Genomic DNA, 60,948 nt, shown 5'->3' with positions numbered 1-60,948 from the left:
TCTTGATAAACTCGGTTTTCTAAAATGGCACTTACACATGATCAGTAAAACAAATCCAGGCTATATTTCTGCACTGCATGCCATTACCTCTGGTACTTCTGGTGCATTTGGCTAACAATACTTACACAAGCAACATTTTAATGCAGGAATTTCATTTGTAATTGAGTATCTTTACAGGGTGGTAATGCTACTTTAAATTAAATAAATGGACGGAATACTTCCTTCACCACTGACCATGAGCTAAAACACAGATATAAATTCCTTTTAGAGCAATAACTGCGTTTAACATCCCTTCAGTGTGTCCTCTTTGCATAACTGTGCCTTTCACATTACGAAGAAGAGGCGGGTCTCAGGCGTCGGGGCGGACCGTTTTGACACAGTGGAAAAAAAACAACCCCTCTCTAGTCAGCAAACATCCATGAGTGGTTGTAATGCAAAGAGGGATACGAGTCACATCAACTCAGTCCGTAGGAAACAAGGTACCAGCAAGTTGTCAAGATACCACCGATCACAACGGAAAACGCGTTTGCTGGCGGTGAGTTTAACGGCCGTTAATTTGAATTTGAAGGGAGAGCTCTTGCCACTGCACGGTCGCGTGCGTCCTTGTTCGTGAGTTTGTCAACAAAAGCGCGGACAGCACGGGCATGCCCGGGCAGAAGCAGGGTGAGCGGACTTACCGGAGCGTTGGCATATGGCAGAGAGCATTTAAAAAAGATGTATGTCTGTCCGGTTCTTCGTATCAGCGAGGCTTCCTTCTCTCGTTTCCACGGACGAAGTGAATAAATGAAGAAGTGACTGGTTCTGTCCATCACCTCTCGCGCGTGGATTCTCCAACGTCCCGGCTGATGCTGCCCAGTCTGAGAGACACATCCGTTGGTCTGTAGTTTTTTTTGTCATTCCACAGTATTACAGCTAATAATCTCAGTTTAACACCACGCATTTTTTGCACGCAGTAAAATGAGTTGTCCCGGTTGTATTTCACGCATGAGCGACTAATGTGTGCTTCGAGTGATTGACGCTATCGGCTCTGTTATCTCAGATGTGTTTGTTTTGGGGAAGAGTTATCAGGCGAAGTGAAGACGAAGTGACAAAGGATAATAATGGGAGGCAAACTGTTAACACCGTGCTAAATGTTTTTTTTTTTTTTTTTTTTGAAATCCTGCTGGTGTGGTGCCGCTGTCAGGCGTAACAAAAAACAGCTAAAACCTTGGATAAAGTTGTACATGATTTTTTTTTTGAGAGAGAGAAATGATGAAAATCTTTAAGTTTAAATCCACAACTTCGGCTGTGGTTGTTATTTCTGGTTAGCGCCTTGTTTTAGCATCCTGTTTCGACAGGTTTGCCGGTTTGTGGATGTCTACAGTGATAGGGGTCGGACTCAGCGTGTTTACGCCAACAGCTGCCCGGGGTAGTGTGCTCCTGACGCGGATAAAAGCGCAGCACGTCCCCGCTGGTCCTCCGGAGCCCACGTAATGAACGATTTTAAACAGGTTGATGAACCTCCCAGTTGGTAACTTTTTCTACTTATATCAATACAACAGTTTTACATCCAAGTGGTAACTTGTGTCATCAGCAAACATATCATTCACCTTACACATGCAAAACATTTAGCTGTCCGTTTCCAGTGCTTGGTAAAACAGGGTTCATGACTTTTTTGGAGCCTGTCACATGCTCACTGATATCCATAGGGTACTCCTAGTTACATGAAGGCAGTAGGAGAAAGAGCAGCACAGCTCACCTTGTTTGCACCCCCACCCCGAGCAGTGCATGGAGGAGAGCCCAGTGCACAGATGGTGCAGCAGAGGGAGCCACTTTCTGCTGCAGCTTTGAGCCTCTGACCAGCACTGTGGTGGCTGCCAGGCCTCCCTGCTGCCCCAGGCAGTGTGTGTCTCTGTGTCTGTGCGTGTGTGTGTGTTATGTCTTTCTGTGTGTCTCCCTGTCTATGTTTGTTTTTTATGTGTCTGACACTATGGTTATCTTGCCAGTCCTCTGTTGACTGCCAGTGGAAATTCAAGACTGGGCTCGCATTGCCATTGACGCACAACACAAGTGTACATTTGATCTCAGTGAAACTTGTGGCACAGTTGCCCTCACTGCTTGCATAGCATTAATTAATGTTCTACTTAACCCGCCTGGAGGAGAAGTCAACGCAGATTATGGCTGTTTTGAATTTCTATAATGCACTACTAATTAGTGTGCATGGGCAAAAAAGAGTGATTATGTCTTAAATCCCTTTGGAGGATGTGTGGGTCAATAATATATTTTTTGTTTGCCAAAGAACAGACAATTCTGTTCAGAGACATACATCTTACACTAATAATGTGGCTTGGCTAATCAAACAGTGTTTTTCCACAGCTGTTCAAAATGTAGTTTCATTTTTTGACTCCACATGATATGACATCATGCAAAGGGACACTTTCACAAAGAGATATACGACTGGGGCTGCCTCGCTCAGTAAACACAATACCAGTATATCCAGTTTCAACTTTTGCACTTGCCAGTCAGCCCAGCTTGTTTGTCTCCACTTACATAAGAAAAGGATAAGACAGGCACCTTTGACAAAAAAGATGAAACAGTAGTTCCGATTGTGGCACGTGGCCAAGGAGGAAGAGGGTGTGAGTGTTTGCGTTCAGCAGGCACAGTTGAGGATGGAGTGAAACTCGTTATCTCCCTCATGAAACGGCTGCTGCACGCAGCACATGACGGTCTAGCCAGAACTTTGGTTTCACTGAGGTTTCACTCACACACCACCCGCTGGTGTGTGTGTGTGTGTGTGTGTGTGTGTGTGTGTGTGTGTGTGTGTGTGTGTGTGTGTGTGTGTGAGTGAGTGTGTGTGTGTGTGTGAGTGAGTGAGATAGTGTAGACAGGCAGCTATCCAGTGATTGTGTGGCTGAGAGAGATGGGGAAAGAAAAAAAAGAGGAGGTGGGGACAATGAGCATAGGTCTTAATGTTGAGCTCCAAAATTGTACAGGAGGAAGCTAATCCCCTGACTGTGCTGTGCTCTGTGGCACACTGTTCCAGATTAAGGTAGTTCTTAGGGGAAAAAAGGCTCTCCATTGGATCTTTTGGCACTAAATTACAATTTGGCTCATTATCAGGAACAGCTTGGCAAAATCTGCTGCGGGAGGGTGGCAAATCTGGCGTAGCATTTTTTTAGCCGCCCACTGGGTCCCCCTACACAGGGTGTTTCCATACGTTTGGCTCCTGTTGCTACTCATCACTGCATTAAGAGACATAACCGCTTTAGCTACAGCAAGCCTGTTGTATGTTGATTACCTTTCATTACATAGAAATTTATATTGGCAGATCCATCTGTGCTTTTGAGAGTATCCATCTCTGCTTGTTTGTTTTCAGTGTTACCTCACACAACATTAACCTCTAACTAGGCATTATAATGACTAATGATTTATTTCCATTTAATGTAGACAGGGTGAGATAATCTCCCATCTGCCGGAGGGCAAAGTTTCTACTGATAACAGGGTGCTATTTGGCACTTTTTGTTTGGTCTTGAAACAAATCACGCCCAAATTACCTGCAAGCTTAAGATCATAAACACATAAGTCATGAGTCAAACGCAGTGCTGCAAATACATTTCATGTTAACACTAACAAAAACAATAGTGTAGCATACAAAATTTTCAACTAATTCTAAATCCTGCATCTCATGTGCCCGTCTTCTCTCCAGGGAGTTTACCGCTGAGGCGTCGGATGGATGATGAGGAGGAGGACATGTCACGGCCCATCTCGCAGCTCTGGGGAACACCCTTTAGGGACGTCAAATACGAAGACCGAGCCACACAGATCGCGGCTGGACAGGCCATTGCTGTTGTGCCCACGTCGCAGAGCCATAACAACAACAGCATTGGCATCAACACCCTGCCTTGCGGCTTGTACCGGCAGCCTCGCATACCCTTTCACGGTAAGTACTGTGATAATGTAAGCCTACTGAAAGGGCTTATGGTTGTATAAACCAAGTGCACAGCGTTGAATGTTGTACATCTAGCGCAGCCTCACATGATTAGTCATTCCTTTTATCTGGTAGATTACTAATTGCGAGCCGTCCTCAAAGAGCCAGGTGATTAAAACTGTCAATCTGCTTTCATAAGTGTCAGCTCGAATGAGAGCGGGAGGCTGGTGTTTTCTTTTTTCCTGGGCTATTACACAAGCTCAATTCCATTTTGAATGAGTACTGCAAAACAGACAAGAAAGCCAAGAAATGAATTTTCCTTGCAGCTGGGAGATCCCCCTGTCCTATAAAAATGCTGAGAACTTGCAAAACTAATAATTCTAAGAAACTGTTTGTTTGTTTACTGTGTAGATTGGCATGTATTTTTTATTACATATACTATAACCACTAATATGCTATTATCATGATCACATTCCACACAGTTTCTTCTCCTCGTTTTGCCATTTTAAGTGAGCATTTCTTGAAACAATAAAAAGACAACACTAATTTCACAGACACATAAAGGCACATACCCACGCTAATATGTCCATCAGTTTTAATCCAATATTGTTTTCCCATTTCTAATCAAATCAGTGTGACATCACCCTAATTTAATTGAACGAATGTTGAAGAAGAATGTTGTTTGTTTGTTGACTCAGTGTCAGTGTGTGAGAGGTGTATTGTTCTGGGTTTAAAGTCATCAATACACAAACACCACTGACTGCTATTACCTTGTCGCTCATTGTAATCTAACCAGTAATTGATGTCATGCACTTGGCCCGGTGCCATTTCTTCTCCCGAACACAATCTAGGGCACTTCATTTCTTAGAGATATTATGGTCCTCTGTGCGGCAGAATAGCGGGGCATTCTGCACACATGATAACATAAAAAAATTGTTTTCCCTCCAAGTGGCGTGACTGCAGAAGCGCATGCTCGAGGCGATGAGTAAACTCAGTGACACAGCTCACAGAAAGATTGCAGTTCACCGAGGCCATTGTTGATTTAATAAGGTGTTTGAGTTTTTCACCGACCAACTCTCTCTCTCTCTTTCTTCTTTGTGGATTCTTCAGTTGTACTTGGAGTGTCTGCCTTGTCACTTGTACATCTCAAAAGATGTGATAAAACCTGCTTGTGTTTAAATTGTGTTTGACTTAACTGGTCAGACACAGCTGTGCTTGAGGCAAATAATAGTAATCAAGAAAGCTGGGCTTATCTTAAGGCTGTCTGCAGAGTGTTTTCTGAGGTTTTCACTGTCTAGTGGTTTAACTGAACTGATATCAGCAATGTCTCTCAGCCATACATTGATCTTGGCACTGATACCGCCGGCAGCCTCTTGGCACTGTGGAGATCCAACAACAACACACAAGTTTTAAGAAGCTTGATATTTTCCTTTTAGGCAACGCTGGATTACGCTCACATTTCCCCGCTCAGTTTGAGCCCATGGAGGACCGGGGAGAGATTCAGATTGAAGAGGAGGAGGAAGAGGGCAGAGGAGAGGAAGATGACAGGATGGCAGAGGGGCCGGAGGAGCAGGCAGGGGTGAGCGTTGAGGTGCAAATTGGTCGGAAACTTCGGGAGATCGGCGACAAGTTCCAACAGGATCATGTTGAACTGGTAAGCCTCACTCCCAAGCAGTGACGTGGACCCTTATACGACCACCCATTTTAAACAACCGGCTGCAGAGCCTTCATGCACTTTTAGAACTTTTCAAAGTGTAAACAATGTGAGCACAAGCGGACTTACATTGCCTCAAAGAAGAAATGGGTAATGCCTAAATAAATGGTCTACTTGCCTGTTGAACATCTGTTTGTTGTGAAAAGCCTGGAGCAATGGGCGCAGGGTGAGTGTGTCTCAGGGACTGCTCGGACTTATATATGTTGTTGACGTGAGACAAAAAGTTTGAGCTTGTATGTTACATGTGCACTGTTTATGCGTGTCAGCTTTTACTTGATTGGAGACACAAAGCTACCTTGTGCCAATTTGTGGCTCACTCTTGGGAAGAAAGGGGCCGAATATTTTGCCAGCTGGATTGGCCACAACCCACAATGGATAAAAATAGCCTGTGCAGTGATTCAACCGCTTTCTTGGCCATGCTGAAGGAAAAATCCTAAATCACTAATAAGGCACGATTTAGTAACTTTATACAGGATACTAAACCTACAAAACTAATATGTATTGAGTCAGTCAGTGTCTCTGGCTGCTACGAGTATACTGTGACAACTAATACTGTGAAAGGAGCCCACTTAATCCCTGCTGATATCTAAATATTGATTCATGGTTCATCTTTGCCTTCTATATTACTGAAACAGTACCTATGCTGCCAATACTGTGTCAGTGGCACTCATAATATGTCATTACAGTCAGTAGGAATATTAAAGATATGTTTCCTGGCCTACAAAGACAGAAGAGAAGAAAACAAAGGAATGAAATTCATGCCCTCATCTCATGCTTTTTGTAGAGAGCAGATTAAACAACAACCTACTATTTCAACCATTTTCCTTAATCCCTTCATCTCTGCTCTGTCGGTTAAAAGACAAAGTCAACCCTCTGCTTGTTTCTTGTGTCCTTTACCTGAAAGTAGACAGACCTCTTTTTCCTCAAATGGCTTCTTTATACTGAACATGTCGCATGAAGCATGAAACAGTTTGGGACTTGTGAAGCCCCTGAAGATAATGAAGGGAGCTGAGTGTGAAGCCTCGCTGTTTGCAGAGCTCCCGGGGGAATAGTTCAGCACACATACCATGTGTAGTTCATGATAGGTAGTTAATTGTGCATGTCAAGAAATAAAATCCTCACGGAAACATGTGTCACAGCCTTACAGATGTTTTAAGACTTGTGAATGACAACATGTTCCACCTCCAATCCGCACTGACACTTTTCTGCTCTCCTTTGGCAAGATTTGGTATCACAGTGTGGTGTTTCATAACAGGTCAGGGGGTTACCTGTATCTGTGTTTGTAAAGCAGTTACAGGTCTGACTGAGAGTTCACATTAGTTAATAAGTACAAATATACTGGGAGGCATTTCTTATCTGCTGCTGTGACTGTTTTGCCAAGGGGGAGAAGTAAGACAAGACAAATAGACAGAAAATAGGAGTAAAGAAGTAGAGAGTGAGAGACAGAATGAGAGGAAGGTGATGTCTAGTGAGACATTCTGACAAAGCAGGTGAGATCGATGTGACTGTCACAAACAGGAGTGAGCCGCACGTCTGTGTCTGGGTAGACTTGGCCGGCTGTTTATACACTCGTCTAAAAATAGAGTCTGACTCACGGCTACCCACAATACCTCAGTTGTCCCGTTTGCTGTCTCAGTGTGTGTGTGTGTGTGTGTGTCTATGTGCGTGTTTTGATTTGCGTGTGTAACTGTGACAGAGAGATAAGAACAAAAAAATTTCTTTTTTGTCTGCTGTCTGCACTCGAGTCGGTTTTATCCCGCAGGATCTGATACTGCTGTTGTAGGAATATTCCAAAGGGAGAATTATCACAAGTGATCCTTTATGATATCCACTCGCCTCTCTGTATTGTCTGAATTGCTATTGTTAGACTTTTTCACTTGCCTCTCCAAGCAGAAGTTGCCGGTGTGGGCTAATGTGTGGGTTTTTGTTTATGTGGAGTAGATTGTATTTTTGGTTTGAGTCTTAGCCGTCAATTGTGACTACTTTTGTGGCCAATGAAATGCTTTCAGGCTTATTACAGTGTAGACAGTGTACGTGAATCTGAAGTGATTTTTTTTCAATCGATTGGGGTGCATTAACCTAAAAAACAAAACACACACCATCCTCCACTGCCCATGCAAATGACAGCACCAAGATGAGCCTCGTGTGGAACAAACCGGGTTACTGTTTAAGTAAGCTTGGCAGTATAGAATTAAGGCAATTAAGGACAATTAGGGTTACATTTAGCGGTGCTGGTTCAATTCAGTTCTGTCTGCTACTTCTGCATCAAATAGCCTGTGGCGGACTCTGATTGCTAGGCTGGCAGAGACCTTGATGGAGGGAGCAGGGAGAGAGATCGTAACAAGAATGCTTATGCAACAGGCAGCAATATCTGTCTGCGGCTGTTCAGAAAGCCAGCGGGGAGCTGTGCAGGATCAGAGATGAGGAGGGGGAGAGAGGAGATTGCAGGCTGCAGCAGGAACCCCTTCATCTGTCTGCATTGTACGTGGGCCGCACACCCCAATAGAACATGACAGAGCTGGGAGCAGGCAGCTCCATAGGAGGAAGCAGTCTCTGTTTCCTCTGCTTTGTTTTTGATAATTATTCAGCTGACTTTGCTGGTACAAGAGAGCTGTGATGAAATAGGCAGCGCGTTCTCTGAAAGCATTTCACTTTGAGGTTCTTGTTTGGAACAGTACAACATTTAATAAGAGGGACTGTCTCAAACCTGAGGGTCTTGCTTTACGGTTGTTACCCTGGCCGTTTTTCATCCTTTTCATCAACTTTTTCACCGAAGAAAAAACTAAATGGCGTATTGAAATGATAACTTCTATCCGCTGCACCTGATACTGTACACTCTGCAGAAGTGTCAGGCAGGATGTGCGTGTGACGGACATGTTTGCTAGACACAAGATAATGTTGTGGAAACATCCAGTCTATTTGGTCATATGGCTTGAGCTCACAGAGTTTAACACAGTTCACAAGGCTTTGCCTCAAAAACTTGTTATGGCAAAAGCAGAGGCTCTGAAGTCATCTTCATTACAGAAATGATGAAAGTCATTGGTCTGACAACCATAGTTGTGATTTACCATGCTCTCCCTGATGACAATAACCTAATGTGTATTTTTCTTTTGTCTTTTCGCAGTTAATGAGGCATCAGAGACAAAACCTGCCTGCTTGGATGCGCCTTACGATGGCCCTGTTTGGCTTTCTGTTTCCAAGAGAGGCTCTCTTCCCCCGCCTGAGAGGAGAGCAGAGATGAAGGGACTTACTGCTGGTCCTTGCCTCAGCCCTTGTCCCCCCCCCCCCTCCCGCGGGGGACAAGGGACCAGACTTTAAGAGATGGCACTGTAAGATGGAACACGGGTTCGGATTTTGTTTTCTAATTGAATATGAAGATGAGATGAAGAAAACACTGGTCACCGCTGGACGGAGACTGATTACAATTTTTTTGTTTGTTTGTTTGTTTGTTTTTGTTTTTTCGTCTTTCCAAGAAGGAGCCATTGCGTTTGAAGAGATATTTTCGAAATATTTGTAAGATTACCTATTTTGTACAGTAAACTACTCTTTTTATTTGGTATTCAAGTCTTGAAGGACCTCCATCAGTCCAGGGAATGCCTTATTCTCTCCTGCCACAGTACAACTCTTTTGCATAAAGGAAATCGTAAGAAAGAGATCAGTTTTAAGATTAGGCCACTGTTCTGGCGACAAACTGTGGACGTGGACATTTCTGTGCTGAAGTTACTGACTTAAAACCTTGAGGACTTGAGGCACATTTCTAATTTATTCTCTGACAAACAATAAGCCCTGTACTACTCCTTTACTGTTCCACACTGGCGAAGTTGAAAATGGTTGTCATGACGTTGTGGCGGTGTTGCACACCGGTGTTGCACTGTTGGTCAGTTTAACGCGTGTTTTACCAGCTTCCACTGTAGACGTAGGGACATTATATCAACCTGTGTCATCCATCAGCATCCCCATCTCCAGTACCACTCATGATGTTAAAGTGGCCTAACGACCCACTGTGTAGATTCAGATCCTGTTGATTTAAATTATAAACACATGCATACTTGAATTAAGGTGCACTAAGATATTTTAGTGACATCATGATTGCGCTTTCAATTTGTGATCATCTGTATGTAGGAGTGTGTGCTTACTGTTTCCAAAATCTGCAGAAATTTTGAAGCCAAATGAGCACAAACAAAGTCAAACAAATCTCCTTCGTGGGATTACAATCAGGGAACTGGAAAACAATCAGACACCTGAAAAACTTTGGGTAGATTTCATCATTTCCTAAAGCTTTCCAGGATTTCTTTCTCTGGCTGGATTGACAATCGCTACTTTGCAGTTTGCTGCACTGTGGGTCGCCTGCGAGAGAGATGACATTTATCAGCATTTCTGGGGAAGAGCAATATTCAAGCCAGTGGAAGGAAGTAAAAACTTAGGGATCTGTTGCATTTGCAATCAAACTAACACCCACAGGAGGACATTTCCCAAAATACAGCTGTGTTAATGAACTACAAATATCTTTGTTCCAGAAACATTTTGGGTTAAAGTTACAGAGATGCATTTTTATTTTATTTCACTCCAGGTCTAAATCAAAATGTCTGGCGCACTGACTCAATCCTGATGTGTTGATGTGTGCGCGTATCAACCTTTCATTCAAGTGCTTTCTTTCACCAAACTGCCGGTGGTACGTTGAGCTTCACTGGGAAGAACTTGTAAGAACAGCTTCTGTACAGTTCAAAAATCACTTTTTACTCATCACACATTTGGGTAACGGAGAAAGTTTCTGCATCCTCATGCGACAACTGATGCGTTAGCATTTTGCAACGACACAGCCACTGTTTCTCAATGTAAGGTTTATCAAGGAAAACGTCTTTTAGGACTTTTAATAAGATGTTGAAGATTCCTCATTTGATGTATTATTTCAGTTCTGTTGTAGATTCATGATATGAGCTTTTGAAGACACTGATGGGTTTTTTTCTCCTCTACGTTTTCTTCAGGGAGTAGTTAATGACCGCGCTAATTACCCGACGCTTGTCATGAGTTGTGTTTGCTAAAAATCTGCCTTTGAGTGAGGACTCCATGCATCACTGCTGTTAGTCTTTGATTGATGTGGGAGACGATGCTGAACAAGCAAAAAAACATTTCTTTTTTTTTCTTTAAATAAGTTTTCCGAATCATTTTCACTCGACATGATGATGGAAGCGTGTTACAGATCGTCAGCAGGTTTTTCTTTTTTTTCTGTAAATACACGCGGAGCTGAACCAAAAGTTTGTTTCCTGCAAACACTGAACGCTGAGCCAATTCAGATAGTTGTGACGCACCCTCCAGTCCAAAGTTTCACACGCTCACTCACCTTCATCCTACGTCATGCTTAACTACTCCCTGTCTTTACTGAGAACAAGTTTCATTTTGTTTGGTTTCTTTCAGATAATTTATTCTAATTTATTTTATGTATATTTTTGCTCAGTGCTACTGTATAAATGCTATCTCAGTGTGTACAGTCCTTTTCTTCTCATTGTTGACGTGCATTCAGTTGTGTGTTTGATGCCTGTGTGTGTGGGGAGGTTGGACTAAAGCCATGTGCCTCGTGCGTTCTCACACGAATGGTGTGAGTCTTTTACAAATCATGTGAACAATAGACAATCAAATGTACAAAATGTGCCTTGTGAGTAACAGACCTGCCACATCATCATCGACACTTGGCATAATTACCCAAAGTCACTGGTCAGGGCTCTTGTTCCACTTGGGCTCTGTGAGATCAACACACTCTGATACAATAGAGTTGGCACAGGCAGTACAGCGTGTTCGTTGTGCCTTGATAGACAAAAAAACAAACAAACAAACATCAGTTCGACTCTTCGCATCAGCTCACGAGGCACAGGCTCAACCTTTGACATCTCTCAGCACGAACGGCGAGTTTCACCACGCAAAACCTTCTCAATATCAGAAACGACTGTTTGCAATCAATGTGCACTGTAAAAAAAACAACAACAATTTTTTTACCTGTATACTGTATTTTGCACCTCTCTCTTTCTACTCCTGCGCTGAACTTCCCCTCTAGATTCCTGAAACTTTTTAAGATCTGTGATATGCTGGATCGGCCCAGCTCGCCTGGGTTTTTGTGCTTTATTATCTATAATCTAGTAGGGCTGTGGGTTTACATTTGAAGGAGGAATGAGCCACCATGGTGCCCAGTATTATTTGTATGTGAGATGGGTTGAACAGCCACTCAGTCGGCGTGGTGTTGATCTGAGCCTGACGTTACCAACCACTGTTGCAACCCCGACTCAAGTGACACATTTTTTATTCGTTCAGCCTTCAGTGTCTTTAATATCAAATTTATTCGATCTGTTTTTGAATATCCAAGAAGGAGTGCATCTTTACTGTCAAGTGCTGTGATTTGGTGTTTTTTATACATTAGACATGAATTTGACACAGCTATTGTTGCTATCTTTATAAAAATTTTTAGCAGAAATTTTCCATAACTTTTTGTAAGAAGACTGAGAGCGAACTACAACAACAGGACTTTTTTTTTTGCTTTTCTATGATTGATTTTTTTTCAATGTTGTGGCATTTTTAATTTTGGATATTGCCAAGTCTGCTGTGTCACACTCAGTCAGTTCAAGGGCTTTTTCGATATATGTAAATGGAGTAAAAATGCATGTCCAACATTCCTGAAAAAATCTGTATCTTAAGGGTTTGAATGTAATTTAATGGAGTGAAAACCACAATATCTCTTTTTAATACATGAACTGAACAGTGGAACTTATTTCAGACTCCCGTGCTGTGTGAGCGGGGAGTGTTGTCTTCACATTGCTTTCTTTACGTTCAGAGTGGTCTCAAGGATTTCACATTCATGTGTCCTTTGAAGTGAGACCCAGGCCAGATGTAGCAGTTTTTGTCGAAGCATTGGCTGTGTTATCGTTGGGACTGCTCTGTGTCTGCTGCACAGTTTTCAAAGAGCACAGGACATGGATGGAGGGGACGGAGGAGGACGGGGGATGTTTGTTCTTTTTCTAGTGCAATATGCTGTACATAAGAGCTTGGCTCTCGAAATCTTACAATTTCTCTTAATTTCTTTTGTTGTTAAATGGGTACATTGCTGTTTTTTTTTCATTAAAACTTTATTGACAATTGAAATGGCTTGCGCTTCATTTCTTTTACGCAATACAGACAGTAAAAACATTTAAAAACATTTTAAGCACGCACACACACAGTTTTACTCTGAATAACAGCAAGAAAGCCACACTGGTAATCATTTAAATTTCTTTACAGTCCACACAAACTGTCTTGACTATAAAACATGTTTTTATTTGTCAGACGTGTCGTTATTTGAAAGAAAATGCTGCAACTGGCACAAGACATTTTTGGTGCTGGTTTCCACTGACCAGTCTGCCTTTCCACTTAAAATCCACATTAATAATAGGAAAGTGATCCTGGACAGGTTGCGTGTTTGCACACGTAAACATCAAATGCAAGTTTCAGACATCTGGAGTGCTGCAGAGGAACCAGGATACTGATCCCATCCATACTGTCACTGATCCTTCTAGCAAATCAGTCCATCGCACATACTTTTTACACAGTTAAATTAATAGATAACAGAAAAAAACTACATTCTCTCATTGTAAAGGTCGTAATTGTCATTTCTCCATGTTGATAGCAATGAATTTAGTCTTGGTGGATTTGGCTGTTTCCATTGCTGTTAGCCATTTGTTCAAGAAATACCTACCGGTTGATTTGATCTATTTGAGTAAATTAATACACAAAATATTTACCGGTGTCACACACATAAGGAATGTGTGTGTGTAGTTTGCTACTTGTTCCCAACATCCACTACAAGCAGCTAAGTGGTAACATTTACCATACTTACATGGCGTAAGAACTTTCCAGGTAAATTCCATCAGCTCTCCCCCATACGTTTTTCTGTGCTGCTTTTCCTATGAATGGTAACGTCCCAGTGATATTGCCATTACTAATTCTATATTGATCCCTTTAGTTTCTGTTTTCCCTTTCATGCATTTCTTGCATGAAAATAATTCAAATCTGGAACACCTGACCCTCCTTCTTATTATTATTGTAGTGAGGCTGTAAGTTTAATAAGTCTGTTATTCCAGATAAAATCTGAAATCAGTTTATTGCATCTATTGAAACGTGATCCAGTTCTTAGTGTTAATTTTTAGGGCTTTCGTCTATTTCCTGTTTTATTCTGAAGGCTACTCTCCTCATGCGTCATGTTTTGTTTTACTTCCAGTCTTTGTGTGTTTTCTGTATCACCTGTGTTTCATTAGCTAATCAGCCTCTCGTGTATTTAATCCATGTGTTTTCTCTCTTCCAGTTGTCAGGCCATCTGCTTTAGCCGTCCGCAGTTCCCTCGTAGTTTGGTTTGTTCCCAGTTTAGTTGGAAACTCAAGATATCACGTCTTATTAAAATTGTGCCAGATTTTTTGGCAATCCACCCAACCATTGTTGAGACATTTCAGTGAAAACCACAAATGTCAACCCCACGGTGGCACTAGAGGAGAAGTCAGAGGACCACCAAAGTCATTGTGGTTCACTCTCTGGGGACCATGAAAGTCTGGACAAAGTTTCATCTCAATCTATGCAGAAATTGTTCAGATATTTTAGTTATGACCGAAGTGGTGAAGAGACTTGCAGAGCAAGACGTCCATCTACACAGCCACATGCCGCTGGCGTACCTAAAAATCACATGGGATCTTTTATCAGTCATGTGTGCGCCACCTCGCCAGCTTCTGCAGCCACAATCAGCAACGATCCCAAGAAGGCACAGTCACTGAATAAAAACCTTTTCTATGACTAGACACCAGTGATTTAACCCACTGAGAGTCTCTAAAAAGTTAATTTAGCACGAACAATAGAAGCATTTCATAAGCCCGGGAGGCAATGCTGGAGCTTGGCACGTCTTTTTCTTTTCTTTTTTTTTTATTTCATGCTCTTCCCTCTGCAGGGTGAAGGTGCAACCTTTCATAAACTGTGATTCACTTTTCTGTCACCGGGTTTCTAAAGCGATCTCCCTCAGGCAGCTGCGTCGTGTCGACGGGGGCAGCGAGGAAGGTTAAAGGGGTGCATGCATACGTGTGTGCGACTGGGTCGTGCAGGAACACATGGCCTCGGGAAAATGGATAATTCAGTCCTGACCTGAACCTCGTGGAGAATAACACATCGCTGTATGTCGTGCTGCAGGGCAAACTGATGTAGGTTTATATATATTAATGTTTTGAAAGCAGTTACAGCTTTCACCTCTGGGGCATGTTATCTGTTCTTACTACTCAAACACAGACTGCATGCTTGTTTCTGCTCCTGCAAACAGTGTTGCAGTAAGCAAGAGCTGCTGTGTGTTTTAACACGCTCAACACAAATCACCTGCAGCCAGGCTGGGTGCCCTTTAGCTGCACAGAGCAGGTCGTCCAAGAAGATTCTGAGACAAATTACTCGTTTTGGATCTTCAAGTTACTTCAAAGAATGATGCCGTGTTGCTTGTATTCCCAGAAGTCCTCAGAGCGGGCCACACGTTACCTGGACCCAATGAGACACTGACATGTTTTCATTCTCCTTCCTAATTCATGTCCTGATTTATGTGAAACATTTCCATTTTGCCCAAGCAGTAAATAAACAAGAGCTCATTCAAAAGGACATGTCAGTTTTTGTTGCTTTTTTTTTTCTATGCACTCTTGGCAAAATGTCCCAGTGAAAATTGCAAGCAGACCAGCGAACACAGTTTGCTGCACACAAAACACGAGTTATGTTAATCGTCGTAACGGTTTATGGATGAGGAGCAGACATTTTGCCTGGCAGGATGACACCTCCCTCAAAGACTCATCAGAAACTCTTTGCAGGTTATATTAAAGCTTAAAGATACATTCCAGAACGCAACGCTCACATATCCCGCTCTAACCACAGAACAGGCTCTGCACTCCCCTCCTTCACCTCCCACCAGCTGAAGCGAAAGCCTCGCCCCCCCCCCCCCCCCACCCCCGGGACTGCTGGTAAATACAGACGAGTGTGTGTATAAGCATTTGTGTGCGTCCTCAGGGAGAAAGAAAAAAAAAAAAGAACTGTGGGGGTGGGTGGGGAGGAAGAGGGGTGCGGGGGGGTGAGGGCTTGCTTGGCTCAGCACTTTTTCGCACACAGCTCTGACAAAGGCCTCTCTGTTCTCCCGGCCAGTCACTCAGGGAGACGCCCTCATGATAGCCCGGTGCCTATCTCAAGGGTCACGCCTCGACTCCAGCAGCAGAGAGGAGCTCCAGTCCCCGGCTCTTTTTGTTTACTTCTGCCTCTCCGCCTCTCCGCACCGCAGATTAACCCTTTTGTCTCTGACTGCGGCGGGAGTGGTGCAATGCCGCCAACAAGGAAAACGCAGTCTCACAGCAGTAAGAGTCAGGAAATTTTGTCTCTAGGATTCGTGTGCGTGGACACAAATTTTCCATTTTTTTGAGACTTTCAAACTAATGTGTTTCAACTGGAGGCACCAATTCCGCAATCAAGTTGGCAATAATGAATAAGCAATGTCCGGGTAAACTTTAAAAATAAAGCTTCCTGAGCAACATGTCAGACGACTATCACAGTTTGGTTAGCCTAGGAAGCGATTATGGTCTGGGTTAAATGACTGCTTCCTTCAAACAATCCAACCAACTATTGGTTTCACACCAATATGTCAGTCTTTGTATTATATTCGTCATTATTACTTTTAAAGTTGTTCTGATTGATGCGAAGAAAATCGTGACATCGTGTCCACAAACACGAATCTATACATTCAATTTTGTAACTATTTCACAAACTGACCTGATACTGGACTGCGAGGGACGACTTTTTTTGTGCAATAATGTGATATTTCTCTAAATGTGTATGGTCTGGTTTTACCATAATATAACATTTCCGCGCCCTTTTCTTTGCTCAGTCGTTCCCATTGTTTCCCTTCTGTTTTGTGGAGAAAAATCGTCTTACAGTATCTGCCTGGTTTATGAACCCACAAACCAGCCCCGTGAGATGTATCACAGAGTGATGACATTTCAATTATCACCTTCTAAAAGCTATCTGTGACTTACAGTCGCTGTCAGGGAAACAGGTCAGGGGAGGTGCGTCCTCCTGCAACATCCATTTTTACTGTGAGAAATAATCGATCTCCAATCTTTGTCAACACCTACAAAGCCGCACTCAGGGTTTATTGATGCATACATGCCCTGAGATGAACTTTCAAGTACAATATGCCGAAATAGACGAAAAACATTTAAGTTGTGTGAAAGAAAAACAGAAGCAGAACCAAAATAGGCTACATTTGGGGAGGGGGGTTATTATATGGCAGTATGAAATTCAATAGGTGTGGCTCCATCCTCTGAGGAAATGAGCTTCCCATCCGTAGAGAATAGGTCCTGCCGCTCTAAAAGGGCACACATGTCAGGTGTAGCACTTCAGCGGGGTGTTAGGTCAAAACAAGTTGGTGCAGCTGCAGCGGAGGGGCAGCTCTGGGGAATAGCATGACTTCCTTCATAGACGAGTCCCTGCTCCGTGGACCATGTTACAATAACTGACTCGCTTCCAAACACCTACCTGTGCTTTGGAGGTGACAGTTAATTTGCGTGCGTGAAACGTCCTGCAGAATAGTGTTACACATGGATAAAAAGTGGTATCAAGCCACAGGATTTAAGATCAGCCTGAAAAAATCATGTGAATCGCTCCACAGTGCCGGAGAGCGACCGCTGCACATTTGGTTTAAACTGAGCGGAATCTGAATTCAAGATCATTACGCACATAGATGTGCGTACTCCTTCTGTGAAAACAGCATATAAAATTTGCAGCGACAACAACTCTGTACATCGTGGGCTCTTAACACCCGCAGCCGAGTTTACTGCAGCCTCAGTCACACATAAACAGCCAACCGCTGCTACAACAGGAGCGCTGCATCAAGTGAGCCTGAGGTTAAGCTAAATTAAGTGTTTTTTTTTTTAAGCCCTAGCTCTCTTTGTATTTGAAAAAAATGAGTTCTGTCACATTCATGAGCTAAAATCAAAGTTGAAGTCAAGTTAATGAAAAAAACGGCTAATGCTAGTTTGGCTAAAATGCATCGAGCATGCAGCTTCACAGAGTGTCAGCAGCTGCTAAGTGGCTTTTGACTCAAGTGGAGTTTATGCAATTTGTGTGTTTGATGTGTTGAGAGGTTACTGTTATGCCACATATTTAAATGTATTAAAGAGCATTAGTAGTAGTAGGTAGACAGAAAGACACACGGTAAGATATAGACATTAATCTCTGTCAACAATGGCCTGTAATTCAAAAGAAAACAACTAAAATGGACAAGAAAGCTTGAAATTTTGCAGATTTTTATCTGTTTGCCAGCATTTCTCTACTTGACTCTAAACTGCACTTGACCTTCGTAGGTTAAAATAGATAATTGAAATAAAAAACTGGTGAGCCAAGTGTCAGAAAAAAACTGAATGTAAATGTTTGAACTGATTTTCTCAAAGTCTTTGCAGCTAAAGGTCAATAAAATTCATCTTGCTCTGAGCCATTAACACACAGCATGTAGATGCTTGGCAACACTGCATTTGGGTTCCCCTAATCCCCCTCATCCTGCTGCTTTAGAGATGCACACACCACCTTTTTCCAAAAGCAAGCCCACCTGCAGGCCCGAGAGTTACTGCGGCATGACAAAATTAAGCAAACAAAAAAAAAAAAAAAGAAAAGAAAATTAGTCATGAGTCACAGCTTCTGCGAACGGCTGGGCTCCTTAGTTACCTGGCTCCGCTCAGACTGAGCCACGCTGCCTTCACTTTACAACCACAGGCCCTCGTATACACACACCGCACCACCAAATAAGGGTGGGGAGCAGCCAATCCATCTCCCTGGGTAATAAAAGTTAAATGCAGCCCGCGAGTCGAGACGTGCCTCCAGGGGGACTTCAATGGGCATCCACTATTGTCTCTGTCATCTCAGGCCAGTATCAGGGAAGGATAAATGGCAGAGATGAGGGTGAGTATTTATATGGTGGCGACTGCTGTCTAATTCAAGACAGATGAGAGGTAAAGGACTGCAGCAGTTGGTCAAACAGTCTCTGGATACTAAAATACAGCTTTTTTCTCCCTTATTGTCTCAGCCTCTGTGGGCACATATGATAATTTGTAATAGAATGCAGCACAGTACAAACACATTCAGAGCATGTGTTCCAGGTTTTCATGTCCAAACTCAGCCTTCTCTCTGTCTCGTATAGAACTTGCCTCCGTCATCAGCCCTCTAAGACGTTATCTGAAAGAGCCTCTTTGGCCTCTCTGGTGTGTTCCTTCCCGGAAAGTTTTGTTTATGACAGTGTGCCTGTTGGATGAGGGTCAAACTCTGATGATCGTGTTTGTTGACTCTGCAAACAACCATGAATACTTCCAGAAACCTGAGTTGGTGGCAGTATCAGTTTACACAGTCACATAATGACTCGGTGACACGATGCCTTGCGTGTCAGGTACATGTGTGATATGTAACCAATTATGTAAGAGCAGGGAAGTAACAATATCCAGCCGACAGTCGGCCTTTGAATCGTGGACGTGATGAATTAGCTTCTTAAAAGGCAAAAACAATCATGCGTGTGTTCACAGAGATGAATTGTATGCAGGTAGTGACAACACCACCATAGGTTTCGCGGCACTTTCAAGCCGTGCATGTAGACAGACGAGGTATTTATAGAAAGCATGAGCCTCGTGGAAAGGATGGAGCATGGGATGGGAACAAAGGCACTGACTAGGTGACTTATTGCAGGATAAACAAAAATCCACTGATTCTCTTTGTTGTGTCACAGATCGAGCTGGTAGACCAGAGGAAACAAAAAAAGACTTCTGACAATGAATCTGGGCCCATGAGAGGTCAATATAACAGAACTATACAGAGGAGAACTAAACAGCACAGACTGACCTGACAGACTCAAGCCTTGCAAACACCATGTTAGGGTACTAAAACAAGATGTTTTCACCTTTTAAAGTGCAGATTTTTCCAGAAACACCTGCCAGCCAGACAACCACAGGAGCAACCTCTGGGATAACTCAAAGAAATTGATCAGTTGATTAGAATTAAAGAAATTAACAAAAATAATATGGGAAAATTGACAAAGAAAGTTAACTAAATGTGTGCAGTCCAAATACATAACTGTGCTCTCAAATTGCTAAAAAAAAAAAAAAAAAAGGACAAAAAACTGCAAGTATGTTACACAGAACCAAAATGTATGTGTGCTGTTTCTATATGGGCTTTTGGAGTGTCATGGTGGTTGCTGGTGTGGTCATCACAGTGGCATGATCGTGTTATTTTATGACAATCCAGAAGATTAGTGTACTGAAAGTGTTTTTTTTATCATTTAGGGTGTCCATTAGATGTAAAGGCATACGGTTTTAGCTTGTTTGTGTTATGTTTTACTGGTATTTCTGTTTATTAATGGGGCACCTCACATATGGAGAGCTTATGTTTACTCATCATGGTGGGCTCCACTCAACCAGTGAAGACATCTTTGGTTCTGGAGGAGCTTTGTCTGAGAAAATAACCCTGATGATTTCATAGTGATGTCATTAGGGTTACTGATAATTAATTGTAACTTCAGACAAAGATTGATTAATTGATTCCATGATCATGGACGTACAAAGATACACTTTTTTTGCTGCTGGCTCGGCTGCAGCCGTGACTAGACTTGCCTTCAGGTGATCAAATGACTTTTACCTGATTGTTGGTAAATTCTCAGCCTGACCATCAGAATATAAAGTATATGGGGTCCGTATACTGATATCAATGCAGGATCTTGTCCAGCCCAGATTATGAGTTTCAATGTACACAGGCATGAGACAAAATATCCAAATTATAGGAAACATGAATATGATGAGGTCTATATGCTTTGACATGCATCAAATAAACTGATGTCATATTGTTTGCCTAACTTTCCAAGCTTTCGACAGAAACCCAGCCCATGTTAAGCCACTCAGTCCAACTTCTCATGTTCATCAAATCAAACTAACTCAAGTTTTGTTCTGCGTTCTAATGAAGGTGCACGCAGGTCAGCACACTAGACCATGTTAAAACTAAATAATCTCCCAGCGAGCCAGTAAATTTTCATGGCGCATGATATGGGCCACTTGTTAAGACATGTGCAAAACTAACATAACACCCAACGTCCATCATGAAAAACTGAGTGGAGCAGGCACTACTATGTCCTGCAAAACTACGCCCATCTGGGTGACCAGGATCTTAGGGAGTCCCAGAAAAGTGAGTCTGTGTGTTTGTTTGCGTAGCATTTCAGTTTTTGGTTTCACGCATCTGTTTGCTGTGGACTATTGCATGTTGTACAGTAAGTTTGGTCACATGGAGACAGCAAGTTTCTGCTTTGAGTCTCAAGCTGAAAAGATTTGGGAAGCCCAGAGATACATCTGACATGCAAGGTAAACTTCCCTCAGACACTCAGTTATAAAGGATCTATTTATTCATCAAATGTCATTATACACTGGAAGCGACGTAATCCTCCTCGGGTAGCAACAAATATCTCTTTCTCTACCTTGTTTGTGATCTCTTCACCCACGTTGGGTCAGTGCCATCTCTCAGGCACAGAACACACAAGCCGGCTCAGTCTCTGGGACATTCATTTAGAAAAGTCCTTACCAAGCTACATGATGACTTTTGCCCAAATGTGATCGGAGGTTTGGCATATAGGAGACATCAACAACAGCTCATGGACACAGAGAAAATGGCAGAACACACTGAAAGCATTAAGAAAGCATCTGTAGCCCTTTCAAATAGATCCCAGAATCATTTTCAGATCTTCCTACGTTCACCATCGTGGATATTTTAATGGTTTGTTGTTTAAATGGATTGACGTCTTGATTGTTATTTCTTACTGTCCCCTCCACTGCCAACTGGAACAGGTCTATTAATACTGTAATACGATGTGAAGGACAAACAATGTGCGCAGCCATTATGTCTTCCCTCAAAACACAGATCCTTTTCCTTCCAGTGTTTTCATTTCAATTACTCAGCCCGAGTATAATTTCCTCTGCGTGCCCTGAAAAATTCTAAGGTCCCTGGATTAACTGTGGCCTTAAGTAGTTCATTGTAAACTCTGAAGAAAATGAATTGGACTCTCTACTCGTTTAGCGCAATAAACGGATATGAAATGTGACTTCAGGTCTCGTGGGAATGCGTAGAAAAGAGAGCTAAAGGGTCTGGGAGGAGTAACCGGGAAGCTCTCAAGCCAAGTTATTGTGTTTTATCAGTGTTTATACAACCCCGATTCCAAAAAAGTCAGGACGCTGTGTAAAACATAAATAAACAGAGCGTGATAATCTGCTAATCCTTTTTGACATATTCTCAATTGAAAACAGTACAAAGACAACATCTTTAATGTTTGACCTCATCGGCTTCATTGATTTTTGTTAATTCTGTTCTGATTTTGATGCAGCAACACGTTTCTAACAAGTCGGGACAGGAGCAACAAAAGACTGAGAAAGTTGTGGAACGCTCCAAAAACACCTGTTTGGATCATTCCACAGGTAAACAGGTTGACTGGTAACAGGTGATAGTATCATGATGACCTTTTTTGAGTCAGGGTTGTAATTTTGAATGGATTACTTTTGAGAGAATAATAGCTATATATATTGAATATCCCATCAGAAATAAACATGTTATTGAAAAACAACATGCAGGAGCCTCATATAGACCAACAAAATATGACGAGTTTCACAAAGAAGGTAGCTTTGCTTTTTGTGTGAGAGAGAGTGACTTTAAACCAGTGGATCTCAGACTGGGGACGTTGGATGGGGGTCATAGAGCCACTGCAGGAGGGTGGAGGATGACCAGGGGGTGAAACTTGACTGAACGTGATTTATACAAATAAACAAAGGCTCCGCTGATGCTCCCTTGCCAACTTTTATTTCCATAAAATTCAACTTATATCCTTTTTATGAGTTGTTTCCCTGATCAGTTAATGATGGATATGCAGTGGAGGGCATGAACTTTTTTCTGCCTTTGTAGGGGTCACACTTGAAAAAGTTTGAGAACCACTGCTTTAAACTCATGAAGCAACATGTTTCAGCCACATGACAGTGAGCTCAGAGTCATCGTGCTGACGTATTCTGAAACTCACAAATTAGCCTTTTCCTTGGAAGTCAGAACCAGCGAGAGTGTGAAAGAGGTTAAAAGTTTACACATACTGTTTTTACCTCCAGCTCGCCCCCTGAACACAAGCAGCTCTCTTGGATGTTTTGTGTGTTCGCGCCAGCAGTCGCTGCCCCGCTCTGCAGCTGGAAGACCACGGGATAGAGGCATTGTTTTATGTGTTAACACAGTCTGTCCCACCGAGGTAAAAATAGTTCCCAGCTCTATTCTCTCGCAGCAGAGCCAGTGATGGCTCAGCCAAAAACAATATTTGGACATGGCAGCAGATGTCCCCAAACAAGCCCAGGAGGACAGGCCTGCGAGGGGAACTTTTGGCATCGCTCGGCTCCAGGGAGAGGGGAAAATAAGCTGGAAACAATGTGGTTTATGAGGACACTTGAGGGAGAGCATAAGTGCGAGCTTGTATCACAACTCGAGACACTCAATGGGAGGCTCAGATTTATAGATGATGAAGAACCTGCCTCTTTAAATGAAGTGTGGTTCATGGAGTTCGCCAACTTATTCCTGGCTGAACGTGTCTGCACTCAGTCAGGGAGCGTTTTCTTTGATTTGGGAGCTGAGAAGGAGGTCTCTTCATCTGCCTTTTGCTTTTGTGATTGCTTTGCTTTATGCGGTGTGATATCTGTGGACCGAAACAGAAAATTACAGGAACTGAGCACTCACATTTGCGTCTGAGACACAGTCTGATCGCTGTCGGATCTGCTGCTCGTTTATCCGACAGGTTTAATGGAAAAACAATGAGCTAAAACAGCCTCCCCAACCTGGAGGGTCTGACAAGAATCACTTTCATACACATACCCAGATATGCTGACCTCTATTTACTAGTGATTCTGCTTTGTTTCCTTCCAGAATAGGTGCTCGTGCAGTGTCTCAGGTAGTTTGCCAATCCCAAATAAGTGAGGTTGCACGTATTCACTGGTTTTAGCTTGCAAGTCATAGCAACAAAAGCACTTCGGTAGTGAGAGACCATGGTTTCAGTTGTCTCCTGCTTCAAATCTCCTCTGATTTTCAACAAAACCACAATCCTTCCCTACCCTCAACCAAGCACTGCGAGTGCCCGTACAAAACTATAAACACATTTTCATTCATGCTTTAGTTGCTACAAGTGAACACAGTCTTGCATGAGAGGATATAGCAGGGAAAACAAATGAAACACCGTTTGGTCTTGACAGATAAAAAAACAGGACATCATGCTTCTCTCAAAACGTATTTCTTGTTACGCTTTTGAGTTATATAAATGTCCTTTCTAGGACAGAAGGTTGGTATGTTTTACCAGGATTGATTTTTGGGTGTTGATCTTGGTCAGGTTTCAATTTTCCACAGCGTACAAAACTGTGACCTTGAAGGATTTGTAGTGTGTGTAGAAAAACAAACAATTCTGCTTTGTCTGATCTGATAATGACACATTTTATTCACAGAGAGCTTTTCTAGGTTATCACCTACTCTTTATATAATTAAAACAAAGTGGTAAGTTAATCAGTGCTAATTCAATGGAAAAGTAATTGGTTGTCTTATCTGTTTTAAAGGTCTAAAGAAAACCTTATTTCACCATCTAGCCTTAACGCACCACGCAAAGGCCCCGCTTTATGTTCACGAAACCACCTCAGTGGTAAATTAGCATTTAATGTCAACCCATAAACTGCTTTGGTTGCACGTTCAGCTGCTGCAGATAAGAGAAAGCGATATTCAGTGAAAGTCAAGATGGATTCAAGTTACGCAGCCCCGTCCTTCTTCATGTGCAGCTTCATCCGCCATTTGTCACGTCTTTTCTCATGACTTCAGGAAACACTTCAACACCCCTAAGAGCTGCGATGCTGATTTTCCATCTCAATCAGCAGCAACAGCGAGAGAGAGAAACCTACACCACCTCCAGAGACCGTCAGACAATGGCCCTCACATCAGTTTTTTGCTCCCCCTCTTCAGCCGGGCTAACAAACTGTGACCCGGACCTGGCACTCTGACATGGAAGCGATTCAAATCGACAAGCTAAGAGACACGAGTGCTACATGATCCTGTTTTATTCTGGCAAGCTTACAATGCCTCCAACGCCATGGCCAAAATGCGGAGACATCGGGGGCTGTAGGTTTCATTCGCTGGAGCCATTTTTTTTCATGTATGCACAAGTTCAGGGCTTTTGCTAGTCAAAGAATGAACACCTTTATTGCAACAATTGCACTATAACTATTGAACCAGTCTGAAATCAAACAAATGATCTTTTGCAGTCTGAAAACTGTTGTTGCAGGCACAATAAAAACACCTATATATATATAAAGGTGTATATATTATATAGGTGTATATATGTAGGTATACTTTCTGGCCCTAAGTGAGCTGGTTACGTGACATGAACACAGATAATAGAGTTGTTTGTCACTCATCAACAGATCAAACCAGCCGAACCAGAAATGCATGCGGGTATGCTTGAGGTTTGAAATTTTGGCCAGTATTACATAACACTGTACCACGATCTTGTCGAGCAAGATTGTGACAAGCGCAGGGCCAGCACAGGTGGGTTCACTCCACTTTAGTTACATTTAATTATACGGCTTAAGACCGACAACAGAAGCTGAAACATCTTGCTCCACAGCTGTGTCCCACAGTGCCATCAGGAGAAAGGGAAGGAAAAAGGCGACGGAGCAGCTCTCATTGTCAGCGTGCCGGGTTATTGTTCACACTGATCCACATGCAGCCCTCTGCCGCAGGCTTTTTTATCATGCTCTGGCACGTGAGCAGCAGCTGAGAGGTCCTTTCTCTATCTGAGGAAAAGGCCACTTGGCCGCCGCTGAGTGAAGGTGAGGAAGGAAACGCTGACAGAATGGTCATGCGTTGAACTTCCTTAGATAAAGCTGGCTTTGTATTGAGGCGTTTGAGGAGAGATGAAGGCTGTAAAATGGCATTCAAATTGTGGAAACTGATACAACACTGTGATATGTTGTACTACTAGTAAAAGAGTTGTACTGTTTTACATAGATAGCAACATTGTGGTGTCACAGATCATATTTAGTATTTAAATATGTTTAATGGTGGTATAAAATTGAAATAATTCTGAAAAAGTAAAGTAACTTTTTATTTGCAGTGCACAACTGATTTGGGCTTCAGCGCTGATGGGATCAAGTTGGACTGAGTCTGCTCCAGTCTTGCTCACTTGGTGTTGACGAATGGGAAATAAAATCAAACACTGTGTGGAGTGATGGTGCTAACTGTTAGCCTGCTAATTCGTTCACTGCCTGTTGTTCTCATTAAGATGATTTTGGTTTAATTTTATGACTGGACTTAGGCTAAATAGGCTAAATGCTAATGCCAGCGTGCTAACATGCTCACAGTCACACCATGGCGATGTTTAGCCAGTGGAGTTCATCATGTTCACCATCTTAGTTTCGTGTGTTAGCATGCCAACATTAGCGCGAAACACAAGCGCAACTGAGGATGAGTCAGGCAGCCTTAAAGTATTGGACAATTACAATTTTGACCTGGTGATGGCACCAGATGACACGTCAGAGGATTATTGAAGTTTCGCTCAAAACCACAAACGTCAACCTGATGGTGCTACTATCCATGACTAATCCATCCAGTAATTACTGAGATATTTCATTCTGGACCGAAGTGGTAGACTGGTAGACTTCCACTGATAGAGGAACACTGCCAGTCCCAGAGTTTGCCACTAAGTGCAGCTAAATGGCTAATGGTGCTGTGTGCTGGGAGTGAGAATTATTTTATGACCCAATTGATCAGGTTTCAGTGTGGAGTCACAAATCACCCAACAAATCTGCTCACCTCCATCTGTCTGCAGTTTACAGTCCTGCTGTTCTTGTTTGTCCATCCATCATCCGAAGTCGGTATATTGCCGTAATTATTAACGAGGGACGCTATTTTTTTTTATGCATGCCCATTTCTGGCATTCGCATGTGCTATCTCTGGATTTCAGGGGCAACTAGCAACACAGTTGTAATCAAAGGCTTCATAGACACAGACTAGATTTCCAATCTTTTCGCCTTGTCATGTGTAAAACAACACAAAGCCGACTTCATTGAAGGTTGAACTGTAGCCGTGCGCACACACCCGCTAGGACAGTTCAATTTTAATACTTATGTGTTCACTTCTGACTGTTCAGACTGAAAAATCAGTGCATGTTTGAATGAATAATTGTGGTGAGTGAAGTGTAAGGGTCCACTTCTTTTCCTTCGTTTTGTTCAGTGTTTAACGTGACTTTTGGGAATGACTCAGAAAGTCGAACTGCATGTTTCTGACTCTACTGGAAGAAGAGCAACACCATGGAATTAAAGCAAATTTCACTTTATTCATGTTACCTTTGGTGAGCATGTTGATAATGCTGGTAGATAATGATTTGGACTGATCCATCAACAGGCTTAAACAGAGCACATTAGGATTAGAGTCATTCTGTTTCAGTTGGCCGCAACTGAAGCATCGCTCCATGTGAGACTTTCCTGAAAGGGGTCACATTGCTGGGAATATATCCTTGTTATGATGTCCACAAGTTAGAGCCATTTACTATTAGCTACCAGATGAACTCAGAATGGTCCAACCACCAGCCCTGGTGCTGACAGTCACACAGCAAATCACAGGCTCTGGTTTGTATCAGAAGAGACGCGGTAGTCTGGCCCGACTCCAGAGGAAACAACATCTGGATTTTTGCTCTTAATGGGCTTTTCTTAATGTTAAAAGCACAAAGTGTGATGGACCGCGTCTCCTTGAAAACCTAAATCTCAGTCTAGTGGACATCAGCCGTGAAGTGTTACAAAGCTTTACACACAGGATATGCAGTAATAAAACACTCCAAAATGTTCAAACGTTTTGGAAATGAATTTGTTTGAATGAAGAGTGAGCGATACCAGTGTTTTTCAAATTATTCCACTTAGTTTTGTGACATGAACGTGTCACCAATACCGTAAATAACACTCAGAAACACTTTTGGGTCTTTTTGTGCAGCCGCATTGAGCGGTTAGTGTGTCTCTCAGAGGGAAAGACCACCATTTGAAACTCCCATTATTCACGCTGCTGCATCAAACTGTAGTTTAACAGCCAAGTAGAGCCGCAAACCACTGCAACCAAGAAGAAAACTGCCAGTAGAAGTAGGGTAGAAAACCTAGTCGTATCAAACAGGCTAATGGAAAAATCGCTTTTATAGTGAAACAAGGCAACAGTCCATCACTGGGCACCAATTCATTTGCATATAATTTCATTTGCATATCATTTCTGTGGTGCAGCCTGATCTTTGAAGACTGCAGTTCACTGAAAAGACTTTGCCCTACATAACATAGTGTCATGAGCTCCGTATAACGAACCATGCAAATTAATTTCTACTTACACCAATATTTATCAGGAACAGAGCAGCTGTGGAGGCAAAAGCTATTATGTGATTGTGTTGAATTTCACTCGGTGGAGAGAAAGAATATTTATATGCTAATGAATCAGAATACTATGTGTATTGCTAGTGATGAACTCACAGCAGTGTTTTATAGCACCTCCAGCTCTCAGTTTCGGTTTCATGGCAAGCCAAACAGCAGGCGAACACTGTTAGCGACTAGCTGGTGGAGCATTTAGAAGCTAAAAAAACAGATATTTCCCTCAGGAGTTGGTGGTGACCAAACATGGAGCTAAAATCTCATTAAATATCATTCCGTAGGCAGCGGTTAGTAACACGTGGCCATACCAGCTTCATAATGTGATAACGTGCCAATGTATTCACAACGGCTTGATAATAAAAAATGAAACAACTGAGCTAGTCTTTGTGCTAAGCTAGGCTAATATATGTACTGACCAACATGAGCAACATGACCAATACATATCTTGTATATACTTAACACAGAAAAAAAAATTGCATCTAATTCCCAGGATGTTCTCCTCATGGGAAATGTTTGAATTAACAGAAATGCAGTCATCATATCTTTTGAGTACAACACTGAGACTTCAAACAGTTTACATGGGAACCATCTTGTAAAAACTCGTAACCAGAACTGCACAAACCTTTGGAGAGGACTGACAGCTAAATTATAGCTTAACTTAATCTTATTAACTCTCATATCTGTAGGCCTTTTCTTTACCATGAGCAGTAAATGTCAACATGACATGTTGTTCTCATCAATATGATCTATGAGTGCCCTGATCTATGAGATACACACTCTTTCACACTGAAGATGTGTTGTCATATTTAGAGTGTGAAACGCTGCTCCCAACAGACGCTTTCCCACAGCCTGACAGACGCACCAACCTCGTGTCAGACACTGATCGCTGTTGATAATGCTGTGGTTTCAGACATTAGACGTCTAAGGGGATATATACAGATATGGTTGAAGCATACCCACATGCACAGCACATGCTCCTGAACATGTTGTTCTGATCTCGTGCACAGGGTGATAGAGACAACAAACAACACAGGCTTTGCTTTCACTACCAGTCTAGGTCCTCTTTTTACAGGAGGCTCTTTGTTTTTGTGCATATTCAAGGAATTTCTCTTCACTGAATGTTCCCTGGTTATGTCTGTATCATCACATCATCAAATCCAGCGTGAGCACACTCCTGCACAAAAAGAAAATTATGTTAAAGGGTATGATGTAAAATTAAGACGGTGTGTTTTCTATCAGAGGTATTTTTTCTCTTACACCCTCAGGGTTAAGTTAATATGAATGACACAGTGTAAACAGTGACTGTCACATCTCATTGATATCCAGCCAAGACCTTCAATTTATCTTTGCGGCTTTAGTCAAACCAGTCAAACGTACATTTTGTAATCATGAGATAACCATCAGGACACGAGACCATGATGATGGTATCGCTTTAAGAATGTATGTCAGCACATGCATCAGGAAGCGAGGCAGCTGCTCAGGTGTAAGGTGCCTGGCTTGTCGCTAGCTATCTTGCTAGTTTTAGAGCGAAGCTCCTACCGATGCTTTAAATAATCTTGCAATCTGGCTGAAACATCAGCGTTCACGTCCGCACCCTGCACAGACACACACGAACACACTAGTCTAGCATCCTTTTTTGCGGCGTGGCGCTTGACCTGCCGATGTCTGGAGACCGAAATATCTCACCAACCACTGGATAGATCACCACGACATGTCGTCCCCACACTAATGGTGCCCAGAGGATGAATCTTAGTGACTTTGGTGATCCTCGTCTCTTCCTCCAGCACCACCGGCAGGTTAATGTTCGTGGTTTAGAGTGAAATGTCTCCATAGCAGTCAGGATGAATTACCATGACGTTCATGGTCACTGTGACCCACTCTTCCTCTGGGGCCATCATCAGGTCAAGATTTCAATTCGTCCAATACTTTGGTTTGTCTTCCTAACAGAATGTTGCTTTTTTGTACAACGAGCAGTACGTCATCACGCGGCCGCGAGCTTGGCCGCACTCCTTCATGTTTTTTGTTTCTAGAGTCTATTAGCAGCTTAAGTATCTTAAATGTACACTGTGGATTTTTTTTGGAAACAAAACACATTGTTCTTTATACTGCATCACCTTGCTCTGAGTGTGCCGGTGGATTGTTTAACAGTGGATTTAGCTGAAAGTCCGGCCCATCTGAATGAGAAGCCAAGGAGCGTGACAAAACGTCGGTATTTGACTACTTGGGAATGAGACCAGGCTCAACATGGAGCTCCTGATTTGAAGGATTTCATTTCAAATCTAAAATACACCAAAGCCAACTTTTCCCAGAGTGAGTGGGCCTTATTAAAAAATTGCCCTGACTGTCACGACATTGAGCGATGGGGAGCTTGTCCAGTTTGGCCCAGGCTTAATTTCGTGTGGAGAACATTAAAACCTCTGGTTGCTCAGCAGCGCGCAAGGAAACAGCCTTTGGCTCCACGGACACTTTCCAAAGGCCAAACGGGGAGCTGAGCAGAGCGCATGCTGACATGAGCAATGACATCCAGCTGCCGGCACACACACACACACACACACACACACACACACACACACAATTCAGTAGTCTGTGGATAATAGAAACAACATTATGATAACTTCAGAGATTAAAACCAGGTATTTTCAATACTGATGGTAGGTTTAACCTCATACACTAGACAAGAGACAGTCAAGTACTCAACACACACCTTTTTAACCTCTTTTTTCCACATTCACACACCGACTTGGTGCATGAAAGGATATCTGCAAATGCAAATGCCACAGCCTTCCTCATCTGGTCGAAAGTTGTGGGCGGTGAGGTTTTCGTGTGGAGCACTGCGCTGGGCCCATGCCGCGATCGCTAATGATCACACTCATCTCTACTTTGAAAATATACAGGTTTGACAGACATTAAGCCACGACCTCGTTGACTCAGGTTTCTCTTCTCGGTGCTTTCGAAAGAGGTGGGGCTCCAAAAAGTAATATGTGAGCAAATTTCTTTGCAAGGAAGCGGCTCGCTGTGTGATTATGCGCGTACGTGTTTGCATACAGTCAAAAGATGACCACAGACGGGCGCAGGAGGACTTTCCTTGATAAGAGACCTCACTTCAGCAGATTCTTAAATGAGGTCGGACAGTCACGCACAGGGGACTTTCCTGGCTCTTATCTAACACTTGGAGAGGTGACATCACTGTCCTTGGAGACTGTCCCAACACAGAGACGCACGTAGCACGGCACAACATGTTAACAGTTCCAGTGCTTGTTATGAGCCCGCCACAGCGACAGTGACATGTGAAAATGCTCCTTCTGTATCAATCTGCTTATTCTTTTTAAAGGGATGTCCTGGCACTGAGGCTACAGTGTCGATAGGGGCAAACAGTGTGAGATTTCTGCAGCTTAAAAAACTGACAACAACAACAAAAAAATCGCTCTGTCAGCGCTAGTCTTTGAGTCTGAGAGCAAACACAGAAAGCAGTCCCCTGGAAATCCCTGCAGCTATTGTAGAAAACTGCATAACAGACTGAATCCACTTCTTGGAGTATTCATGCACGCCTGCAGGTCTGATGATGTTGGTGTGTAGCTGTGGGCGGCTTTTAATGTAGCGTGTGTGCATCCTAGAGAAATAATAACAAACAAGAAACCGCAGGAACACCACTTGGATGTGAGACAATTTTAGCTGAAGGCCACGTCATGTCACATGACCCGAGGAAAAAAAAAAGTGTTACCCATACAGCATCATGACAAAAGGAATGTCTGTAAGATAAAGGCAAGATTTAGGTCAAATAAAACTTCCAAACTTGAATATTTTTGTGATATTCACTCAAATGTGGGGATGACACTGCTTCATTACCCCTAAAGTTTTTTATGGAAGGCGTTCTGAGTGTTGCGCTCTGTTTGCACATGAGAACTACGGTGCCTGACAAGGGCAAACATGCCGCAAAAGCCCAAAACATTTCCATTATTAGAAACGTGCTGCATCTTCAGAAACGATGCAAATTCCAAAAACACTCAGGAAAATCCAAAAGCGACACAACGACGGAAACATACTGCAAATGAAAGAAATCCAAAACAAATACATTGAAAAGCGAGGCAAAGTCTAAAGTGCAAAACAAATGCGTGAGAAAAACGCTGCTTTTCCAGACAACACAACGGAAGCGCTCCGGGCCTCCGAGGGGAGCGCTAAGTGGAGCAGCTTCGACTCCGGAGACACCAGACGAGGGTGTTTGTTTTTGATGCGGGGGGAAAAGTGGAGGAAAGACGTTGCTTGCTGTTGCTTGATTATTAAATTGTCAGAGTAAGGCCGAGTGTGAAAAAGAGTGCGTACCTTTTTATGTCTCGTCACCTCTTTGCTCCGCTTTTCATCAAAGACAGCTTTGGAGCATTTCCATGTTGTTGACTAGACTTCGACTTTGCATCATTTCTGTATTTGCAGCCTGGTTGCTTTTAATGTATTTGTTTCGGCTTCCTGCCGCATGTTTACATTGTTGCATTTGCTTTGGATTTTTCAATGTGTGTTTGAATTGCCATCGTTTCTGAAGCCTGTTTGCCCTTATCGGTCACCATGGAAAAGTGACTGAAGTAGTTGTGTAAGCAACATAAACATTGGAAAACGTAGTGTGTCTGTGTAGTGCTTTCAGATGCTTTTCTGTGCTTTGATTGGTGCATATTAACATCTTAATGTGCATGGCGTTTGGGCCACAAAACGCAGAAGTTTGAAGAACGTCTCTGACATACAGAAATATGATGTGTAATACTGGCAAGGCATCTCCTGTTCAGTTTTCTGAACAGCTACAGTGACTTCCAGGGGACCACTTTCTCCTCAAAGACAGGTGTTCAACATTATTTCTGTTGAGCTGAAGTTTTTCGGGAAGCTAAAGAGGCTCATTGTTCTTGCAAGAGCCTGTTTTTCTCTAAGCTCCACAGCAGAGCTGGTGAGATGAGACTGAACAAATTACTGAATTTCGCCTAAGTGTTGCAGGCAGGAATCTATCCCAGCGCGCATTTGTTGACAGGCGAGAAAAGCCCTCGGAGAGGCCGGCAGTTCATCACAGGACACATCATCTTCTTGGGCGTATATCAGCTTTAAGTGCCAGCGACCAGGCCAAAGCCATCATGTTTCATTATTTGACTGCCCTTGTGCTCCGCTTTCTTGACGTATTTACAGTGCAACCACATAAAACTGCAGTCACTTAGTATGTACAGCATTGGGTTTTGTTTAGATAACATGATCTCCGCAATCTATACAGTGAAAAAATATGGGAATCAGGTGGCAGCAGCTGTCAAGGTCTGCAAAGCTACAGTGCTAAACGTATAAACAACCTTCTTATAAGACTCCTGTCATGATTCACATTTAAAAAGCACTTAAACTTTCATTCTGCAGCTCAAATAAAAAGACTGTGGCAGGTTATAATTTCATTGTCAGCTGAGGGAAACACTTTGGGGTTTGGGGGGCACCAGCTGTGGCTCCCCGTCCAGGCCAGAGCCTCAGCTGGGATTTTTTTCTCTTTTACAAAGCTGACAGGAAAACATAGAGTCACCGTAACCTGAGATCAGAGACGGAGGGAGCGAGATGGAGGGAACGTACAAAAACAAATCCTTTCAATGCTGCCAGTGTGTGTTGAAGAGCGAGAGGGATGGATTAATGCAGGGCGGGGCGGCGGAGCATCCCTCCCCCTCCTTGACAGATAGCTCCACAGAGAGGGAGAGAGAGGGAGAGAGAGCGCAACACAAAGAAGGAGGTGCAAAAAGAAGAGAAGAAATATGCCATGATGAGAAAAACACATAATAACACATTACAGAAGTGAAACCTCAAAATGGGCTGAAACCAAATGACTGATGTGATTTCTGATAATGTCCGGGAACATCGTGGTGCCACGACTGTGTGGTCTGTCTGCGTTATGAATAAAGTATGCTGAGGACTTCAAGCTTGAAACACTAGAACTCATTTAATAACTCGACACCATTTTTAAGACGAGTTTATACTCAGGAAATAATCATCAGCACCTCTTCACAAAGCTACTGACAAACAACTACCACACAAGAACGTTTCACTGCATGAAATGTGTCTGTACCCAGTTGTCGAGACTTACAGACCAAAAACCAGGCAATATTTATCGGTAACACTTATTCGCTTTCTCGCTGGAAGATCAAGTCCACCCTCAAGAACCACGAGTCGTTGACACATACAGTTTTGTTTGGGTAAGGATTAAACAGAAGAGATGTTAATAATTGAGCTTTAGAGGTGGAGGTTGGCAGATCCTTTTTCAAACTTTGGACAGAGCCAGACTAGCAGTTGCTAAGCATGCTAAGCTAAGCTAATCATCTCCTGGCTGTAGCTCCAAACTTGAGAGTGGCAGAGATCTTCTGCTAAGTCTCGGTAAGACGTCAAATCCCTCTTTCCCAAAATGTCAGCCTTTTCCTTTCACGTCCGTAAAAGGCTTTGTTTGACGTAGCTGACGGCAAGCACGGGCGTTGGTGGCAGCGCTGGCAGCGGGCAGGGCAGCCAACGAGGGGGAATCCAACTTATCGCAGGTTTGGGAATCCATTTTTTCCATCATGATTTTTCTGTGTTTTATGATTTTGGCCCATTCGGTCATCAGAGAGTGTGTGTAATCATGTGGTGGATTAATACAATTTCCATAATTGCATAGGAAAATATTCAAAATTCAATGCATATCATTGATATGCACTATTTTTAATCCAGCAGGTCTTCTGCAGGGAAGCCTCCATACACGTCTCGATCACAGCGGGTCTGCGGCTCAGGTGGAGGGTTACACTCCTCCTTGTTTATGATGCTTGACCAGAAACAGATGCAGCTTTTTCATTTTATCCAACAGAATGTGTGCAGTGCACACAGCCACAGAGTCTTCAACAAACTCACGCCTTGCCATTGTGGTTACACTTCAGAGAGTTTGCTCTTCGACATGACTCTGTGAGTGCTTGTGTGTGAAAGACACCCAAACATAGCAGCGTAGTTTTTTCCATGTTCGTTCGGCTCAGGCGCTGTGAAGAGATGCTTGTGATGTTCGGAAAAACCCTGATTTTCACATATTACATTCACACTCGCGATTTCTGTGAATTTCTGTGATTCTGTCTGTGATTTCCTTAAACCTCTGTGGTTCCATCGTTGTTATGAGACTGTCAGGAGAGGAGTTTCACTGTGTAAGCATAGAGAGCACCAGCTGTGACCCCATGCTCGACCCCTATAACCCTCTGACCCACATCCCAATCTGCAGACATGCTAAAAAATGTCCGCTAAGAAATATGACTGCATGACACAGCCCGTCACTATCACTAATGCAAAATAACCCCAGCACATTGTGGGTGAGACAGATGAAAAAGATTAAAAATGTGTTGTGCACGCACACAAAACAGCTAACACCAAACCGAAACAAAGGGAGATATCCTGTTTTTCCAGAGCCCACTCCTCCCAGAATAGCACAGCATGGCAGGGAGGTTGTTATCGCTCTTATCACCGCCCGCATTACACTGCTCTATGTGGCAAGGAAACATCCCTCATTGTTTTCTCTCAGGCTTCCTTTCAGACGAGGGGCTGAGGTGGCCAAGGGGCTATCACCGTCGTTCTGCCCCTGCGCCGCCCGCCTCGTTAAGACATCGTATGTCCATCGCTGTTTTGGACTAATGCTACCAGATCCCGCCCCCGGCCTTATCTTAAGTTGCCGCAGCATGTGGAGGAGGGTGTATTGTGCAAACATGTACGGACACACACTTATAACATAATCTCATCTCCCACTGTTACCGGTACAGTGGCGTGCATCCGACAACATCTGCTATGGTTACACAACATCTAAACATTTGACAACCAGTGTGCCTGAGTTGTGTCAGCAGTGTTTCAGGAGCTATAAGCAAATAGCATAGCAGTACATGAACTAACATGCCCCTTGTGCACATGCAGTACATATCTTATTAAGAATCCCATGCATCTATAAGCACTGCAGATTTGCTTACACTCAACTATGTTTTTTGTATCATAAACACACACACGCACACACAAGAGACACATTCACACATCAGTTACACCCATATCTGTGTCACTCCCCCGAGCGTGCCACTTCTCATATCCACACTCACTCACAGTTTGGTATGTGAAAGTATCGCAGGCTCATAACGAGCAGCTTTACGCAGCAGCTGCTGCTCTGCTGGCGCACCTTACTCCATAAGCAAACCCACGCTCCAGGTATTTGCGGCATGCGATCAGGCCCAAGCCAGGGGCATTGTGCACTTGTGCAGGGGTCAAGGCAGACTTCGGCAGAGGTCAGAGGTCAGCAATGTGAACACCAAGTTAAAACCTACGGTTGGAGGGCAGGTTGGTTGAGGAGTTTGGGATGGGACGGAGCTGCAGCTTCATTCCTTCCCAGCGGAGGAGCTTCACTCTCTTAAACAGTGTGTGCACTGCCAAGGTGGAGATGTGTGTGTGTGTAAAGTTGTAAAGTTTGTTCTGGTGGGCTAGTAGAGGTTCTGGTGTTTGCTCCGTTTGGCTCATGGTAAATTTTCTATTTGTGGTGTTGCAAAATCTGCCCTCTGGACTTGCAGACCCGCCGATGCCAAATTGGATTGTTTCCAGTGTGCATATACACAATGTCCTCTGACCCTACGTGCAGACATTTGCAGCGGAAACACACCGCAAAACGCAAGTCAAAGTGTCCAAGTATCACTTGAATTTCAAAAGCGCTTTGTTTTGGTGCAGGTTGGGCCCTGATGTGCTGCTTGCATCATTGCAACAAAGCAAAGGAGGAAAAAAATAGGACAGGATTCTATTTTCCAGCCAGAAGCACCAAGCCACAGCAGCTGAGCTCTGCTCGGCACAGCTGCCCTCTGAGCATGTGTTCTGTTTTTTATTTCAAATAGCAGTCAACGGCGGCAGATAATTTGATTTGTGGTCTGTAATGTGTTTCAGCTGCAAATGTCTGTACATAGAGTGACACTTAACCTCATTAGTCTATGGAGTTATAGTACACACAGGAACAGGCTTAATATTCCTTGTTGTGTTTATCCTTGAGAGCAGAACTGAAGATCCAGACAAAACACACAGCGACAGTGAGTGAACGCCTCCACATGCAGATTCTGTCCAAACAGACCGGTGTAACCATAGGCTCGCGCCGACTCCTGTAATTTCCCAATGTCAATATAAGTCAATTTAATGTTAGGGCCTTTAAATGCAAACAGAGAGGACCGCCCTGTGCATGAGTCAAGGTCATTATGGTGGAGTGGCGCTGACACCGAATGCACGGCATAGTGAAAGATGTGCACCTGTCTCGCTAACCGTCAGGGCCAACTGTCAAGGACAGACGGCCGTGGGAAAACAGAAAGCACGCCGTGCTCTGATGTTTTGTTAGGCTGCCTCAGCTGACTGAAAAGATGATTTGGGACACGAGCTAAATTTACAGTCCAGCGGAGCACTTGACTTGCCAAATGTGCCATAGCAAGAATTATATTCTAATCTGCGGAGAGTATTTTTAGAAGGCCTAATTTAATCAAAGAAGAGCATCGATTTAGACGTACCAATAAGCACAAAGCATTTTTGCACTTTTGTTTATAGAGATCTGATACAGAAAGAGATCTTGGCATAACGTTTGATGCAGATCTCTGTTTTGATGCCCAAGTGAAGACTGTTGTTCAGTCATACTTCTTTCAGCTCTAAAATCAGATCTTTTCATCTCCATCCGACTTACATAAGGTTACACGTGCTTTTATCCTTTCTCGCCTGGACTACTCTCATGCACTTCATGCTGGCATCAGTCAGAGCGCCAGATTTTAACAGGCACTAAGAAATATTAACACATTAATCTTAAGTAACTGTGTTGTTTTACAAGGCATTATGCCTATCTTAAAGTGTGTTATTTTGTATTTGTGCTTCATTTAGATAGTAGAGGAGAGGGGATGACATGATGACATGCAGCGAAGGGCCCAGGCTGGGCTGGAATCAGAGCCGCTGCAGTCAGGACTCAGCCCTGATGCGTGGTTCGCTCACTACCAGGCGAGCTGCCAGGGCGCCCCGGCATGATGTCATCTTTGATTAGAATTTCTAAGAAACGATGATAATTGATGACTAAATATTTTATTTGAACATATGCAATGCAGGAACCGCCAACTGTGCAGCTTCTGTTTGATATTAAATACTGTCCTTGCTGTGGTTCAGGAGAGGACAGCTGACATGGTTTGGCACACCACGTCTCACACATCACCCACGCTGTCTGAACTTGGGCGGCACAGGAAAAGTGTCTATCTCCAGACCAGACCGAGTTTGGCTGCATGTGATCCACCACACTCTTCGAATGTGCATCTCAGCGGCGACGTGATTTGAGGAACTCGAGAGAAATTTTTAAGGGGCTTTAATGTTAAGCAACACTTGCGTGCACATGATGATGTGCAATATTGTGTGTGTTTGCAAAGGGAAGTAGCCTATAATGTGGTTGTGTGGTCATGCATGGGTGTTTTAACTTACTGGGCTCTGCATTCTCTCTCTCGCGTGTGTGGTTTAACAGTGGCAGATACACCCTTAAAATTCATAGAAATATTTCAAACAATGGCTCCTTAATTTCAGACAGCGGTTGACAGCTTTTCAGTTTTAGCCAGAGACCACTCATTTTGTCTGCTGACTGTTGCTGGCAGATTTTTTCAGCTGCAGCTCACTAGCTAATTGAGCTAACTTAGCCTTATACAGTGGTTGAAAACTCGGTCTCCGACTGAGTTGCTCATGCTTCCAGCTGGCTCGAATCCTTAAATACGACTTGATGGCTACATATCTTTTACTGTGCTGAAAGGCTAAGGCCAAAGCTGCAAGTCCCAAGTCAAGTTGCATCCTCACAAGCTGATGATAAATGTAGAATGATGTGCTCCTCAGTCCTTGAAGTGACGCTGGGCTGATACTGTAGTTAGCAAACTAGTTAGCCAGACGTGTGCAGCTAATGCTACAGTAAATAAACATACCTTTTAATCCACTCCTTACACTATGGCTCGTGGTTTTACTTTTGGGAAACTAAAATGTGAATTAATTGGTGGGAAACTAAAACAACCTCAGTGAAGGTTGAGGTTGAGGTAGGTCTTGCAGCCTTCGAGATGCCTGCGCTCATGCACCACCTGACGTGCATTTTGTGTTTCACACTCCTTCCTGTTTTTGATCCTGACACTTTTAATCTTTTTTTTTTTTTTTTTGAGGCGGGAAAATGTACTTTTCTCACTTTGTATTACGTCAGGTCTGTTCACAAATCACAAAGCTTCAACAAGTCAGTTCTGGCAGGAAAAAGGTGAGAGTGTGAGTAAGTATCTAAATGACTTCATTAACACCAGTTCTCTCCACGGATCCGACTGAAGAAGTTTATTCATCCGAGCCAAAGGTTATCACTCTGACGTGGCTTCAGATTTATTTTTATTTTTTATTTTTTTTGACAGTATCTCTTAATTGGTCAGGGTGCGGTGCCAAATCTCAATGTGAGAGTGAAGAAGTGAAGCGATGCCAGCAGAATAGCCAGGCCACAGGAGGAAGGAGTATTGTTCTTGGCATGGATCGAGGCGACCGAATCCAAGCACCCAGATGGACTCTAACAGGCTCCAGCAATAATACACACACCGAGAGAGAATAGAGGTCACCTCAGGATACACACACAATAAATCCATTGTGACTGGCTGTCTCTTTTCAAAGATATTTCACTACTCTCAGACCTTATCTACCTCAGCACACCGAGGAGAACTACTTGGAAAACAATTAGTTTCAGGTCCAAACAGCGGCCAGCCACTGAAAAACAGCACAAGTGGAGGTTTTTGAAGTGTATAGTGTGCTGAACGCATCCATGTGCAGAGCTTTGAAAAAAGCTGGTCTGATGTCTCTTATACATGCAGTACGAGCCCACAATAACCTCTGCATTTAGGAAATCTACTGCCCTCTTTCACTATGTGTAAGCATTATTGAGATTCAGTCATTGTTAGGCTCTTGTCCAACATCTACTTTAGTGCCTCTTGCTGAAATTCATTATGTAAGTAGACCAGCACTGCACTGTTTGAACTTGAAAGATGCTTCTATGCACTATTAAAGGAGCCGGTGCATTAAAGAGTCAGTAAAAACAGGACTAAAAATACATGTACAGTGTATTTGTTTGATTTCAATTTGGGTGTACTCTCTGTAGGAAATAAATGATGTGAGGCAGTTAGGTGCAGATCTGACTGTCACTGCTGCAAACTGTAATACTAGTATTAGATAATTGCTTTGCAATTGCTGAAGGTATGAAGTCAACAAGGGGTGGCAACTGGAAACTTTGCTGACTCTGATGTGTATTTATGCAATTAGGACAACGTGCAAACGCTTAACATGGTTGCTACTTGCTCAGATGACATGTGTATGTCAACACATTAACAGACTAACGTGATAATAACAGAGTGAAATTATCATATCCCACAATATCTACTTGTGGTATTAATGTCTAGACGAATGCAGACAGGCAGGCAGACGCATACATGCAAATATAGGAAAGAATATGCATGTGCAAACCGCAAAATAAGAAAGGTGCAATCTCCACCCACAGACACACATCACACATTTATCCACACGTCATCCTCAAATGTAACTTTCACATTCATGCGAGCCAACACAGAACCTGCTATTATTCATATTTAACTGTGCATGTGTATATTGCATGTATTATAGTGAATATTTAGCCTATGCAAGCTGTACAGGACTTCTCTGAATGAGAGAAGTGTTTTTCTGTCTCTCTCTCTCCATCTCTCTGTCACTCCTCACTCCCTCTATCTCCAGGTTTTTGCTCTCAGGAAAACAAAAAAAAAAAAAAAATGCGGCAGCCATAGCGACAGAGAGCAAAGGAAGACCTGGCCCGGGCCTGTCACCTTTGGAGCATCCTGATTGGTCGAGGCCTGCTGTGTGAGCTTTGTTGCCGTGTGGACGGCGAGGCAGGCAGTTCTCTGAGCGTTGCCGTGTACGCAGAGCTATCTCAGCAGTCCTGTCAGGGCGGATTTACACCGCAGGCTCAAAGCTGATTTTTTCACTCCTGTGACACATTTTGTGGCTGGATAAAAGGAAACCTCAGTACAATGGTTCATATTAATTTCAGTGACAGGGACAGAAGATCTGCTGACTTATTGACTGTTTATTGACACAGGGAATATCATAGAGCTGATTCTAGGGAAAAATTAGCAGCCCTAGTTTATTTATTGTTTTTTTATGTATAAAAAGTGACATAAGTGAAATACTCAGCCTTGAGTGTGCAATTTATGCACTTCCACATCTTAATAGACTTAATGAAATGTAATTATTTAACTTTTGAGATACCATTACATATGCACAAGATAGCATGTCACTCACGCAAAGCAGTCATCACACACAGACACGTCAATTAAAGCGATCACAAATATTGTCCCAACATTAGTATTGAAAATAAGCTTTAGAGGCACTCTGAGGAACGAGCCTCAAAGTTTAAGTTGAAGGTGAAGCAGCCTGTTTGAAGACCTCTTCAGTTGCTGCATATCTCAGATTTTATTCATCAAAGGTCTGGTGTCGTGCTGTTTCGTCACTTGGAAAAATAGTCGACCCCATCTGACCTTTTTAGGTAAGATTCAAGCTGGGGACATCATCTTTCTGCAGCCGTTTCCAGGAAGAAAATCCAACTGCCATGAAAATCTCTAAGCAGCTGTCATGTTGCTGTAAGTCATGAGAAATAACAGCTATTAAATATGGCATATTTTAATCGACTGATGTAAAGAAAACCTTAAAGCAGTATTCAGTCATTCTTTGGCCACTGAAGGGGCAGTGAAACATGCTGTAAACACAACACTGACATTTTAAACCGCTTATAAAGTTGACTGCGCCAGCAAACATGCTTATTTGCACATCTAGAAGATACGGTGCAATATTAGCATTCATTTGCAGTTGTGTTTCATGGCCACCCAACATAGGCCTGCAGATATTCACTAACTTCACCTTTTAGCTCTGATGATTTAGCCTCTGGGGGTGACGGCCAGTGTTTCAGGGCTTTCGGTGTCGCCAGAGGATATCCAGGAAGCGGATCTCCGGGCCAAGACTTCCTCCTCTATACGCCAGTCATCGTTGACAGTCCGATTAGCAATCTGACACATTAGAATAGAGTTAGGGTCGAGAAACGACATCTACGACTGAAGTAGCTAGTTTACACTCATATAGGTATTAAAGTATATAAGCTAAAAAAGCTAATTCATCATCAGTCGTCGACAGCTGATGGGTCCCACCGTTTTTGCTCTCCGCACGGACTGTTTACCTGCACGCAACCAAAGCATGCTCCAACATGATTGTGTATTCAGTGCAAGCAGTTTCATATCGGTTTGTCAGTACAAGCATACCTTTACATACCACACGCAATCATTTCACCCATTGTTAGTATAAAAATATTGATGAGTGAAGCTCAAACTGCTCCTGGCAACATACTTCTAATCATCGAGTACATCACTTGCAAAATACAACTTTGGACTCAACTGAGGATGTTAAATATCTCTAAGATAACGTGGCGTTATGAATGAAGACGGATGGATGTCAGCGATGACGACTGTCTGACCTGTTCATGTAACTCACAGTACTGACAGCAATAGCTGTCTTGGATGATTAATCGGTATCAGCCACTACATTTTTCTGTTCCAGTATAAAAAATAACAGTATGAGTCTTTAGTTCCCATCCATCCATTTTTCATACCTGCGGGACCTGTTCAGGGTCACCGAGAGTGTCGGTGGCAATCCCAGCATGCACTGTGCCGTCAGTCCATCTGTCTTTCATTCTTCCACTAAAATTCAGGTAGGAAACGGCGCAGATGTGAATCCGCTTTCATTGCCATTGTTAGTCATCCTACCCTCGTTTGTTATTGCCCCGTGGCACGGTGTTGATAGATGAGGTTGGAATACAGTGAATAACTCCTGACAGTTGTTTCCCTTCATAGGAAGAAGACATACAATGACTTCTCTGATTCTGTTGTTCCCAGACTGAGTCCAGATCGAGGTGATGACTTCCTATGACTCCTCTGACTCACTTTCTGTCTGCATCGTTGATCCACAGTATGTTGGTCCAGATCCCATGTGTCTGTCACAAATAACAGAGGGTGGATGAGGTGGGAAGAAAATTCAGAACGCTCACCCTGTTTTCACACCACTGCTGGTATGATTGAAGTTTTATCTTAAACTGAACAAATGCACGTGATCAGTGTCAGATTACCTATTGAAGCTGTCTCAAAGTCATTTTTCCCCTAAAGTCGAGGCCATTTTTTAAAATAGGTTGAAAGACAAAGGCAGAGAAAACCAACACAACACACAAAATATGGTCATATGGTGAAGTGAGTAATCCCACGCTGGCTTGGCAGACAAAGCCAACCATGACAAGAACTGAATGTGCAACTTGAAGGCATTATCAAACCACACTTCTCCTCTTACCTCTCTTACCAAAGAACATAAATTACATGCACACCACTCAAGAATATTTTCCATTTACATAAGAGAGACACATTTCTGAGACATATAATGCCATTTGTATTAGTGGATCAGAATGTGCAAAGGTACCAAATGTTACTCCCCCAGTCTGCCAACACTATTCATGGCCGGTATGGTAAATCCACTTATAATTGTGTGTTTCTGCCGACATGCACAGGCACGTTTCATACAGCTGCAGAGTATGTGGCCTGTAATTACCTGCTAATGTGTCACAGCATTCGACAGAGCGGTGACCCCTGATGGTTGGTAGATTCCCCAGAGAACAGCCCGAGGGGTTCTCTCTCCGCATTCAAGCTGAACTTTCAACTCACGTCAGCGACACAAAGGATAATGGCCACACACACAAGCACGCACAGACACACACACACACACATAAGTAATCTGCATTTAAGGGCATCAACAAAGACTCATAATTACATGCACACAAAAAATGACAATAATAATAACTGTTATTGACAATAACTGGCAATACCTTGCCTTTGGGCGGTTGTAGCAATGTGACCAGCTCTTTTAGCTCTGTTTTTGGTCTCTACCAGCCTCTTGGGGAAGTATCTGGCTACTTAGCTGCTAAATGCTATGTTCAGCTTTTTCGCTAAAAACGGCTGCCTGCTGCCGCTGAACAAGATGCTGTGAGAGCGGCGAGAGTGAACCAAAACGGTAAAGTTGTGGCCGCACAGCTAAACTATGAACTGACGCTGCAAATCCAGCTTTTCAGGGATGGTTTTCAAATTCAAACTAACACATCATTTGTTTGCCCAATCCTAAACCAGGCTGTAGAATTGGTGTTGCACTTTGCATTAGCAGTCCCTCCGCTGCTTTGCTTGAATGACATGCCAACGTGACTTCAAGGGACTTACATAGAAAATCGGCAAACAGCCTCACCTCAATGTGTAAGTTTCCATCTGTGGTGTTGCAGTCAGAATGCATCCTCATGTGCTTGCCTGATGGATTCGTGTCAAGAATATCTGTTCAGTGTAGCTCACTAGTTTTCACTATTTTTTATAAGGGAAGAACCAAAGTGAACAAGTTTACTGATGGGACAAGAGGACATGCACTCAGGTGTTAAACAAATGTCAAATGTCAAACATAATTACACATTTACATATTTTTGTGATGTAAGTTGAGGATATCACACAAGTTACGTGCATGAGATAAGTTATATACGTTATGTAAGTTCACTAAGTTAAAATGAGTCAACCTTTGGCTTCAAACGGGACATGAACCTCAGTCTCTTGGTTGAAAGTCCAGCCCAACCTCCTCTATAAGCTGACCTCACCTTGCTCTGAGCGTTGAAAATTGTATTGAAATTATATGGAAGGCTGGTGCATCTCACACAGATGCTGAATTGTACCCTGTGCATCTCTTTGAGATACTGGGCATGACAAAATGTTGGTATTTGATGCTTGGGGAATGAGAACAGTCTGAAAGTCCCTATCAGTGTTGCACATAATGTACAGTCGGCAGCAGAATTAGATTGGCCTATTGGTGAGACACCTTGAATAGCAACATTATGCAGCAAGTGAGGACAGGAATAAAAAAAAAAAACAAAAAGAATTTCACAGTGCTTAAAATATTTGTTTACTCCTTTTTCTTTTTCTGACCTGTTTAAAGTTCCTCTCCAGGCTTTGTTTAAACCCCTAAAACTCATCTCTGTTCATCAAAATGACCTACTTAAATGAAAAACATCCCTTATTGCCTCACATTGTCTTAGCTGTAACTGCATGTTTGCCTTCATGTAGTATGTGCTGATCTAAGCCTCTATCTCCATCCAACCTTCCACCGCTCACCTGCAGCTTCGACTCTGCTCATCAGACACACAAACATCAGCAGCAGCTCAGCTATCTGACAAATCATTTTGAGTAACGTTTGCTGTAGCTTTCTTCGTCAACAACCCCAAGCCATATAAAACTGAAATTTTGAAAATAATGACTGAATGATGAATAACAAATCTTGGCTTGCAAAATGCCAATACCTACACCTGGCTTCCTGTTTGTTGTCATTGGACCACTGCAGTTCCAAAGCTGAAATGCTCAGCCATGGCGTCGTATGTCCTGCAGCGTATAAAAGCACCATATGGACTGTAACAAGATTAAAAACTTGCTCTTTAATACAGGCAGTCTTTAAGACTCATGGGCCACTTCTGACCAGTTAATGAAGGAATCCAAGTCCCTTAAAATTGATTAAGCTACAAAGGACGTCTGGGACTGTCCCTGGGGGGATTCCTTTCAGAACATGAGACCAGGATAAAGGAATAAGGGGGGCATTGGAGCATGTACTCATGGTCCTGTGTGTTGGATCTTGTTGTTTGGAAGTGGACTTCTGTAACAAGATTATACTGTAGAAAATGTCCGAACACATCAGGAATAGGACAGGAAAATCACCAAAGTTGCATTTGCAAAGGGCGATGTGCACTGTCAGTTTGAGGATGACGTGCTGCCAAGCTGATGAAGTATTTTCAAAATATGTCATGAACAATAGAATAGATCCACAGCACATGTACAGAGTTATTCTGTGATTAGAATTCAAAGCCGGGACAGAATTGAGGTTGCGGCTGTTGATTTGGGATTTGTCATCTGGGAGTCGACTTCAAATTTGATTAGAAATCCAACCAAAAAGCAAGTTCTTAAATCAACCATCCCCGTGTTTTCTATGTGTTGATGCATCGTGTGGAAAAAAGAGAAACCTCAATGTCATCAGACTCTGTTCCTCATCATTTAGCACCCGTAATCTCCCACGGCTTGTTTAACCCTCTGAGATAAGTCCAGCTCCTCGCCGTTAGCCTCCCTTCTCCCAGCCGTCAGGTGTAGTGTGTCCGACAGCTTTATTCATGCAGTAACACCAGCAGTGAAGTTCACGCAAAGGTAATTAATCTGGAAACCTAAGGCTGCTCCCCATTCACAGCGCACTCGCTAGATAATTATAGCTACAGGCCTTTGGGGGTACAAGGGCAATGGAAGCGCTGAAAGACGGGCTTAAATGAGAGCCTGAAAAGTTATATTCAAAGTTTTTTTTTTTGTTTTACCCTCCAGAGTTTCATCTGCTCCTTCAACCAGCTGCCCTTCAGGGAAAGGGAATTTTCATACTGTGAGAGTAGAGCGCAACAAGAAAGCACTGAATGTGCTTCTCTCAAAACACAACATAAAATTGACTGGAAAATCATTACAGAGAAGCTAATCACCGCGTTCCTCCTCCAGTATTTACCAAGAGGGAGGCATGGCAGGAGGTTTGCGGTGGTGCAGGTGTGCAGCTGTGTGAATGATGGCGCTGATAGATGAGTTGAGAGGGCGAGGTCACAGTTCAAGCCTGGAGGCCACAACGGCAGAATGACCATTTTAACAAATGTGTTGTTTGGACAGTCTGCGACATCTGTGGGATTCAGGATCAGCTCAAATCCATCTGAGAAGTCCAGACCTCCTCCAATGACTGTTCTGGAAATGATTCTTCCTGCCATCACAACCATTTCTGCAACACAATATAGAAGCAATGTTATTATATATATTGTACATTATTGTTATACATCCAGCCATTGCAGCCGCTTAGCGTCCTTCCATCTGCTTCAGCCTGTGTGAAATGCCCACAGATTTATGATAAGGCCTGACAGGAGACAATCATGCTGCAGCCACTGCTGTAACGATCTATTAGCTATGAATATTGAACGCATAAAGCTCATCAAACGCTTGTCTGAGCTGCACAAGACGGTGAGAAAATACTGATTTAACTGCATCATGTGGGTTTTTCCTCCATGGTTATGTGTCTCCTTTTAACCTGATTTAATGTTACAAGTGGCTAATGTGCCATAATGTAGAGGAGGATAATGAGTCATAATTTAGGTGAATGCATAATTTAAAGGCTACTTCTAAATGCATTTGTTACATGAGGCTTTTCTTTTGTTAAGGTTCCTCTCCTGGAACTGATTAAACTCCTAAAAACTCATCTCTGCTCATCAAAATTACATATTTAGAAGTTTTTCAATGAAAAAAAAAATGCCTTCATGCCTTAAAATGGCTTTGATGTGACTCTACGCCTTCGTTTAATATGTGGATCTAAACAGTCCCTGCCTCTGTCTCCACCCACCTCTCCACCCTCCACCTGCTCATCAAACACACAAACCTCTGCTTGTTTTCTGTTTTGCTAGCCACTGTTCCCTGCAATGCGGTAATATGATAATATAGGAGCAATTCAGCCACACGTGTTGGAACTGGAAACTGATTCTGAGTAACAACACCAAAGTCCTGTAAAGCTTTCTCTCAGATCATCGAAGTCAGCAGCCTATTTAACGGCTTTGAGCACCGTTTGCCGTAACTCTCTTTGTACAGCCAAATGACACGCCAGCGTTTGCCATGAATCATAATGTAACTTGGCAGGCTAACACTAGCTAACATTACCTTGCACACTGCAGAATTGTTTGGACACGGTGAACAGATAAAACACAAACAGGTTGACCAACATACTCGCTGTGTCCACAGGATAAATGCATAGAACAGCGTCAGGCTTTAAACTTTGTGGCAATCTGTGGCATCATTTTTAAAATAATGAGTCCAACAGGTAGCCACACCTGCCTTCTCCTCTGACTCCCCCTCATTTCATTGCAACTTGACAGGATTGGTTCCGTAGGTGTGCAACGTATGAAATCCTGGCTGTCTGAATCTGTGTTTGTGAGACTGCCAATAAGGCGGAAATGGTTGTGCATGGGGCTGACTGCTTATTTGGCTCATGGTATGTCTTATAGCATGTAAAAAAACACCATACAGACATGTTAACAAGGTTCCAAACTTGATTTTCATTGGAGGGGGTCTTTAAAAACAGTGCGTATTTTTAATTGGAACCAGCAAGAAATTTACTGCACTCGTGCAAACAGCAGCTTCAGAGCAGCAGCGAGTGCATGCATTAAGAAGTGTGTTTAGGTGCCTAAGAACACAATCTAACATGAGACGGATCTCTTTTTTTTTCTGTAATGTCGATATGTCAGGTACAGATCCGCCCGCCCCTGGTAGACGTGTGAAAACATGTCTGCTGCATTCTGAAATACAAACATGGCATTTTACTGGAGAGCAGAATGGTTCATTAGGCTTTATGGGTGGATGGATTATGACAGTCGATGGTACACTATGTTGTTAAAATATAATACACTTAATCAGCTTTAATGTTTTAGCATGTGCTTGACATGAAACAGGTAGAAAAGATGGTTATCAGTCAAAACTTTGGATTTGGAGACACTTGAAGAGAGAGAAACAGCTCGATGTCTGGTAGTTTGCAGCTTCTTCTACAAAAATGATGCGTGAATACTCATAGGAATATCTTCTTGCTCAGTGGTTTTGTAAGATTGCAGAAATGTTTGCGTGTGTTTCACAGTGAGTCACACACAGTGAGAAACTTCACACCCACAACTTGTCTAAATGAATGTTTCCTGTTGCAGGGAAAAGTCCTCCATGTGGGTGTAAGTGCATCTCCATGTGAGTTAGTATGATGAAGATCAGCTGCAAATAAAACACACGTTACGGGACATTATAAACCTGTCAGAAGATGCTAAACCCATCAACTGAAAAACTGCAATGATAATAATAATGAAACCAGAAACAAGGGTCATGTTGAACTTTGACAGGAGCCAAGAATAAACAGACCCCATACCTTTAACCATGAACTGAACTATAATTATCTTACAGCTGAATAACGTCTCCTAATATATTCAAAAGTAACATGTTAATTATTCCAAGATTTCCATTGAATATCATATCTCAACATTCATGGAGGAGATTAGTCTTATCAACATCGGTGATAAACGAGCTCTGCAGGGCATCTCATTGTCAAACTTCTCCCTCCTTTGGTCCTCTGATGAAAAGCATGGCTCGGCATCCTGCTAATACTCTAATTAAAGCCAAACAGCCGCACAGCTTGCTCCACCACATAATCAGTCAGCTCCTTCTCCAAGATTCATTTTCACAATGGCATGCATTATCTCCCTTTTTCTGTCTTTATAAGAAGATTATTAGTTAAAATAGCCTGAGCGTGATGTGCTTTGTAATGTTGGAGGGGGGAGAGAAGCTTTGTTCAAGAAGGTCAAAGAAAACCTTTGGCTTCAAAAAAATATATATATCACAGTTCTTTAAAAACAATCTTGTTGCTACACTAGATGATGATGTTATTGGAATAACTTCTGATGTGTAATTTCAGACTCTTATTTTGTGTAATTTTATAAAATATTAGGAACTGCGGGACCAAATGTCAGACCCTTAGATGAATAAAAGTGTTGCTGAAAGCTACAGTATAGAGAAAAATGAGGGGTCGAACCTTTTTGCAAACAAAGAGACTCCACATATGTTGTCTATTCAAATGGGAAAATGCACTTGTTGAAGCCAACCAGCTGCAAATGCAATCAGCGGAGGTTGTTACATGACTCGGTGAGGCGTGCCAAGATTTTTAACAGGCTTCAGCTGAAAAGTGTCTTGAGTAGCTGCAAACTAAACCTGTCACTGCCGTTGATTCAGACTACAATATCCTCAGCAAATGCTCAAGTAACTGTGCACTAGTCAGGCCTGTTGTGTTGGGACCGGGGTCACCGCGTGTCCCAGAGAGACGAGCATGTGGAAAGTTTGTGCGCTTTAAATGTTGCAAAATATCACGCAATCAGCCTGGGTCTTTTGCAATGTATATACTGGTCCTCAGACATACAGTAATGAGGTCACAAAATTCTTTATAAATACAAATTTAAGCATCAACTGAGAGACTCCATGCAGAGACCCAAATGCTGCAAAATGTCTGGGTCCGAAAGGATCTTGTGGCCTGCTTTGGCTACGCTTCAGTGCTTTGACCTGTTGCATTCATAGCACTACTGTCACCCACCAAGGTTCATGCTAGGTTAGAACCTAATTATCTTCATTTAGCACAAGCAGCCAGTAGAAAGAAAAAACAACCGAGCGTGTACAACATGTGGATGATATGTAAAAATGTGGTATTGTCAGTGTCTGGTTTCCCGTCAGGTCTTCATTAACATCTGTTCTTAAAATTACCAGAATTTTCACACAATGTTTTTCCACATAAACATAACAGATGCACCTGATGCTTCCTTTTCACGAGACCTGATGTGGGTTTTATCTGTAATCACAAGATTTCTATTTGTCAGTGCAACTCATGTTTGCTCCCTGTAGTGTTGTGCTGCCTGACATTGCATTTTGGCAGTGCATTTATATTGTAAGCGCTGTTGCATGGTAAGTTATCTTCTCAAACAGCATTCTGTCAGATGGGCTTTTTATTGGGTCGAAATATGTGCATGCATCTTCCTCTGCAAATAAAAGTGTTGATCCATTACACATAATCTCTCTAGAAGTGGTGGTGTAACACATTTTATTGGGCCTGCAGCGTCAACACAAGCCAAGCAATAAAAAGAAAACCACAGATCTTTTGTGTGGAAAAAATGGTAAAATCTGAAAATCAGAAGGCTACGTTTGCTACTTGACAGCTTAGAACTTGCTCTGCAAACATCCAGTTTGCTTGAATGTTTAAGGAATAGTTCAACTTTCTGGCAAATACACTTAATCGCTTTCTTGCTGAGAGTAAGCTAGGAGCTGGTTAGCTTAGCTTAGAATAAAGACTGTGAAGAGGGAGAATCAGCTCCCCTGGTTCTGCCTAAAGGCGACAAAATCCACATTACACCCCATAAAATGTGTCACCTATACACATTTTGTCATCTTCGGGCAGAGCCAGGCTAGCTGTTTCCCCTTGTTTCCAGCCTTTATGCTAAGCTAAGCTAATTGGGTGCAGGCTGTAGCTCCATATTTAGCGTGGTATCAAGCCACTCATCAAACTCTCAGCAACAATGCAAACGCGTGCATTTCCCCAAATGTCACACTAGTCCTTTAAATAAGGGAAAACCTGTTCCATCACATCTGTACACACCGAGTTCCTGCATTAGATTGATGCCATTTGTAAACCCCCTTCTTCTCTGCACTCGCATCATAATGATGTTGAAGAAGAGACAATGTGGACTTGTTCCAAACAACCGGCTGATGTATCTCTTGAAGAAGCTACCAAAACATACCCAGTCTGTGTGGGTGGTTGGTGTGTAAAAAAAAAAAAAAAATAGGAAGAAGGTTCATACAGACAGAAACAAAACATTCAGTCCTCACAAACAATGCTGCTCCCCTGAGAGCCAATTAATAGTACATTTTACATGTCACAAAGTTCACATATTACAGACTGCAGTTCAGAGTTCACAAAGTGAACAAAGGAGGTTGTGAGTGACGGCATCTTTGGGCCTGACGGTGGGCCTGGTCTCGGTGGTAGAGCTCTGCGGCCTGGTCTGCTGCTGGAGGAGACACGAAGTCCTCGCAGCATTAAAACTCCTTCCAAGACCTCCAAACACTTTCTAGGTTGTATAATTATCTAAATGTGCTGTTAAATACAAACTCAAACCTCGACCTGCACTCCTACACAACACAGAGGTTGATATCTGAAAATGTTTCCAGCTGTGTGACCCGGATTCATCGAGTCTTGGTGCTGGAGAGCCTGCAGTGACCCACCGAGTCCCTCCACTGAACCTCCAGCGGGTTTTGGCAGCAGCGATTACACCAGCTGTAAATCTTAGTGGGCTTTCACTTCCTTGCCAGACTAATAAGTGAAAGCTTCTTCGCTCAAAACACCGTGAATCAATACTGGGTTAACCCATTAGCACCTGGCTGTAGTCAAATCTCGTCCTCAACATTTCAGGATTTCCTGACTTACTGCACAAGACAAGACAGTTCAAGTGCAAGTCTTCCTCTCTAAGCTGTATGAAAATGTGATTGTGTGTCGACACCCAGCTGCAGCAGCTTCATTCATACAGGTGTCATTTTGTCCAGTAAAGCCTGTATTAGGTTTCTGGACATTGTCGGAGCAGGTGCGGTGAATTATCTTCCTGTGCACGTCTTTGTTAAAGCCTTTTTTTTCTGTAATCTCCTACCCGTCCATCCTTTCTTTTCCCTCTCTCCAGCCGAAGGGCAGGATCTTGACTTATCCAAACTGTAACGTGACTCTAAAAGAGTATTACTTTCCTTGATGGTGGGCAGGTTTCAGAGGCAGGAGACAGCAGCGCTTCACCCTGTGTCTGGGTCAGGCGACTCGGTGGCAATACTATCGTCATCGCGGCACATGTGGTTGAAGAATTCGCGGAAGTTTATCAGCTGATTCACAACTGAAGTTTCTTAGTTAATGATGACATTTCGCAGAAAGGGGAAGTAAAATTACCACAGTCCTCTGTGTAGGTGTCGGGGAGACCGATGCCTGCCGCAGGATAGCGGATTTGTGGTCACATACACAGTGCAGATGGTGACTGAGTGCAGTTGCAGTTGGGCTTAGCATCGAATTTCTCAGAAGTGTTTGTCCTGGTATGCTGGCAAAATGTCCATGCAAATACATGTTACCTGGAATATTAGAAGTAGAAGAAGTACAGCATGAACAAATAAGAGATGGTCTGTTGCTGCTGTGGTCACATATCAGAGCATCCAGATGAAGTTTACAGAGCAGAAATGACAAACAGCATTCCTCAGTAATCTGGCACTTGTTAAAGGTTCAACATTTCGGGAAAATGTTTAATCCCTTTCTTTTGAATGTTGTGAGGAAATTGACACCACTCTCATTTCAAGTACAGAGCTAGTGCTAGTGTACGGTTGGCCTAGCTTAGCATAAAGATTGTAAGCAGGGGGAAACAGCTAGCCTGTGTCCAAAGTTGAAAAATACACCTCCAAACACCTCCAAAGCACACTAATGAACATGCTGTATCTTGTTTGTTTGATCTGTACTCAAACTGATGTGAAAATGACAGTTTGTGGTTTTATGGGGAGTTATGTGGTGTAACCCTTCCTTGACAAACAGCAGATTATCCGGGCCCAGGCTCTGCGCAGCATCTTCAGCTCCAGTGTGGGTTGCAAAATACTGTTGGTGAGCTGAGGCTTATACAATGTCTACACAGCCCACCTAGCGAAATCAGAACGTTAGCAGAGCAGCGGCAGCTGCAGTGCTACGTCAGTGTCTGCGCAGGATGTGTTCAGGCACAGGATGTGTTCAGGCACAGTACGATTTGGCAGTGCTCAGACTTCCAACACATAATCACTGTAGTAACATGTGTAAAACATAGGACAGTAGACTTAGAGTGTAAAAATACACTCAAGGTGAGTGCAAGCATGAAACACGAGCATTTTTCGCAGCCTTTACAGACAACCCAATTTATTCAAATCAAAGTGTATCTTTTCCACGTGAGACAGACGACTGAAAGTTGCAACTGAAACACTTCCTGTGTCGACAAGCCATAAAGTAGAGGCCTCTACAGGCAAGAGAGTAGCAAACATGGCAACCTCACGGTGATGACGAGAATAACTGTGAGAGGCTGCCAACAGTCACTGCACCTAGCTAATGTTTCACCAGGAAAACGTTATCTTACCGCAAGCTGTGATGATATCATATAAGTGGCCTATATAAGGCTCTACGTACATACAGTATGCACCTGGATTGCACCAGCCCAAAATCGCACATTAATGCAGAACAAAAGAGAAACATTCAAGACGCTGCATGAGAAACATGCACCACAGCCATGCCTCAGAATGTGTGATGGCGCAGCACAAGGGCTGTTTTGACTCTGCTAATGGGTGTTGTTGCAATACTATTGTTAAAGGGCTCCTTCCTCTCCCTTGATCCAATTAAGCAATGGTTCAATGAGCAACAGTGAGATGGAGCACCTTTCTGGCCTGAGTTGACTTTGTTTCTGCCACACTCCACAGTTTCTGTTTTGGGTTATTCAAGATTCTCTTTCATTCCCGTTGAAAACTAACAGAAAACGCTGTCCTCTTCACACCCTCTAATCCACTCTGGCCTCCCCTTGAAGATAAATGGAAACTACAGTAAGTGGATGACAAATTACTGAAGTGACCATTAGGCTCAGGTATGTGTGCAAAGTTTCCCAGCAGCTCATTTGGTTGAGTGCCCATAAGCATGTAAAATTGAATAAAGACATGTTTTGGTAGAGAAAGTGTGACAATAGTGAGAATATTACTAGGAATGATAATAATTCACACTCACAGTGTACAGGAGTTCTTATATAACTGAGGTGTCATAACATTTGTGAAAAAAGACAAAGTTGATGTTACTAAACATGAAACGATTTGTGCATCAACACTGATAGTATGAACAAAGCAGACAGAGCTGACGGCGGCGGCTGAGTGTGTGTGTGTGTGCATGCATGCGTGCATGAGTGTGTGTTTGTGTGTGTGTGTGTGCGTGACGCTTGTCTAGACGGCGAGCAAGATCCTTCCCGTCATTGTTGGTTGGCATTGAGGGGCTGCAAAACAGGAAATAATCTCTGAGGGAAAACATGAAGAGATGAACATTAGAAAGTCCAAGATGCACACTGTAAAATGCAGCATTGGAAGGCTGTTTTAAATTCAATTACATTTACACTGACTTAAGTGTTTTACCAAAGCCGTTACCAAGGCTGGTTCAAACACTTTTTCTTTTCTTCACCATAACTTGGATCACTGGGTTGTTTTTCCCGCACCCCCTGAATGCCTCTTATGTGACCCATTAAAAACTGAAGAGGTACAACACCTATGATTATATAAATTTAACAGAATTAAGGCTGTAATATAACAGCTTTCATCCTTTGAGTCTGTATCTGTTTTTCATAATACTGAATGGTTGGAGCGACTGTTTGAATGGTCAGTCAGTGATTCCAGATTTGGGTTTCTGAATCAGTTTTGGTCATTGTTTATCGGAGTGAGTCATCCATTACTGGACTATGACATGTCCTTTTGGTAGGGTTTGTTTCTCACAGTGGTGTTGTTCTCAGTGGTCTCTTGCACCATCTGGTGGATGCAACAGTCGGGCCTGAAACGGTCCAATAACACTAACATGTTTGTTTTCCTTTCTGCCCATCTGAAACGTAATATAAAGCTTCTGTTTCTGCTCATGGAGGAACATGGCTCTCCAGACTCAGATTCAGTTTATTATCACTGCACAGTGCCAACTGCCAATGCAACTCAAAGATGATTGCAGCATCTGAGTTAGATTTATTTTTACTGTGCATCTTGCATTGTTTCCTTAGTAGGCTACTGACAATTTTGAGAAAACTCATAAAAAACCACTGTTGGCCATTCACATAGAATCAAACACATAATGTCACCTTCATGCAACCTCATTAATGACACCTGGTTTATATGAAGGGAGATAAACAGCAGCAAAAGATTGACAATATTGAATTCATGTTGCTGTCTGATCTTTCTTTCCATGCCCCCTATTTTAACTTCACTTGTCCCTAAAACGTCAGTTATTTGTTATTGCCATCTAGTTGTCTTTTTTCTACTCCATTCTGGAGAACATGCAGAGCAAAACTGAATGTGCTACTTCATTTTCAAGATGAACAAAGAGAGGGAGAGACAGGGATGGTACCCATAATTCACTGGCCAGTTGTACCACCGACTTTACCTACTCCAGCAAAACAATAAGACACAGCAGTAATGCTTATGGTGACATTGTAAAGGAAAGGCTAAAGAAGAGCAGGGAACATTATCTGGAAATGTACACAGATGGGGTCCAAGATCCCAAAACTGGAAAATACAAATGACTGTCCAGGAGGGTTTTCGTCTTTACAACAGAATATGATCTGGGCGTTGCACCGGATTGTTGAGGTGAAGCTGAGGCGAGCTGTCATATAGTTCAGATTTGGCTTCGGTTCTGATCACAGTTAGGGAAGGCACGCTAGGAACCTTATGGTGGAGCTGCTGATTATGTTTAGATTGAGCAGGAAGGGGGTGCGGGTGCCAGCCCATATTGGGGTGGAAGGGAATGAGGCAAGCTAAAAAGGCACTGAAGAGAAACATTAATTTAAGTACTCAGTGTCACTATCAGGGGAAATATAACAGCTGTGTGGTAGAAGGAGGGAAAAGAAAAGATGGGGCTACATCGCTCTACAAGATAGTGTAAGGAAAGAATGTTGTTACAATCCTGACAACCCTAAATTATACTGAATGTGATATATAATGCTGGACCTAATAAACTTCATGGATTTTTGTAGCAGCACATTTCAAACAAGTTGGGACAGCAGCAACAAAAGACTGGGAAAGTTGTGGAACGCACCAAAAACACCTGTTTGGAACATTCCTCAGGTAAACATGTTCTGGTAAAAAGACAAAGGCTGTATGCTGCAGTATCATTCCTATGTATCATGAACATCTAACAAGCCTGCTCAATCCACAACAGAATTACACAAGGATTGTGGAAGCAGTCCCTCCATCTCCCTTATGAAAATCAAATCACTTCGAAGTGCAATCTCATCCTGACCTATGAGAGGCAGCACTGCGCCGCTTGTCTGCCGGAACCCAGAAGAAGAAGAAGTCCTTCCTCCGCTACGTTTGTTGACCATGTGACCATACGTCATCTTTGTCCCTGGTTGTTAGCGGTGTAGCTGGAAAAACAGCTGCTTCTTTTTTACGTTTTTTTATTTGGATTAAATGTCAAGCATGGAGATCGGGGCAGAGATCAGCAAGAAAATAAGAGTGAGTCACATTATGGGCTGAATATGAGTAATTTGTTGCAGACTTAAAGCCCGGTTAAGGGTACTGTAGCATGGACGTTGCTAGCTAACATTAGCTTGCTAGCAAAATTTGCCAGTCGAACAGAAAGATAACAACATGGTTTTTATTTACAAGGACGAGGAATACAGCAGGCTGGTTTACAGATGTGTTAGCGGCTTTTTATTTGATTTTTGAGGAAACTTCTATAATAACGACACATTAGTGCTGCATTGTTTGTTCCTAGCTAACTCTAGTTTTGCAAATGAATGATACCAGTTTAGCCAGCATGCCGTCTATAGTTTGTTGTTAGTTAGATAATATCATCTGAACTGTGTTTTTGGTCTGTTTTAGGCTGCTATCAAGGGCAAGCTTCAAGAGCTCGGTGCATATATTGGTAAGTGAATAAAATGCTCATTTTGTTGCGGCTCGATATTTCAATTAATATGTTCATACGTTGCTGGTACGTTATGTTTCCTCTCTTTGCCGATTTAGATGAAGAGCTTCCTGACTATATTATGGTGATGGTAGCAAACAAGAAGACCTCCCAACAGATGGCTGACGATCTCTCCCTTTTCCTTGGAAACAACACTATTAAATTCACAGCCTGGTATGATCAAAACCAGCCAGAAAATCTATATTTCTTGTCTACTTATTTTCCTAATTGTTTTCTTACCTAAAGCAACAGTTGTTCTTTGCACTTTTCAATCTGTTCTTGCTATAACTTGGGTTTGTTTGATTGATTTTAGGCTACAGGGTGTCCTTGAGAAGTTAAGATCCGTTGCAGTTGGTAAGTCAGACTATGTTGCAAGCTTGCAAGACGTTACAATCAACACTGCTCCCTGCAGATCGCTCATGTTTTCTTCCTCCACTTGTCTATATGATTGTTACAGAGCCAGCATCCCTCAAAAATCAGCTCCAGTCTGATGGCGGTGCTGCTCCTGGGAAGAGCCGATCATCTGTAAGTGAAGACACTAAAGCAGAGGAGTCGAAGGTGCTGACTGTGTCCAGCTCACGCTCTGATAGGACTGAAGCACGGGTGTCCAGTTCCGCTCATGAGAGCAGGTGCCATTTCTTTATTTATTTATTTTGTCTTTGTGCTGACATTCACAGTTTATTTTCATTGCTTTAACAGCACATATTCCAGAGCCAGCAAATGTAAAAAAAAAACCAAACATCTGTTTGTTATCAGGAGAGCCACCATGGAGAAGAGCTCCTCTCGACTTACCTCCACTGTTAAGCCCCTCATGGAGCCCCTCCCCTCAGAGGCTGTTATTGACATCAAACCAGAAATGGATGATGACCTCATCGCTGAGGACCCTGTAGAAATAGGCGCCAACCATGGTCGAACACGCGGCGCCACTGTTCGGCCCACAGCTGAAATCTACAGACCGGGTCAGAGCAAGTTTACATCACTAGGCTCTGCGGACACATGTCGACCCACAGAAGGATCCTCACACAGCAGAGGCAGTAGAACCTCCAGAACCGGTTACAGCAAGGTTCGATTCAAGGAGATGGATGCATAAATACACAAATTGGCTTTTGCTTACATGTTCGCTCTGTGTTGACAAAGTGTCAGACAGGTATGGGTAAGGATCCATAATAATGATGTTGTGCCATTTTCAGCAGGAGGAGTTGTCACGGAAACGTAAGGCGCCAGTGGCAAGTTCAGTGGTGCGAGTGAACCGAACGGCAGATGAGGACAGCGATGATGTGGAGGAGGAGGAGGATACAGGCTATGGAGGAAGAGGCCTGTCCAGTCGAGTGTCCCTACCCTCCAAACCAGAGCGCAAGTCAGTAATAACACCTCATGTGGTTTTTTGTTAATATTATATTGTGTACATTGTTGAATTAAAGGGCAAACCAGGATTGTAATTCACTGTTGATATCCAAAGTTTTGCAGCACATGTGATTACTCTTGGGTATTTGAATTCAGTTCAAATCCATGTGTGAAGCTGTTCTTAGTTTACACTGCAGTAGTAATCACGTACCTTTCACTGTCACTAAAAAGGAGCAACAAAAGTCAATCTGCCACTGACTTAATCTTCGATTCTTTGTGAAATTATCAGACAGCTGACATTCATAGCTGGGCTTTAACATTACTGTGGTTTCCTGCCATTTCAGACCTACTCTCCCTCCAGCCAAGCAAGCCAACAGGAATCTGATCCTGAAGGCCATATCTGAGGCTCAGGACTCAATCACCAAAACCACAGCCTACCCCACAAGTATGTTTTAACGCGTTATGATAGATGTGTCCAATGTCTTTATCACTTTCTTACACTGGCCTCTCTTCCTCCCAGTTCCACAGAGGCAGACTGTTCCTGTGGCACCTCGTACTCGCCTGGCCAGCAATGAAGAGATGACTGCAGCCATCCAGCTGGTCCAGGAGCACCTCCACAGCCTGGCCCCCAGGGTTCAGGCCTACACCGCCACAGAGCTACCTCCGTCCAGAACACCCGGTAGGTGCAGAGGGTAATTATGACAGAAAACTTCCAGAATACATGATTATGTGTATATTTTGGTTAAGCTCCCTGTTCTGGACATTTAAACTCCAGACAGAGGAAAACTGGGATATCTCATAGTTTTTGAATATACATGCATAATACATGCATGACTACACTGCAAATAGAACTAGGCAGTAACTACTGATTCTGTCATTTCAAGTGAATTAATGTCCAAAATTAAGTGACTGTGCAACATGTGTTTGATATAATTTTAAAATCAGGAATTAACTACGGGAGGTCTGGTCTTTTTTGTGTTTGGTATTTGATGTTGCATTTTCCTCACCAGCTTCAGCAAGATCTTTAGCTTCACGCCTCCAGTTGGACTTTGCAGAGCGCAGTGATGGAGGAGAGCAAAGTGACTATGGTAAGACTGCTTTTGCTCAGTTATGTGGCAAATTTAGCAAAATGCTGCAATAAAAGTTTGTTCTCACAAATGTTTGCTCAACTTAGATCATTTAAAAGTAGTAACTGATAATAAACATTCCAGAAGATGCTTGATGTAGTGCCTTCAGTGATGCATTACACTGACATGTCTGCATTTGTGATGCACCTCTAGGCGTTGAGGTCACTGCAGGCAGTGAGGCAAAGACGTTTGACACCCGCTCCTTCATAGTGAGTCCACCACAACTTCAAGAACCTTCAGCCAGAAACCAGCAGCGTCTTCAGGTCAGAGAGGAAGTCCAGTCTGCTTTACTCCGCACTGTCCAGGCCAGGTAAACACACACACACACCTGTCCATCTATATGGTCTAAGTGCGGCCATTGTTGATTTGTCACATTTCCTCTTGTCTGCTCTGTGGATTTTCTCTCTCACAGTAGTAAGGAAAGGGGCGACTCTGCCAGCCCCAAGTTCATAGTGACATTAGACGGCGTACCGAGCCCGCTGGGGAATCTTGCAGACTGTGAGATGGAGCTGGACGGTGTGAGACCACCCACAAAGGTCACGGAGGCCACTGTCCATATCAACAGGGAGCCCAAAGTCAGTGTCCTTCACAGACTGCAAGGAGCGGTCACGTCATCAGAAGGTGTGGGGTCTTGTCAGGATAGTTTTGTACTCTCATTTAGGATGATACTGCACAGACATACAGTCTTTTAGTGAATGGTTGTGTTTTTATTAAGGCTTTTCGTCACATCCCTTTTACGCTTCTGACAGATGATGTGATGGACGTTGAGATGGTGGAGGACGATGGCGTGCCTTTAAAGAGACAGAAGGTGATGGAGAGATGCAAGTTCTGGCCCGTCTGCAAAAGTGGAGATGAGTGTTTGTACCATCACCCGACAACACAGTGCAAGTCAGTATTCTTTTTCATAGACTGAAGAAAGAACAG

The 60,948-nt window shown here is 42.9% G+C and overlaps 2 protein-coding genes across 7 annotated transcripts in view; both read left to right on the top strand.

Moving 5' to 3' along the window:
- The first annotated feature begins 422 nt into the window (after positions 1-422).
- Positions 423-12,700, top strand: bmf2 (BCL2 modifying factor 2). Of its 2 annotated transcripts, none has more exons than XM_041958608.1 (4): positions 423-535; positions 3,686-3,919; positions 5,344-5,561; positions 8,746-12,700. In XM_041958608.1, exons 2-4 carry the CDS (start codon positions 3,709-3,711, stop codon positions 8,860-8,862), a joined length of 546 nt encoding a protein of 181 aa, XP_041814542.1. In that variant the 5' UTR covers positions 423-535; positions 3,686-3,708; the 3' UTR covers positions 8,863-12,700. The 2 variants fall into 2 exon arrangements, with proteins under 2 accessions (XP_041814542.1, XP_041814541.1); XM_041958607.1 differs by lacking the exon at positions 423-535 and adding an exon at positions 556-876.
- Positions 12,701-56,981: 44,281 nt separating this feature from the next.
- zc3h14 (zinc finger CCCH-type containing 14) overlaps positions 56,982-60,948 on the top strand; it is a 5,783-nt gene continuing 1,816 nt past the window's right edge. For 2 of the 5 annotated variants that reach the window (XM_041958382.1, XM_041958380.1), the window contains exons 1-13: positions 56,982-57,102; positions 57,472-57,514; positions 57,613-57,727; positions 57,867-57,907; positions 58,011-58,182; positions 58,310-58,616; positions 58,744-58,910; positions 59,242-59,342; positions 59,418-59,576; positions 59,908-59,985; positions 60,178-60,334; positions 60,437-60,645; positions 60,774-60,912. In XM_041958382.1, coding sequence (XP_041814316.1) covers positions 57,058-57,102; positions 57,472-57,514; positions 57,613-57,727; positions 57,867-57,907; positions 58,011-58,182; positions 58,310-58,616; positions 58,744-58,910; positions 59,242-59,342; positions 59,418-59,576; positions 59,908-59,985; positions 60,178-60,334; positions 60,437-60,645; positions 60,774-60,912 — 1,733 coding nt within the window. In that variant the 5' untranslated portion in view covers positions 56,982-57,057. The remainder of the gene's footprint in view (positions 57,103-57,471; positions 57,515-57,612; positions 57,728-57,866; positions 57,908-58,010; positions 58,183-58,309; positions 58,617-58,743; positions 58,911-59,241; positions 59,343-59,417; positions 59,577-59,907; positions 59,986-60,177; positions 60,335-60,436; positions 60,646-60,773; positions 60,913-60,948) is intronic. The other 3 variants (XM_041958384.1, XM_041958383.1, XM_041958381.1) reach the window with 3 other exon arrangements.

The sequence above is a fragment of the Chelmon rostratus genome, chromosome 18 (assembly GCF_017976325.1).
Source record: "Chelmon rostratus isolate fCheRos1 chromosome 18, fCheRos1.pri, whole genome shotgun sequence".
NCBI classification, from domain to species: Eukaryota; Metazoa; Chordata; class Actinopteri; order Chaetodontiformes; family Chaetodontidae; genus Chelmon; species Chelmon rostratus.
The sequence above is the reverse complement of the archived record's forward strand: the minus strand, read 5'-3'. Positions and strand labels throughout refer to the sequence as shown.

Excerpts from the sequence above, each read along its gene's own strand:
- bmf2 (XM_041958607.1), top strand. The coding sequence starts at position 846 with ATGCTGCCCAGTCTGAGAGACACATCCGTTG. Across the intron at positions 3,920-5,343 it reads GCCTCGCATACCCTTTCACG|GCAACGCTGGATTACGCTCA; the intron begins GTAAGTACTGTG and ends TTTTCCTTTTAG. Across the intron at positions 5,562-8,745 it reads AACAGGATCATGTTGAACTG|TTAATGAGGCATCAGAGACA; the intron begins GTAAGCCTCACT and ends GTCTTTTCGCAG.